The sequence below is a fragment of the Rhea americana genome, unplaced genomic scaffold (genome assembly GCF_003343005.1).
Source record: "Rhea americana isolate MKP2758 unplaced genomic scaffold, rheAme1 scaffold_10, whole genome shotgun sequence".
Classification (NCBI taxonomy): Eukaryota; Metazoa; Chordata; class Aves; order Rheiformes; family Rheidae; genus Rhea; species Rhea americana.
The window spans coordinates 3,974,066-4,046,154 of NW_028185039.1; the positions used below are offsets into that span (position 1 = coordinate 3,974,066).

A 72,089-nucleotide genomic window follows, 5' to 3' on the forward strand; every position below is an offset into this window, starting at 1 on the left:
CCGGCGTGCTGCACGTGAGCCGGGGCCGAGTGCCAGCCCTTAGGGCCGCGTTACGCTGACAGTGGCTTGCGAGGAGGCTGCGGACGAAGTCTAAATAATCTTGATGCAAAACTCCAAACTTCTGGAGGGAAGTAACTGCTTTATCTGCTTTACTGAAATCTGTCTTCCTTTTCAGTATTCTATCAGGAAAAGTGTGTAAGGATAAGTGTGTAGGGAAACAAATTTACACGGGCACGTGTCCGGGGTGTTGTGTTCCAAGCGGTGCAGGAGCAGGATGTGCGATGTGAGCAGCAGTGGGACAGGGACCGCTCTCCGTGTTTGTCGTTCTGTGCCCTTCTGTCAAAGAGATGATGTAGCCAAATTAGGAGTTATCTTAAGATAAGAATCTACATATTTTAAAATAGATCTGATTTATTGCTGCTGTGTATTGCTTGTCACCTGGTAATGTTTCAGTCATCAAAAATAAATGTTACAAATTACTGAGACTTACCTTGTTGTTCAATGCAACACTCAAGTTTCTTGTGATAATGATCTTCTGTTTTCCTCTTCACTACAGTGTTGATTCTTTCTTCTTCCCTCCTCAAATACATTTTTTTTTCCTAAAGTTTTTCAAACATTTCTCCTTTCCTTTAAAAAAAGGAGCTGTCACTTGGCTGGTAGCTGCAATTTTGAAGATTGGATCTTACTGAAACTCACTGAGCCCAAGAACTGTCATCTTAATCTTCCATTTGGACAAGGCTGTCCTCATTCTCAGTTAAATGAGAGAATTTTTCAGTTTTCTGTATTCTCAGAAATGGAAAACTGTTTACAAATACTACTTTAAATCTGTCAACAAGTACAAGGAAAAATCACCCAAGAAGTGAAACAAATAAGTTCTTATGTAGTGTAGTGGACCTGTTTGATAATCTGTGGATAGGATGGATTTTCAAGGCATTTTAAATTGAAATTTTGAAGGACAAAAGCTCTAATTAAAGGGCACATAATTTGTCATTTGTGGGATTATAAGTACTCTAATTTACTGTGTTTTGTTTAACCTCTCTTTAGTTTTATCAGTCATTACATCATAAATCTGAAACCACTTTATGCTTTGTTGTCTCAGTCATTTCAGTATAATAAATTGTAGCTTATTCTTTAAACTCCCCGCTAATGTGTTAGAAAAAAGGCCCTTTGTGCTGCAGCCAGAGAGTGCACAAACATCTATCAAAAATTTACCTGCAGCAATTGACAATGTATTGTTTCATTATTCAACTTCTTAGAATTACACTTCTTCAAAGAGGTAGCTTCTTGAAACCTAATCAACCAGTTAAAAAGGACTTAAAATCAGTTTTTGTCTTTGTCTTTGAGAGTTGAGGRGGTGGTTTGGGTTTTTTGGGGGGAGGAGGAGGGRGGGTTACATTCACTGTTCGCTTTCTATAACTTGCATTCCTCTTGTTTTTTAGAGGGGAAAAAAGYATAATTGCACTAAGTAGAAAAAGAGATACTTTTCAGTCTAATTTTTCAGATTTTCAGTAAGAGTTTTAAGTGTGGTAGGTGCAAAATATTGAAAGTATTGCTGCCAAAAATATCCAGACAAATATTTCTTGGAAGGGCAGAAGAAACTCAGGCAGAAATAAGTTTACAACCCTTTTGTTACTCTCCTTCCCCAAGATTTCTCTGAGATACCCCATCCTCYGAGTTCTTGAGTGTAGGAAGGAATTTCTGGGAGTGCAAAGCTGGGCTGAACTGCTCCTTCAGGACCTCACTGAGCCGGGGCTTGAATGTGCCGCTGCTTGCTGCTCCTATGGGCCTGGAAGAAGGGACCTCATGATACAGGCTGAATAGACCTCACAAATAAACTTARTATCACAAACTGATGTTAAAGTTGTGTTTAAAAAATATGCACACYATAGAATGACAAGAAACCCATTGCAACTGATGCAGTAGAAAGTGAGATAGAAAATGAACATTGGAAAGGAAGTGATTAAAGCACCGGCCAAATGCAGGTAACTTTGTATATACAAAACAGAATAGTGATGGCTGTAAGTTAGGAGTGTTCTGTTACTAGCACTGTCAATGAATAAAGAATTGATCCCCTTCAGAGAATGTCGTGTGTATTTTTGTGTTGTAAGAAACGACTTCAAMATTTTTGTGGATTAAAATCCTGTGAAATAAATGCCATGAGTTGTACCGTTCCAGTGCTACAGAAGTTAAAAGTAACTGCTCCAGTTTTGGTGGAAAACGCTGTGTGTTTAGTTTCTGTTAGGGTTTTTTGGGGGTGGTGGTGGAAGGTCTTTTTAATCATTCAGATCAGCTATTCAGTTCTTAAGATTATTTCTTTGAGATGAAGTCACAGGATTTCTAGTAATCTTTTCTTTCTGGAATGCTTTTTAACATTCTCACATCAACCAGAACTTTCTTCTCTGTTGTAGATATGAACAATGACCATAGTTAACAAGCCAAAATCTTCAAAATCTAAAAAGTCATCATCCAGACGGTCTGGCAAATCAAAGAAACCCCGTACTAAAAAAATGAAGTCACGCACCGCAAATTGGGGTCGGGTACCACCTACAGAAGATCCAAACCAAGTCTCTGTGGACCAAGGACCTGGAGGTGCTATTTATTGTCGATCATCTGAAAAATCTAAACCTTTTGCCCAAAGAGATTTAGGTAACTGTATCTTTTATCGAGCCTTCTTGCCTCTTTACTATTTTTTCTTAAAAAAAAAAAAAAGTCAAAAAAAAGGTCAGCCCTATCCTGCATTCTTACTTGTTGGACTGGTATAAAATGGAACTACACTTGTGAATAAAGACCTCAACAGTAGACTTTAGTTTTGTGAATCCCGTAAGACAACTGCAGTGACTAGTGTTGCAAGGTTAATTTTGGTATGTTTACAATCTACTGTGCATTATAAGGATTTTTTCTTTATAATACTCAGACTTAACCAGGTATTTTCTGTTGCACAGAGGAAAAAGGCGTTTTATTGTTGCTATTTGTGATTTTCGTTGATCACAAATCTATGAAAGATAACAGTGCTTGGAAAAAGATCTGATATTAACAGGGTTACCATCTGTGCAAGTTACTTGCATATTTCTGTGTCTTTGTTCTTACACTTATTACCATGTAATTACAAGTATAACTAGTGGCTTAAGTTACAATAAGRGAAAAACAATAATCAAATAAATAATCAAATTAATGAATCTAGATGGAAAGAAACATGGCAAAAGTTACTGCAAATAGACAAGTAGCTTGCAYATTAGAAAAATTAAAACAGGTGAATAAACTATTTTGCAAAACTGTATGTTGACCAGCAAATTTGAATGGCAGCGTTAAGGCTGTCTCTATTATGTTTTTGTGTTATAAATTACAGCTGGTTCTTCTGAGTGCTTAGATATGGAACACTGCTTTTAAAATACCTCCTTTTAAAACAAAATAAAACAATCATTTTTAAAATGTATTTCTCTTGTAGTCATTAATGACGGAATTGCTCCACCACAAAGGATTCTTTTTCCACCTGAGAAGATTTGTATGGATTGGCAGCAAACACAAAGTGTTGGAGTTGGACTCTACAACCTTGGCAATACATGTTTTCTCAATTCTGCTTTACAGTGTTTGACTTACACACCCCCTCTTGCAAATTACATGCTTTCTCTTGAACACACTCAGTCATGTGAGTACTTTTTAACTTTATTTTAAATCTGTTGGACAGCTCTGGAAGTTAAAGAATAGCAGTGACTCTGTGAAGGAAACTCTTAATTTTCCCATTTTACCTGTAGAAGATGGCTTTTAATATTGTATTAACATTGGGTTCAGAATAGCTTATGTAGTGCCTTCATTCATTTAATGCAGCATCCTAAAACTTCAAAGGAAGATCATTTCTTGCTTCATGTGAATAACAAAGTGCATTGGAAAGTAATACATTTAATGAATAGTTGGCATTTAGGTTTCCTGCTGGTAGGAAGATGATAAAATTTCRGCTGTGTTCCTTCACAGCCTAGTTTCCATAATGTACTAGTACTGTGATATACTGTATGTTCACTGTTAAAATATTWWAAAAAAAGAAAAAGAGCTAGACTCATGTGGAATCAAGTAGAAATTTCTGTGGGRCTATATTAAAACTGATTTTTATTATAAATAAAATTCCTTATTTTTCAACTCTTGAGTTTGTGTTTTTTAAATTTTATTTTTATGCTTGGATTTATTTAAGCCTAGTAGCCTCTTCTTATAACCATATATGGATACTTTGAGAAAGGCACCTGTATGCTTTTTAATCTTTCTAGTCTAGTATTTTAGTATGTATTCCCAGAAATTTAATATTATAAGCTCTTTGTATAGAAAAAATCTTTCAGTTAMGGATCCTTTGGAAAAAAGGAGAGTAGAAATACTTGTAGATACATTATTAACCTTTCTTTTCTCCCAAAGGATTCTTATCTCTGTATCACGTAGCTCACCTGACAGCAGTGTGCTGAAAATAACACATGTTCTTTCTTGATGCTGCATCATAATGTCAAATATTGTTCTCATATGTTCTGCAATCTGTAGAACTCAAATTCCTGTCAGCCTGGAGATAATGACTTTGCAATAGCCATTTAGATTTCTCATCAGAAAATGCTTCTTAATAGAGAATTAAAGGGTATTTTTATCCTGTGTCGTTTTATTCATCGCAAGAATCTTGGAATATTGGCACTTCAAGAAAAGAGAATGGAGATTGTACCTATAACCTAAAGATTTTATTTTGTAAGGTTTTCCATAGCTATTTATGTTTTGCTAGGCTGAGATGCTTTCTTCTTTCGCTCTTCAGGTCGTGAACAAGGCTTTTGCATGATGTGCACGATGGAAACTCACATTAACCAGGTCTTGTGTTGCTCTAATGATGCCATCAAACCTACACCTGTCATCAACGACCTTAGACGTAAGTCATTTCAGATGGTTTTATTTTTAGTTATTTTTTAATTTTCCAAGATTGTTTAATGTATATAAACAGTTTTCATAATTTAATTTTAAGTAAGAGAGATTTTAGAAATACAAGTTTTCTAGTTTTCTTTCACTTCTATATGAGATAAATTTCATAAACTTCTATTTTATTAGGAATAGGAAAACATTTCCGTTTCGGCAGTCAGGAAGACGCACATGAGTTCTTACGCTACACCGTTGATGCTATGCAGAAGGCTTGTTTGAATGGAAGTACCAAGTAAGTATAAACAAATTTATCATTAGATGTTTTCTAGCCCTTTTTGCTTCTTTGTTTATTATCATAAATAAAAAATTATGACTCTGGTTTTCATAAAAAGAAAAAGTCTTTGAAGAGTTAACTGTGCCTTGAGTCTTCTGAGCTCTGATTATATTTTATTTCCAGATTAGACAGATCTTCTCAAGCTACCACAGTCATTCATCAAATATTTGGCGGATTTCTAAGATCCAGAGGTACTTTTTAAAAATATTATTACTCTTAGAATTGATCTATGCCTTTTTGTCTGTTTGTGGTAAAACAGCTTATAGTGCAACTAAAATAATGTGTTAATAATTTAAATTTGCACTGTTAATCTACTTTGTGTATTGTTAAGCATTTATATTTTGATTCCAGTAAAGTGCTTGAACTGCAAAGCAGTTTCGGATACCTACGAGGCATTCCTTGATATTACTTTGGATATAAAGGTAAGATGTTCTGTAACTGTGTTTCAAGATTGTAAAGGCATCTGTAGCTCTCTAATATAAACTCAACTTACTTAAGAATGTATGCTATTAACACAAAACAGCTTGGTGGTGGATGGGAAGTGGATTGAAGTTTGTCTATCTGTGGAAGCCATGTAATGGTCCCCACGTATGTGTTGGGTTTGAGTTGGTCAAATAATTATTATCGTATTTATGCACATGATGATGCTGTTATGTTTCACTATTTTGTATGACCTCAATATCTATCTAGTTGTTATACTGATGGTTTATGGTCTCTTTATTTGTGATAATGCATGTGACAGATTTGCTAACTGTCTGTGGTATCACACAATTAAGTTATTTTTATCAAAGTAAAACCATTTTAAAATGAGGTAAATGCTCAATGTACTCTGCTTCCGCTTCCTTCACAGTCTTCACTGGCTCGCAGTAGGTCTCTGCAGTGTGAGCTAGCAAGGTCCTCTTGTAAACTACTAGTAAGTGTTTGGAATTTTGAATTTCCAGTAACTTAGTGCTCTGCTTTCTTACTCATACAGGCAGCTTCATCTGTCACCAGGGCTCTAGAACAATTTGTGAAACCTGAACAGCTGGATGGTGAAAATTGCTATAAATGTAGCAAGTAAGATTATTATTAATTACGTYTTAATACTAGATACTGGTTTAAAGTATTATATGTCTTAGTGCATGAGTTATCTTTTGATTTAATTTAGAAACACAATAATGAGACGCAGCTTTTTTTTAATACAATGAATACACTGAAATAATCCAGATTTTGGAAAATAATACATTTGTTTGCAAGATGTTAATTCTTGTCATTTTGTTTGTATATCCGAAATTATTTGATAAGAAGTGCAGACATTAGGTCACATTAGAATTCTATTTCTAGTATTGTCTCCACTGGGAGTGGTCAATCTTCCAAACTGTGAAGCTGCACACTGCAATATTCATATGGCCAGAAGTTAAAGGCATATCCTATRTGTAGTGGTGAGCTGAAGCAGGGAGCTATGGACAATGAGTTGGAGTGGGAGGCAGTAACAGCTTCCTGAAGTGGTCACTGTGCAACAAAGTTACACTGAGTCTAGATGAATCTGAAGGGGCTCAGTGATAGTTAACACTTAAATGCCTCTGCTGGCTCACTACACAGCCTTCTGCCATGGGTCCGGAATCGTAAAAACTGTGGACTACTGTTGTCTGAAATGAGCCACTGCAAACCTAACCTACCATCAGTGAAAGCATATGGAGTTAAGATATCTTACATGCTGATCTGTATGAACTTCATCCAGCTCATCTGAATTGCATGATATCAGTGGGGTATGATCAGTATAGTCATACTTCAAGCCACAAGTTTCTGTTTCTTTTCGGTGAGCTTAAAAAGAAAGGTCTTGCATGTATGCAATATCTTTTCTATTTCCGGTAAACTATCCTGTTTATTTTTTTCTCTAATTGACTTTATTGACGTTTTCCTTCTGTTTTCTACCATGAAAAGATTGCCTTCTCAAAACTTTGTATCTAATTATAAGTTTCRTAGACTGTTATAAAGCACWRTTTTTTTGTTGTTGTTGTTCATGGCATTATCTATGGGTTTGGATTTTTCTGCCTTGTATTTTGACATCAGAATCTGAAAGGAGACTGTTTAATTCTTTGCACTGATTTTAGCTATCAACAGTATTTTTCTTGATGATGTGAACTGACATATTTCAGTATTAGTCTGTCTTTTTCTGTGATAGTAGTTGAATCTCACTGCTTATCCTGTATATCCTACCTTTGAGTGGACCATGTAACAGATTTACAATTAACTATTAGTTTGGAGGGATTTCAGATGGTTCAATCTCTTTCTAGGCAACCTCAGTACCTGAAGACTTATTACTGTCAAATGTCTTCCTCCTGTAGAATGACTGTTTGCTTTTATTGTTTTTTTGACATTGATAAATGACCCATTTTGGAAATGCTTTGCAGTTTCTAGTCCTGAGCACTAAGGCTTCATTTTTGCAATGCTTTTCGCATTTGTATTCCAGCAGAAGGCTGAAAGAATGTATCCAGGCCATGAGTTGGACATAGCCACTTTTGCATAACTATAAGTGCTACCTTGTGTTACATGATAATGTGCTCTAGGAGAGATTCATGTTCCTGCTACACTATGAGTTGTTGGCAAGCCTTACTTGTTGGCGTAACAAAGATACATTTTCAAACATTTGTTTGGCTATCAAAAGATAATGTTCTAAATCCTTTATTCTTTGTTCTGTAGAGCTGTCCTCTTATATCCTGCTATCTGCTCTGTATTAGCAAACCTGAAATGCAGTGTATGGATTTATGAAAAGAAAAAACATATTATGCAAGTAAATATCATTCAAATAGCATAAGCATGTGTGAGACATGAAAACTAGTTTGACTTTTTTGGGGAAAAGAGAGACACTTTTAAACGACTGTCTGTGCTTCTTTTTTAAAAGGTGTAAAAAGATGGTTCCTGCATCAAAGAGATTTACTATACATCGTTCTTCCAATGTTCTCACAATATCCCTGAAAAGATTTGCAAATTTCACTGGTGGAAAGATCAACAAGGTATATGTACAACTCATCTTCTCAGGGCTTCCTCATCTTCTTGGAACAGGAGACTTCCTAAAGCAAAATACTCGCTTAAATTTTGCTAATGTCAACAAGCAGTAACTATGGACTGTAGATGTCTAAGAAAAATGATGATGATGAACATGATCATCATCAACTATGTCTTATCTTTAGTGTTGTGGTACCAGTAAAGTTTGTGTGTGCCAGTAAGCATACACTCTACTCCTTTAAGAGCGGAAAGAGCGGACTTTGCAGAAAACAGTTTTTGCAACTTAAATTGCTAAGTGTTATCTATGGAAAGACAGATCACTGTTTTTAGTGAGCCATAAAATATATACTTCTAGTATATACTATATGTATAAATATATATATTTCTAGTCTGTGTTTCTAGAAGTGTTTTTCTCAGGCTATTTCATAAGGTATTTCAAGATAGTTTTTGAATCTTCTTGATCTCTCTTTAGGAGGTAAAATATCCTGAATATTTGGATCTTCGAGCTTATATGTCTCAGTCAATTGGAGAACCACTGCTCTATGCCTTATATGCAGTCCTGGTACATAGCGGTGTTAACTGTCATGCAGGACACTATTTCTGCTACATAAAGGTAAATATCAACTTCTCAAACAGGGTAAAAGCTCTACTGACAAAGACAAACTTTAATTAAAATGTTACTGGTAACCACTGTTTTTACGAGAAAAGGTTTTGTTACCTGTTTTGTTGGATTTGTTTTGGTGTGTTCTTTGTTCCGTAGTGGTCTATCTGCTTTCATTTAGAAAGCGTGCAATTCATCTGAAGATCTTGTTGCCTTTATTTGCAGGCTGGTAATGGACTTTGGTACCAGATGAATGATGCCTCTGTAGTCCTTTGTGACATTAAAACAGTTCTCAGTCAGCAAGCTTATTTGCTTTTTTATATCAGGTAATAACAAGTATTAAAATGTGTTTAGAATACCTTTACGTTCTTGTTACTGGTATTTTTCTTCTTCTAAAGTGTTTTTCTTACTGTGCTAGGAAAAAAATTACTGTTTTCATAATTCAGTTCTGCCTGATCTGAAATTCTCCATGTCATTTATTATCTTTCATTGCTTGGTCTTAAACTGCTGCACTTGTGTAAATTGCTACGTATCTCTATCTGTAGCTGGCTAATTTAGAAAAGAGAAGAAAAGTGTGATTTACTGCTCTAAAAGGGACAGACATWGTAGTAAGACCATTAACTAGTTTTCAGTTTGTAGCATTGGTTAAGTCTTCTGTATACAAGTCTTCTGTATCATATAAACTGCTCCTATAGAATTATAGGATGGGATTTAATGCAAGAGTAGGCTAAAAGAACACCTCTAAACTGTAATCACTGTTGTTTCCCAAGGCGCTATGATTTGACACTTGGAGAACGTGCTTTTTACTTACCAGCGCCGTCTTACCCCCGTTCATTCCTTGGTCAGCGRGGGGCTAATAATAAGCAGACTGGATTTATGGGACCACGGCTTCCTCCTCACATGATTAAGGTAATTTTTGGCRGGCAGATAACAGTTTCAAATTGACAGTGGTTTGTTGTTGGTGTTTTTTTTTTCCTTTTAAAACATCTGAGTTTTATTTTTGTTCCTGCACTACAGCTTTCTTTACAGCCCTCATACTATAGCCGGAATCATTCAGATAGTGGCTAATACTAAGCTGTGCAGCCGTGCTACTTCATTACTTTTTTCTTTCAACTCAGCTCCCTAAAGCCCTGAGAAATTCCTAAAGCCTGAGACAGTTTAGGGAGAGCCTATAATGCTTAAATCACTTAAAAACAAAAAAAAACAAAAAAAAACAAAAAAAAAAAAGATTTTTTTTCTAGCAGTATCAGTTTAGCTGAGACAGTGAAACCAAATTGGCTTGCTTCTAAACACTGGAACAATTGTTCTGTAGCTTTCAGGGAATGTTTATGGGGAAAAATATATGTCTATTTGGGAATAGCTTTGATCAGTGTTAAGTTATTTGGATGGAATATTAAAAATGATACTCATTTGGTGCAAATCTGCAGAAAGCCAAATGTCGGAATTAAATACACTTGTTGGACTTGCATATATAGTTAAAGTGGAGTGTTTTTTCTGTGTAGATGTTGAAGCAATATAGAATTATTTAGTGGGAAAGATTTATGTTCTGGAATTTTACATGCTGTGTGTTTGCATATACCCATCTTGCAGTCTCTTCTTTTTAAATACAGAATTCAAGTCGGTTAAATGGAAATGGATCTCTAAAAGAGGATCCCARTACCATTGGTGTCACTCTGAAAAGGCCATCTTCAGCTCCACCAACAGCTTGCGTTCAAAACTGGGCAATTACCAGGCCTTCGATTACTGATCCCTCAAAAAAACAGAAGATCACTATCAGTATTCATAATAAATTGCCTGCACGTCAGACTGTGTCTCAGCCTGACTCTCTTAGCAGTGCTGTGGAGGATGAGGATCTAAGCAAGCCTGTTCCTTCATCCACAATTACAAATTCTTCTGCAGCAGAGTCTACCTCAAATGCATCTACAATGTCAGTTGCTACTAATGTTTCCAAACAAGAAGTTCCTGATGAAATTTTTGTCGAGCCAGCAGTGAATGGAAATCCTAAACTCAGCTCTGATAACACAGTCCCTTACGGTGCAGAATCTTCAGGAAAATCTGAGGAGGAGTCGAAGGGCTTATTTAAAAGGAATTGCAACGTAGTATCTTCTAATGGAATTTTGATTGGAAAGGTAGTCCGTACATTGCAGAATTCCCATTCTTCCTGTCAGAATGCTGAAGAAGAAAGATCCCAGCATGAGCTGCCAAAAAATGATTCATTAAATGGTGCTATTAGTTTAGATAATGAATCTAAAGAAAATGGACTGAAACTTGATGATTCCACTTGCCAAGTACAACCTGTTAAACCTTCAGAGATTTTCTTTTCTAAAACAAATGGATTGCTTGAAACAGTGAGTTGAGTTTGTTTCATCTAGAATTTCTCATATATGATGTATTCAGGAATATTGTAATGTTCCTAATTCAGGTGAAATACTCAGGAAAATACATGGCACAAATTTAGCCATAGTATGTACTGTGCTATTATCCCATTAGAATTTGCAGAGCTGAGCTGATATATTAGGACATGTCAACTTAAGTTTAGCTGAGAAAATACTTAATAAAGTCTATTTTGAGGGGATAGGGGGGTTGTGTTTAAAATGTGGCTAATGCATATCACTCAAAGTGATCTTATTTAACATCTAATGTAGAAATTTTGTGAACAGTATTTTTGTGCAACACATACTGTCTTTATATGTTAACTTCTACATTTTAATTGTAGATGCCTATAGCTTTGCCTCCAGTCCCTCAAGAARTAATCTTAGAATCCCTCACATACAGCCAGTTGAACAGCTTGTCAGAGGAAATAAGGTAAAATGAATATGCTTTGATTAAAATAAGGCTTTATTCAAGTTTATCATGAGTTTACCTCTCTACCAATACCATTTAATTGAAAGATTTAAATCAATACGGAGAATTCCACACTGCATATACAGTGTTATGAACAGAACTAGTGATTAGTGCTGTGCATAATATTCTGATATTTAAAACACGTTGATGCCTCGTGGAAAACCATGGTTCCCATACTGAATGTTTTTCAGTTTTGTTGTGTTGTCTGTAATACTTTCTGTATTCCTCTTTCCCCTTTTTTCACTTCTGGAGATGCATGCATGAATGTAAATTGTAAAGTGTAAATTCCTGCCATCTGCCTTTTCCTGCATTTGGGAGCGAGAGAGGGAAACCTATGTAAACACTTTGTTTTTTACGTTGGGGAAGAGCAAATATGGTGGGTTTGGCTACTGATGTGATTCAGAGCAGCAAGTGGAGAAAGACAAGCAGTTTTTCAGTGCAGTATTTTCAGAAGCAAGAAAAAAAACCTCAGAGCTGAGCAAGGTGTAATAATTAGAAGATAGATTTCTAAAGGGAATGTCTTTCAGAGTTTTCCAGTAGCTGTCAGTTCTCTACTTAACAGGAGTTTACTCTTAATGTTCATCTTGTGGATTGACTTTTTTGGCCAAAGTGACAAATGCATTTTTGTTTTGTGCAGTGTCCYTGGACCTCAAAAATCTTCTGAGAATGATGCTCTTATGGAAACTGTAGTGATGGAAGCACTGTTTGTCTATGAAGAATCCAGRAAGGTTCCTTCTGACTTTAGCTGTGAGGTCGAGAATTTTGTTCAATCAGATTCTGAAACCGTTTCTACCAAAGAAGAAGTTGCTGAAAGTATTGTAACAAAAGCTGATAATGCACATCCCAATATCAACGGCCAGCACAAGGTCAGGAAAAGATCCTTGGATGCTGAAGATGAATTCCTTGGGCAGTGTTTGTCTGAAGACAGTGCAGACAAAGACAAACCAAGAAGATCTAAAGAATCTGAACTCATTTCAAAAGAAAATCCTTTGTACATCAAAGGGTCTCCTGAGACTGAAGAGAAATTAGGACAAACTTCCTCTATAAAGTCTGACATTGAATGTAGTTCTAAAAAACTTGCATCTCTAGATATTACAGATAAATGCCAAGATACAAAAGACATTTCTAATAACTATATAGAAGTACCGCCTGTTAATGACTCTTCAATTACAAAGCTGGATAAAGTTCTGGAGAGTCAATTTTCTCGAGAAAGTGAGGGACTGAATAATAAAAAATGTGAAGAATACAAGCATAGGAAAAAATATAAGAAAAAAATATATGACTCTAAAAAATCTGACAAAGAGCACTACCGAAGAAAGAGAGAACACTCTGATACTGAAGAGAGGGAGAAGCAAAACAGAAGCAAAACAGATGGTCATTCTCACAAGAGGAGGTGCCCTCGCAGTGTGGAAACAAATAAGCAAAATCGTCATAAGCAAGAGTATTGCAATGGAAGCAAGTACAGATCTTCGCATAATGAAAGAAACAGCCCTGATAATGGCAGAAGCTCAGGAAAATATGCTCGCTACAGATCCCGAAGCAGAGGGAGAACAGAACAGGACAGGAATAGGTATTACCATTCCAAAGGAGAGCGAACTTGGAGCAGAGACAGATACTATCAGGATGAACCACGGAGATGGGAAAAATGTAGATACTACAACGATTACTATTCCTCTCATGCACCAAGAGATGGTAGAGAGAGAAAGTTCTCTCATTGTGATAAAGACTTTGACAAATCAAGTCAAGCTTACAACAACAGGTCACATAAGGATTATCATTACAAAAGCAGATGGCTTCACAATTCACTCTCTCGAGAAGAAGATGTGCATCACTTTAGCAGTCACAGAGCAGACTCKCATCATTGTTCAGTACCTCAGCAGCAATCCGAAAAATATTCTCGTGAAAGACATACACTTCCACCTATGTCAGTTCATTCAAATTTTGAGGACTCCTCCCAGAATGATGAAAAAGAAGGAAACAGAAAAAGAAGATACTCTCGTGCAGAGGGGAGTGAAAGCGAAATAGAAAAGAAACGCAGAAAAATAGAGAAAGAGCTTTCAGGTGATCAAAAATTGAAAAAATACAAGAAGGTCAAGAAGAAAAAGAAGTCCAAAGATAAACATCGAGAGAAGGATTACAAGTAAGCAAGGATTACRGCATAATCAGCAATTTTTTCCTAATTCTTTTCTGGTTGTTTCTCATGTCTTCCCCTTTTTCATTGTTTCTAAGTTATTTATATGGCAGAATCTGGCTGGGGATCATGTCATTAGGTCAATCACGTGAAGATAGGAAAGATGTGACTGAACTGTGTTAGAATGTTAGAACTGGACCACATAGTTAGAATCACATCTGCACGCAGTTCTTGATTAGCGTACAACAATTTTTTTTTCCAATCACACATATTCCAGATCTAGCCCTGGGTAATGATTTGTGTACACAGCAGGACCTATTGTCCTTCAATATCTGAGGGCATAAGTTTGCTACACCTAAAGTAAGCTAGAGGTGCAGAAATTACCACAGAGTAGCTGAYATGCTGCAAATCGTCACCTCTGGTAAAATAAATAAGTTTCATATATGCATCAAGTGCCACATCTGTTTTGCTATTATTAACTTGCATGTTTCCTTCAGACTTTATGATTTGGATTTCTCTGTGCTCCACTTTGACAATGACAATCGCAAACGTAAGAAAAAGAAGAAGAAGAAGAAACACATCAGGAAACTGAAAGGCTTCTTGGAATATTTAGATCCTCGTTTCCAGAAAAAAACACGGGAGAAGAAGGAAGAATCCCGTCCTCCAGATGACTATTTATGTGAGCAATACAGAAACCAGGACAGTAAACAACTCTACAAGGAAGGGAAGCCTTCCAGTGCTGGTGAAAGCAAGAAATACAGTTCCGTCTCATCCAACGAGTATATAAAAGGTAAGGGGCCACAGGAAGTACACAGGATTCTTTTTTATTCAAACAGAGAATATTACTTCAAACAGTTTTTAAATGCTTGTATGATACAAATTGCACAGTGTATCATGCCTTCCAGATAGTCTYCATTAATACAAAAAAAGATGATAGGCTGTTTTTTTTTCCCATTTTTGAATGACTGCTAGGAAAGAAGGTCTGAAATATAACAGCAAAGGGCTGAAGGGCAAGTAGTTTTAATTCAATGTGTTGGTTAAGTAAGTGGGAAACCAGCAGGAGAGATGCAAGACGCCACTGGTCTGATTAACCAGTTAATTTTAGGCATCTCTATCTTGAAAATGAATTTCGTAGGTAGAGAGGAGGTTCCTTAGTCACAGTGGGAGATGGTGACACGAAACTCCCAGACTAGAAATGTTAYATTAAAACACCATCTTCCAAAAAAAGACTTCTAGAATAAATTATTTCATTAAAATACTATGCTCAGCTATTTCATAACATAGCAACAGTAGTGACTGCTTATTCAGAGTAACGTAAGTTGGTGATAATGCTGAAATATTTTTGTTTCAGATATAGATCTGCCTTCTCCTAAGCACACTGAATTTGCAGTTATTAACCCTCCAGAGGACGCTTTGCAATTTAACACCTGGAGAGTATGTTAAATTCCTGCTACTGTTTTATTTACTTGTGCTTTTTTCTGGTAGTATAGACTTAAAAATATAGACAAATGGGCTGATGAAACAGCTCTTTCACAGTTTTTAATAAAAAAAATATCAATTTGGTACATCTCTGTATAGAAGAACTAATTAAAAGCTTGAGTGCTTAACTGAACTCATGCTGAACTCTTTGCTGTTGCTTGTCATAGTTCTGACTTGGACTTTCAATAGATAATACAGTTTAAATTTATTATTTTTAGAATTAGGCAATGAAAAAGACTACACRCTGTAATAAAGTCAACATCTAAAATCAAATTTGACAACTTTTTCCCAGGGAATTTTTCTGAAGTGTACTGTAAAATGACTTCTTAGTAAGRTTAGATGACTGTTAGCTGACATGAAGACACAGTCCCAGTTAATCAGATATTTTAATAAACATTTATAATAAGAAGATAAATTGCTCAGTCTTCTAACTTTATTTGATTTACTTATAGGGCTACAGAGATGTACAGATTCAACAAAGCTGTTGAGTTTTTAAAAGCTCAATATCTTTTGAATATAATACAAATATATAATCCAGATATGCTGTACAGGCAAATATCACTACTCTGTAAAATATCAGCTAAATTATTGGCAAGACTACAGTTTTTAAAAGCAAACAAGACCCCCCCAACGATCTATTTTCCTCTTATAGATAACTGAAGTAATCCCTGAAGAAGACAGCTCACTATCCAAAGGCAAGTTTTTATTCTTAGATTTGCTATATTTTATACCTACCCAGAATTTAACAGTTAGTTTAACTGTCAGTGACAGTCCTGCTTATTAATGCTCCAGCTCATCTGAGCATAGAGAACACAGGAATTTCATCTTTTTGCATTACAGCTGAATTCATTTCAACATTTGAGAAGTTTAATYTTGGAATAAATTTTCATTTTCAAAAATTCCTTGTGGTTTCCATGTTGAGGTAAATTACTACAGTCAGACCATTGATTCTTGCACTGAAAAGTTTGCTCGGGACAAAGAGGAAGTGTAGKTGTTGAAAAAACAGCATGATTGTATTTTAGGGCATTTGTGAAAGGAAGTCTGTCAAATACTTGTGTTGTAAATACAGACATTTTTAACGATAAAGCTGTAGAAAGTATCCTGATTATTTTAAGTATTTCTGTTCTAGATGATAAGTCAGGAACAGCAGAGAAGAAAGTGCATCTGGTCTAATACTGTTTTGGCTTTAGCAAGTTTTCTGACCAGCAGATGGCAAACTTGTTTTTTTTTTTTTTCCGAAAACAGTCAAAAGTGTAGGAAGAAGGCAAGTGTTTTACATCCAATAACACAAGTCAGGTGCATTGAGATTACTGGGCTGTGTAAGTGAACGAGATGTTCACAACAGTAATACCCCACTTGCAACACAAGTAGGATAGAATTGGGGCTGTGCAAAGCAATTCTGGTAAGTATAAGAAGTTTAGTATTTCATCATAGCTMAGGATGTTAATTAGCTTTATTCATCCTGTGGAAGGCAAATCTTTAAAAAAGTGTCTCTTAAATAAGATTTTATGAATGACGGGATCTAATTTCAAAAAAAGCTGCTTGGGCCCTGTGTTTTTAGAGAGTATTGAACCTCCCTGATAAGCTACAGACAGACTAGGAACAACTGAGAAGGAATTGTAAGGTTGTGCCTTTTCACCTGGACTCCTGTTACTTTGAGTAAATTAACAAGGATGAAATTGCCTAGTGATAACTTGYGATTTAAGGAAAATCCAAATAGATACGAAAAGGAGCAGCTTTAAAGCAGTTAATTTCCTGCTTTCTTGCATGTTTTTCCTAGCAAGTTACCAAAGGCTTCTGGTTTTGTGAATAAGATTTGGTCAGCTTGACCGTAAGATCATTAGTAAAACGAGAAGGCTGACATGTTAAACCTCGAGGCACAGCTTCAACCATATTTAACTTGACTAAGGCCTACCATCTGCTGTTAACGCAGGTAGCTTTGGCTGAATCTTCTGTACAATGCACCGGTCTTACTGAAATGCAGTCAGCTTTAATGCAAAGGTTTTGGAAGCCTTCCTCTCGCGCCACAGAGCAGATGGAGCTGTGCGCACGTTCATGTCGTCGCCGTTTAGAAATGAAGCCACTGAGCCAGACAGTTTTCTGTTGAATATCATGACGTGGACTGACATAGCTGCCTTTTGTTTTTCAGATGCGGAGTTTACTGATGGAAGCCTTCAATACTCAAACTAAACTTACCATCAAAGCCAACAGCTTATTTACCATCAAAGCCAACAGCTTATTTACCATCAAAACCAACAAACAAACATCATCAAAACAATACTAACCATCAAAACATAAAAATTATCAGAACAGTAAATTTCCATTCAAAACAAAACCCAATCATAAGTGGTGCTTCAGATTTCTGTACAGAATTTTACCATGAAAGAACTTTTTTTTAGTTTTTAACTTGAGACTTTCTTTTTTTAAAATATACTTGTAATCCAAAAGGGTGGAAACTTTCTACAACTGCTGAACATTGTAAATTACCATGTAAATATCTCACTGAAAATAATGCCCTGGAATAGAACATCTCAAATGCTGCTTAATTACAGACTCAGGTTGATTGTGTGTTATTCATGTAATGTTACTCCAAAAGTTAGACATCTGGTGCAAGAGAGACCAGGAAACCACGGAATTATAAAAATTGCAACTGACAGTCTGTATATTTAATTTAAAGACTTATTTAAAATTTCACAAGCTCTCAAATAACTAGAATTTTGCAAGAGCTTCATCTTTTTTCTGTGATGTCTGACACTAGAAACTAATTTACTTCACATTTTTAGTTACATTCAAAATCTGAAGAAAATGGTCTGGTTTTCAACAGTGTGAAACATACTGATCAGAATATACTGTTCTGAATGTATCTCAGACTCTTTGTATACTCTCCCATATGTTTTTATTAYTTTTTTTTATATAGTGTCACTTGTCTTGACTTAGTCTCAGTTGTCTGTTTTGTCCCTCTAAAGTTTCTAGTTACAGACAAATTCGTACTGTGATTTTTATTTTTATTATTAAATGCTATCAAACTGTGATGCACTTATTATTCACTGGTCCTGCATCAGGAGATGAGTGGGGAACCTGTATTAAATACAGTTCATCTGAATAATCTGTCTGGTTTATACAAGCTGTGTTGTTCAGAGATGTCTAAAGTTTGATCTTTGTTTTTTTAAAGATAAAAAGCACTTGCCCCACTGTAAATATATAGCATGTAAAATTTATATAGTATATAAATACAGCAAAGTTAAAATGGATTTTACTTGAGTTTTACTTGAGTTATTTAACATGCAATATGTCATGTGAATTGACAGCTTTCAGAGTGTGTTTGATAATCAAGAAATCAGCTCTTCCTTTCAGTCGTAGGTGAGAAGATGCTGTTGGTGTGACCCAGAGAAGATAAGTAAACTTGGGACGTCAGCTGCCTAGACAAGAATGCAGAAGTCTTTCTCCTTTGAAGTTAAAAGCTTCCAAAAAGGTTGAAAGCTCAGCTGTAGCTTTCCACTGTGTGTGACACTAAGAAAGGAGCAAGGTTAATGTCTTACTAACTACTTCAAGTAATATTTTGGTACATGGAGAACAACGTAAAGCCAAACCATAAGTGTACCCTGCATAATGTTCCTATGGCAACAGTTATGTGACGTTACATAAAGTAACATGACAAAGAAAACGCACACTTTTCCTGTATCTGGCTTTTTTTTCTCTTTTGTCCTTTGGCTCCAGTATTTTGTATCTTGTCTCTTGTCTTATGAATAACTCCAGGCTAAATGTGTAAAAGGACCTGAACTGTGCAGYGCTGTGCTTGGTCGCGTAAGAGCTCCAGCGGCGTAAGCCAGCTAGCGAGCAGCAAGCGGGAGGAGGGCAGCTGAAGCGCCGCCGAAGCGGCCGGGCGCGCTGCAGCGGGGCCGGACAGGGCGGGCAGCGCGACTGCAGCTACCCGAGGAGCAGAGAGTGGATTGTTTCACTCATRTTTCATCGAGACTGAGGGAGGGGAAATAAACAATGAAGTATTTGCTCTGTTTAGGGTGGTTCTTAAGGGACAACCGTTCTTAATGGAGTAAAAAGCTGCAAGTAGACACTCGCAGCGGTAGCAGACTTCAGTGAAACAGCCTGGTCTGGAGTTGAAGGTTTTCCTCTTTAACCTGGTAATTTGAGTTACTGTGCTTAGATGTAGGGAAATTAGGGAAATTTTTACTTAGTAACTACTAGTTACTAAGTAAACTAGTACTACTAGTAGTTACTAAGTAAGGTGTTACTAGTAGTTACAAAGTAAAATTTTTACTAGTAACTACTCTTTTACGTAAAAGAGTAGTTATCAATACTGTAAAACTGATTCCAAATCTCTACAGAAATTAGAGCAGTTAACTCACATTTATTCTGGTAAAAGACAAGCTATGCAATAGTATAGTTTCATACTTTATTTCTGAGAAAATCTCCAGATTTAAGCAACATATCTTAATGATAAATGAAAACATTAATATTGCAGTCGATTTACATAGAACATCACATTTTTAACAATGATTGATACAGAATGTGTCATGCAAACCACTTGTGTACACCAAGTAATACTCATATCAATACAGATCTGTACAGTATTTATTTACATTTTATATTTAAACTCTAATAACTAGAAACATTTTCCAAGAAAATATAGAAATGAAACTGGTAAGCCACAAGTCTTAATTTGTAGCATTTGGTCTACAACAGACCTAGCTTTTCCAGCAAGCATATCTACATAGATATGTATTAAATTTTTAAAAATATGCATTGTTTTTATATACGAAGCATTATAAATGCTGCTCAGTTTATAAAGGTTCAGTTTTGTACCAGTTTAAAACTGTTCAAAATGTTAAGTGATGTAGAGCTTATTTTGTCAGAATGTTGTAAAGTTTAAGTCAGTCCAGCTGAGCTTAAGTATTACGTACAGTTTTCTCCCTAGATTGCACTGGCAGCGTGACTGAAGTTAGCGGCCAAATGGGAAGCCATACACGTGGCAGAAGTAGTGGCGGCTCTTGCTGGCCCCTGTAGTGTTAAAAGGCAAAATTTACAGAGCTGAAGAACTAGACAAATTTTTCAGTGCAACAGGGCGGGAGAAGTCTGTTGTCGCCAGATGACTTTTCCTCAGCATGGCCAAACTGTAACAGATATTGCTTTAGGCCACAGGGCAGCTACTCCTAGTAACCACACCTGGACTTTAAGCCCACTAACAAATAAACAAAAAAGAGTTGAGAGATTTTTTTGTTTTACCCTCACGGATAGTACCTGATTTGGCCAAAATTTTCACAAGCCACTTCGTTTTACTGGCCTCRTGGCCAGTGGAAATTTTGGGCCATTTTCATTCCCTGTTAATACTGTTACAAGAACATCTGAAATCAAATATTATCACACACAAGAACGCTATTCCATTAGCTTTGGTAGTAAATTAAATAGATACGTTGAGCACCACAAATAGCTGTTCAAGATGGCGCTTTTTAATGCTAAGAAATAATATATTTCCTGCTATAATATCCTCAGTTACATGTTACTCTAAGTATTATTTCTGCAGGATATAAAAACTTCAAACTAAACATAGTAAGTGAACTCTCAAGGCATTTTCTTCATGCTTATAGATAGACATTCTCATCTGGTTAAATAAATAGATTTTCTTGAAGGTGATATTTCAGAAGATAAGAATGGATACAAAAGTGCTTCATGGCTTATTAATGCTTTCGTAATCTCACATTTCTCCAGAAATACTTTAAGTGCTGCATTTCAGCTTTACACTCTTTAGTACCACCGATTCTGGTTTATCGCTACTTGCATTACAAACCTATTTGTCAAGGCTAAAACTGATGGATGTTTTGCTTGAAATCAAAACTTTAAAAAGTTGCAGAAGAGAAGAATCAAAACAAGTTATTATGTTGGCAGCTGTATAATCAGGCTGCTCTGCAAACATGGGACATACAACTTAACTAGTGTCTACAAAGAGTTTAAATAGGTTCCATTAAGCAACAGCTTCCCCATACTGTTTATCAAAGGGTTCTAACCCCTTTGCTTGAATTTTGTTCCTTAAAAACATTCTGATCCAAACTTTTTATCTGAGTCAACTACAGTTCCACACATGCTGGAGGAAATTTATAGTGCAAAAAAGTTTACTCCATTCTTTCAGCCTCTTGAGAAACACATAATAAAACAGAACATTCACAGGCTGGTATCTCATGCAGAATAAAGCAAATTAATAAGACCGGAATCATGAAACAGACTTTCCCTTAAAAATAAAATAAGATGTAAAATAGATTAAATTAATAAATCTGTATTTTTGTCACTGCAGCACAATTCCCTAAAACRTATTCAGAGATGCATCCGTAACCGAGAAGTAAAATCACTTTGACAGAGTATCAGGTCTCCGAAGCATTCACTGGCACAGTAGGCCCGGCTCAGGTTCAACCAGTTTCTGGAAAATGGAGTACTAACAGAAGTAGTAGGGTCCAAAAACACTTCTGCCCCTACTGTGGAATTGGGGTGGGGGGCGGCACTGGAGAGAGGTGTCACCTTAATAGTAGAAGTATTTACGTGCACTATTAATAGAAAAGTGTTGCAGTAAAATCTGTCACAACAGTAGCTTACATGTGTTACTGAAAGACTGTTAGAGTAGGACCACAGAAAGACATCCAACAATTTACAACAGAGAATGGCAGGGGGAAAGTATAGTTGCACCGGGTAATTGTATAAAACTTCGTTCTTAAGAGTAAAAATAAGGATGTCCATTCAGTTTTTCAATTTCAACTACTGAAGCACAGATCTGAAAAATCGCCTTTAAGAATATAATGAAAATAGTGAACCTTTCCATATGTCCAAAGTTTGTTATCAAGTAAAGGAACGAATCCTGCTTGCTTAACTAGAACTGTATTTTAGAGAAAGATCACACCTTCTTCACCCCACTTTTAAAAAGTTAAATGCATACGAATTTTTGGGGATGTTTTCACATGCAAAACCTAGACTCTTATAATCAATGTCAGCCCTGTCATCTTATTCCTTTAATTGCAACTTAATGTTAATTAAACTATAACATACCTAAAAAATAAGGAGGATGTTATTATATAAAAAGCACATTAAACTAGTCATTAAATCTCACTGCTTATTGTGAGTGTATGAGCAGAGAGGAATGAGTTTTAGCCTACTGGCAAGTATTAAACCACATCTGTATTCACTGTCACGTCTACAGTCTCAAACCTTTGCTGTTGGGTGCTGCGTTTTTTCAGTGCGTATTAACCAAAGCCTTTGGCATAACTAGTTAATGATGTAGCTGCCAGTTTACCACTGAGTTGCATTTCTGAAGAAGAAAAGCTATTTCCATATAAAACAGGAGAGAGAATGCTAAGCGAGAGCTTCACTCAGCTGTTCATTTACTGCAAAACACACAAGATTTGTAAGTTTGTATTAATATTTTGGGGTTTTTGCTTACAGAAAGATTAAGTGCTAGTTCACGCTGTACTCATTTGTTAGTGCTGCATTTTAGTGAGAGATAAAAGTACTTGTAATTTATAATCACTTCTCCTTTATAGGCAACGTGCTCAAGGAACAGGTATAAGATATTGTACTGTTAGCCTGAAATTTCTTCACTTTTCTGCAACCCAAGTACAGTGGAGCTGCAACTAATATAAGTGAAAGCAAGGCTTCCACGTTTTCAATTGAATTAAGTCTCAACAAAATCATCCTCTGGGATTTGAAGCTTACTTCAAAGTATATACCAAGAACTATTTATCCTGGAAGGTCTTGCCAAGATTTTATGTTGTAGTAAAGCGTGTATATATACAATTTACAATAATTGTAGTTTAGTTTATCCAATTTTTACTTTACTTTTTTTATCACTCAACTGTATACTCATTTTTAGGCTGATGCAGCTATACAAATCGCTGACCAAGTTCTATTTCTTGTTTGCAATTCTTCGTTTCCTTGTGGCCAACATATCATAGAAGGGATCTCTGCTGATACTTGCTCTAGAAGAGAGAAAAGGAGTCATTAGTTTGCTTAACAAACATCTGGTTTTGAAAACTAGAACCATTTTGTTCTCTTTTCCTTCTGGATGACTCCAAACTTTTAATAGGGTAATGGATTGTTGAGCTATAAGCATCAGAAGCATTTCTTTAACTAAACATAATAGTTGCTCAGCTGTGATTTGTAACAGTTCCGTATATTCACCTTGAACATTATTTATACCTTTAAGTGTAGGTTTGCCCTTACATAACTAACAAAATAAAGTCAAGCTGTGAAAGCTCAAAGATGCACTAAAAACATACTAAAGATAAGTATCACTGAAGTTAATAATTAAGTATTAAATAATCTAATAACATWAAAGGTGATTCACACAAAGCTTTATATTTTGGGGGGCGGGGGGAAGGACCCTCCACATTCTCTTCATTCGAGTCAGTAGCACTATTTCTTTAGGACCAGAGACTAACAAGTGATTTATTAAATCTTGATCCAACAGCCCTGTACAGCTCGTCATTAATCCTAAGAATAGCACACTGCCACACCAAAATTGTTCAAATAAGCTACAACACAAGTTTTCTTGATGTCTTATTCAGAAAGGAGTTTACACTTCATTTTCAAAGACATTTAAGACTCTGAACTCACTTGATAGATTTAATCCACTCYTCCTTTTCTTCTGGGGTTGGAGCAGATATCCTATATACTACATGGTTGCCTTCTACCACTCTGCCATCAGCTTCAGTTTTACAGGCTTTAATTACTTGACCTTTATGACTGGGGTTATAGAGCTCAAAGCAGTTCTGGAGGGTAGAAATTAAGAAATGAATCAAAAACACTGACAAATATTTTCATTCAACACTAAATCTAATTTCCATATGGTTACTTATTAAATTAAAAAAAAATTATGATTAATACGATTCTATGATCTTACTGGTTTTCGAGGGTCTTCAACTTCTCTTATACTAAGATTTTCCAAAGGAATAATTCCTCTAGGTTCTTTGTCCTAAAAATTAAAAGATATTTTTTTAAAATCACATTAATAGCCACTTAAAATCCTTGATTACACTCGAGTTCACTGCCATATATACTCACTGTTGTGTATTCAAAATAATACAGGCAATTATCAGTCAGAATAAACCATCTTCGTTTCCACGTTTTCACTCTTCCCCCTATAATTAAAAGGTATTGATTAGTTATGTGTGTTGCTGTCAAGGCTTCAAAGACGGGCAAGAATGTAATGTAGCTGTGCTGTTTTATCAAAATACGGCTTAAGAACTGAATTGCAGATGGATCAGGCACAGATGAGYTGAGATTTTAAGAATATGTTCCTGTAACTCTTCTCATACTAAAATCAAACTCCTGAGACAACATTAACTATGCTACGGTGTTGCTGACCAACCACGAGAGTTTTATGTTCTGAAACTATAAATGTCTTCTCTCTTACCAGTTTACATGAACACAACAGTTTTTAAAGTCAGATCTGTTCCCTGTGTTTAAGCAGTCTCATCTCTTCACTGCATCAAAATACTAGTATTTACATAGCCACCAGCAATGCAGAATTAGTGCTGCTATGGGAAAGGGAGGTTGATCACCATCAAAACTGTTAATTAGGTCCCAGCAGCAGGACCAACCCTGTCCACAGTCTGTCCGGTACAAGGAAATGATCCATCAATATGATTAAAGGCATTTTATGACCTTCCTGTCATTGCACTGGTAACCATACGTGTCATTAAGAACTTATCTCTAACTTCAGATATAAGGCCAAGTGCATAAGGTACTTAATTATTACTACATTATTACTTGCAAGCAGAACAACTCTGATACCTCATCAGCTAAGAGCAAATTAGAAATCCCTAAACCAAAATGCATCATTTTTCATAATTTAGTATTATTTAAACATTTTCTCTTTATGGGGTAATCTATCACTGAGTACATCTGAGAACAGAAATATCTGCTGGTCCAAAAATGCCAGTTTTTCCTGTGTTAACAGTTTAGAAAACAGAAAAACCACAGAGTCTCCTTTCTTACTACTGTTAAGGTCACGCTAGAGGAAACTGTTCCTTTTAGAAACGTTCATTATCGCCTCAGCCCTTTTAGCTACTGTTCTGCCGTGCACTAGAGTGTCTCTAACTTTTCACAATTACATTCTTTTCTAAAATTCATTCCCAGGAAAGATGGAAAGACAATTGTAGATAAAGAATTCCTATGTTATTAATATATGGCCTTAGTTCCACAACAGCCGCATGATTTCAGGACTAGGTCACCACCTGTGCATCATCCATTCAGCAGTGATTTGATCCCATTAAACCAACGTCTCAAAAGACTTGATTGTTACTGAATACACTTGCTTAAAAGGAGTGCATTAATATACACAAGACCTCCAAATTGAAGTCACATAACCAAATCTAAAACATAATCACAGTTTTTTTTTTTTAATCTTTCTGCTTTACTTGAGATAGCTGAGGTTTTGTTTAATACAGAAGTCCAAACCATATCAAGTTAAAGAACAATTATCAGAATATCATGAGTTTTTTGACATTGGACCACTATATGTTTGCATTATAGACCAAGTCCTTTTGCATGTTGTATCTTCCTTTAGTTTGGTTTTATGATCTACATGATAACACAGTGCTAACATACATGTTCACAGTACTCAAATTTTACACTTCCACTACGCACACACTCATCTTAAGAAAAAATTTACTGTGCAAGCAGGAGTGGTGAAGTAAAAGGAGAAGGCAAAGTAGTGCAAGATGCAGAAGCYATGACAGAATGAAGGGTTGAGTGAATTGCAAACAGTGAGGGAAGAACCGGTGGCGTTTTAGTGTAAACACTGTGACAGACAGTAATATAGCATTGTACGTAGAAACATTCATTGTAGAAACATTCAAATCTGCATTGTAGAAACATTGTAGAAATATTCAAATTTGCACAAAAGTCACAAGAAAAATTCCCACAAAGTTGACTGAAAGCTGGTTCAGTTAACAGGGAAGGGACTGGGCTAGGAATAGAAAAGCCAACAAACTTTAGCTTGACTCACTTCTGGATCAACAAATAGGCAGCAGCCAAGTCAAGATGAATGCCAGGGCAGCTCTACCTTCCTATTACCATAATGCGACATATTTTTCATATAATGCAATACTCATTGCCATGATTTTAAATCGTGGTCTGCCCTATAAGGTTTTCTGTTTGTATGTTTGTTTTAAAGGCTAACCAGTAACATCAAACAACGTCAAATTTCATGGCTTGTCCAGTTCTAGACAGCTCAGCAAGAGAGAGGATATAGCAAWATGGGCAGAAAAATATTAAGGTTTATTAAAAAACAAATAGCTAAAGTGGTTCCTATTGCAAAGGAAGCTTAAATTGAACAAATAAATATTTCATAAATCATTATATCATGGCAAAATACAATAAAAAAAAGGTAAAAATGATACTTTTTTTCTTAAAAAAAAAAAAAAAAGAGGCTTGCTTCTAATTTAAGACAAAAAACAATGGACTTAAATGCATAACTTCCAGAACAGTATGAAACACCAAATAGAAAATAATAGTAGAATTTGTTGAAATTTTTCTGGTAACATCCTCTCTTTGAAGAGCAGAATATTTCTCACACTCAAAACCTTTTCGTAATCACGCTGCAGTTTTGATGAAGCTTTTGTCGTGAAATATCTCCTAGCTCCAGGATAGGTTTGAAGATGAAGCCAGAAAAAAGGGTAAGCATCTCTGATGACATCCCTCTCCCTGCTCTCTTCTACCCAAAACAGCCAGTAACTTGCAGGGTTACGGCATATACAGGAGTTATGGAGATAGACGTTCCAGTCCCTGCTCCACCAAGCTGTGAATTACTCTTATTGGGGGGGGGGGGCAGTGAGCTAGGGTGGGGGGTTTTTTGGCATGACAAGGAGTTTACTCATACATAAGTCTCTACAGTCCCACTTGAGCACACACACTACTTAGTTGCAGCTGTCAACAGCACAGAAACCTCTAACAAAGCTTAAAAGGAGTTCTGGGCTCAGCAAGCTTGCAGGGGTCAACAGCACCTACCACGTAACGCACACTTAATATGCCTCGACAGTGGGTTACAAACCAACAAACGGGCTGACAAGACTTTGCGGGCCAAAAACACAGCACTTAAGATTAATAGGTAAGATCCAGAAATAGCAACACATTCTTTCCCTCAGCCAAGAACGCTGTAGGATCAAAGGGGTTTGGAACTGGGCTCCATATCCTAGTCCAGGTGTCAGTCTTTTAAACATTACAAATTTAAAGTAATTAAGTTATTGTAAGAWGATCAGGAAAAGTCAGAATATGAACCCATAAGCATTTACAGAAATGGAGAAATGTACATGATGTACTTCTCATAATTCAGCTAATTAATTAAAACGAAAGGACAGCTCAAAAAACTAAAGAAGCAGAACACTGGTAGACGGAAATACAAAGAAACTATAATGAAAAGTCAGAAAAAGGAAAAACAGAAAGAGCAACATAAATCCTCCTCACCTATGTAGCYCAGTTATAAGATTTTTTTCCCAACTCTCGACAAAGTACCAACTAGAGAACAAAGTAAAATAAAACCTTTTTAAAGGGGAAAAAAAAAGAACTGGAAAGTACTTGGGTAAAAAGGATCTTAAAAATAGCAAGGCAGCTAGGAACCAAAAGGTAGACAATCCTACCCAAATCTTCAGCRTGTTTGTAGTAAATTTTTAGAATAACAGGAAAAAAAATAAGGAGATGCATCAAGAATACTTTGTCTTCTCAGTCCCTTTAGATACCACTGGGTGGAACGACTCAGAAACTACACACGTGCAGTTAGCATGGATAATCAGATCAAAGTTCAGGTTTCTTTACAAAAGTAGTTCGTCTGAACTGCAACATTAACTGTTTCAAGCTAAAACAACATCAGCTACCAAGAGACCTAGACAGGCACAGGAAAGCACAGGTCAGGTTCCCAGTCATTGACCACTGTTCTTTTGTCCCTCGTTAGGGAGAAGAAATTCCGCCCTCAAGGGCCGATGCCCCGGAATAAGCACCACTGAGGGAAGAAGCCTGGAAGCAAACCTCCAAGCTCAGAGGACCATCTGACTGCAGAAAACAACTAACACAATCGTTTGTCTAACTTGAATCATTTCCTCTCCAGTTCAGTAGAATAGTGTCACAGTGTCTCCTCTAACTAGAAGGAAGTATCACACAAACCAAAGCACTTGCCAAGAGAAGCTGTTTCAGACAAGGAAATGCCTCCTTCTGCAGAATAATTGCTTCTGGGGCATTAGGACATGAAGTACTTAGTCCAAAACTTCAGGCCTTAAGGTGGTTGGTAGGAAATGTTACGGTACCAACAATACGAATAATTATAATATTCAATACGAATAAATATTAGTCAAAATGTAGCTAATAAATAGCTAATAACGTCAATGTATATGAAGATTCATTAGCTGTAAGCAGCTTTTTTAAAAAAAAAAAACTTACAGCATTCATTTTCATTATACCATGCTTTAAAAGATGTAATACCGAATGTTAATTCAGTATTCCAACATAAAGTCAAAGACATCTATATAAATGCATTCAATATATCTAGATAGATAAAATCAGAATTTTCAYATCGTTGCCAGTTTTGGCACTCGGGCTTTGCAGGTCTGACTTGCATGAAGTCACCTCTGAATGATTCAAAGCAGCAAACTTCACAAAAGCAAGCCTTTTGTACCCACGAGTCTACTTCTATTTCAGCATTTCAGCATAACTTTCTATTTCAGCATTCAAGTAAGATTTAACACAACTGATCCCTTAAACTCTTACGCAGGAGTAGAAACTCCTTAGCTTTTCAACGATACTGGAACTTTTAATATCCACACCTTCCTGAACCTAAAGAAAACCCTGCCGATGTCAGAGTAATTGTTTCCCAACAGAAGAGTTGTATGCTGAGAACAACATGGATTGAGACAGAACTCTCTAACATACTGATACACAGCTTAAGCCTCCTAGCAACTAGGAAACTCAAGGGAGAGGGAAAAAAAAATACCACCAGGTTTATTTCTGGTCACTGCATCTGAACTAGCAAAACATATTTGTCTGTGCCAGTCTGTGTCTACTAGGAATACTCAGTCCTCAAGGCAGAGCAGCTTCACATAGTTGCAGCCTGATTCACAGGAGGATTCTGGAGCGTTGCACTTCCTCATCGCGATACCCCTTATCTTGCGGGAGTTTCGTGCGCAACACCATGTACTTTCACATGTGCTTTTACTGCTGGGTTTTCAGTGCAACGTCTCCTTTACACCATATGCGATGAAAGATCGTTTTTATTGACCTCATGTGCCAGAGAGGAAGGGCAAAGTTCCCGCTACTTTACAACGCGGTTACACATTGAAGCTGCCAGCAAGTGGCTCTAATGGAGCGTGTACTGGTGTTACATATAGAAGAGGTTTACTTCTTTGAAAAACAAAGGTTATTATAAAATTTCAGAGACTGTTTTATATGGTACACAAAGCCCGCCAACTGTAAAGGAGTCTTTACGTAAATGAAGGTAGAGTATCTAGTATCTTGCAGTGCCAGAAGGCTGTAAATACCAGAAGTTCCAGCAACCCTAAACTTGGTGCTCGTTTTAAATTCTACTAAAATAAGCTAAATACATATTTTAAAAAGGAAAACAAGAAAAAGAGTGACTTTTATATATGCATAGTTCAACTGTAATCAGTCTTTCAACTTTCTAACAGATTTTATGTACAAGTATCAAAATATGCTCTGGAACATCATTGCAAGAATAAGACAACTGTTTTAGCAGAAATTACTCTCCCCTTGTTATGTTTTTCAACGAATGTGAAAATCATGTTGACAAATCACCTTTATTTTTCTGCTCTAGCAGTAAACATTTTGTTCTTCTTCAGAAAACACTTGCATGTGAGTTAGTGTGTGACAGGCCAGTCTTTTGTAGACATGGTACCACCRATGATACTGTTAGTGACACTGAGTGAAAAAGTAAAATGCTACATCAAATAAATTTGATTCGAAAAAAAATAAAAAAAGCAAAGAAAAAGAAAACAGGAGGAAGGAGGAAGAAAATAAAAGAATGAGTAACAGAACAAGGGGGGACTGGAAAGCAATCAGATACGTACCTCCTAACGCAGAATAAGCAGAGACAGCCAGTCACAGAACAGAAAGGTGATAGGTCATAGGCCATAAGGAAAACAAGAAGGCACATTTAAACCACTCATTAAAAAATCATAGCCAAAACCAAACCAAGAGAAACTCACAAATAATATGGAAAAATAAAGACATACAAAAATAACTACTTGAACAGAAATCCTTTTTTTGTATACAGAAAACTGTGTTGAAATATCATACAGTTTTCTGAAATGACTTTACAGAGCCTTAGTTGTTATTTATCAGCCATGGCATGTGGTAAATACCACAAGGAGTTTCCTTTCTGTTGCTGAGTATTCATTTCTCAAGTATCAGAAATAAAACTCCACTCCAAAGTTTGTAACAAGATCGCTAATTTAGAGATGTAACATAAGAAGCAACAACCTACAGTTGTGAAAGAAATTACTTATTATTAGTTTGTACATTTTAAAATATAAATTACAAGGTTAATCCTAATAGATTTACAAGAAAGCAGTCAGACAGGGAAGCAGCATACATGCCACAAATGAACAAAACATACAGCAGCAAAACTGCCCTTGTAACTAACCTAATTTCAGCAGCCAACCTTCTCTATCTGGATTAAAAAATGTATGCGTTAGATCATTTCCATCATCTTCTGGAATTTTAAACGGCTCATTCTTAATACTTTCATATAAATTCTAGAAGAATAAAAAAGAGGAAAAAGACCTCATTAATAAGTGTCTATCAGCAATGCATCCTGGATATCCTACTGCTTCTCAGACGGCTTATGTAAAAAGCTTTGGAAATATTGTCGATAAAATTTTCGACCATCTCTTTGCAGTAACTGTTTACTATTTTGAGTAAGTTTATTTTCAAATTATTTTATCTATAAACAAATGTCTCTTTACAGTTTTTACATGCACTTCTCAAAGACTTATCTTTCTCCAAGTCTGGTGTTCAATACTTCAAAGGTTTCAGCTTCTCGCACAGGTCTCAATTAGTATAAGTGTTGTCAAATGAATCTAGGTTCTTGGAAAATACTTGAAACTATCACAGTGTTATAGATAAATATCTTATATAGAGATATTTTTACTGATATTTCAAGGGACCAGAGAAAAACTTCCACAAATTCATGGAAGAGAAAGAAACGTAATAATGACACACAATAATTTCTACTATTTTTCCTGCTTTCTCTGACTTACCCAGAAATACTATTTTTTTTTTCATAAGAAGCCAGTTTCATGAGAATTTTGCCATAAGCAAAACTAAGAGATACATAGACTCTGCTCAGTGTAAGAGCAGTGAATAAGGAGAGAATTAAATCAAAGAAGCTGCAAGTGCTTCTTTCAATTATTCAGATCATTATACATGCTAGAAAATGATCTTCTTACTTCCTTTGACAAATCAGTCTGAGAACTGTTTTATATGTTTCTAACTTTCCCACTGCAAGTATCAAGCAATACCTTTTCTTCCACAATCCAACTTACCCGTAGCAACTCTTCTGGAAGATCTCCACCTTCATTAATTCCACGATTCATAGAAATAAATCTCTCTACTGTTGGTTTATCTCTTACATTGTGGTTGTGCAGACTGGTATTTAGCATAATGATCGCAAACGATAGCACATAGCATGTATCTGAAATAAGATTTGAAAAGAATCATTAAAAAAAAAAAAGATTTATCCTTCTGTGTACCGTGGTACTGCAGAAACCTGTAAAACAAATACATAGCTCGCCCTGGCAGATAGAGAGACAGATAATCAAAAAACACCAAACACGATACATGAAAGCGAACCCTCAAATGTTCCTCTAAACTAGAGACTTAAGTCTAAGAAGAAGGAAATATCTAACGATCCAAATTAAAAGCCAGTGGGAAAACTAGTACAAAAAGAAAACTCCCAAAGCTTTTGAATCTCTTTCAAATAATTGCTATTGCTCTGAATCAATACTTTACTTGAAATGCTGAAATGTTCTTGGCCAAAATTTAAAACAGCTGCCATTTATGTTTTCTGCACATAGACATTCTACCTAGATCCTGTAACAAACCTGGTAGATCCTATRATAGACTTGGATGATTAGACTCCTACTCAAATCACTGCAACAGCTTTATCAGAATCATCCAGAGAAAGAAGAGACACTTCAGAAAAGTATCTGAACTGCCTTTAAAAAGATAGAAGATGACATTGGCTCATAACCTCTTGGCCTACGTGAGGTGGCCAGCTGGTTAATACTGAAGGATGACAAAAGAGATCTTCTCATGCCTCTTGCTATGGTTTGGTAGAGTCTCCCACAATGGAGAAATCAAGTGCAAGACCCTGGGTAAGAGACAGCAGGATAAAAATATCTGTACTACGTAGGGGAAAAACGTGTTTGCAACTTCAGCATTTTGTTTTCAATAACTATTCTCCTTTCCAGTTGTGGCAGACCTGTATGTTACCCTTTTCTTGGCCTATTTGTTCCTCTAAAGTGATCAACAGGGGTTAGGTTTAGCTCAGTTGGTTAGAGCGTGGTGCTAATAATGCCAAGGTTGTGGGTTCAATCCCCGTACGGGCCACCCATTTGAGGGTTGGACTAGATCTCCAGAGGTCCCTTCCGACCTTACCAATTCTATGATTCTATAAACAAAGCAGACCAACAAAATTCTACTCATCTGAATTAGGAGCTTTAATAACATTAAAGGTGTCAATTTGATTATTAAACACTGTAGAGCACCACTTTCACTTACAGCTGAAATCTTAAAGGTATCCTATGCTACAACATTATATGCAGGGTAATTTTAAAACAAGTAATTCAATGGAAAACCAAGGTGCATTTCTATCTGAGATAATTTACTGCTGAACAGAGCACTAGAGATAAAGGATAGCGTCCATATTAAAAAAAATGGATGACTTTATAGGTAATATACTATAGTAACATATTAACTGGATTTGATAGTGAGATAATCACATGTAAAGTGCTTATGATTGACAGAAGAGACTTCCCAACCTATTGGTTCTTTCCACTTGTGAGCCCAAGTTTATGCACTTCATAAATATCTTCAAACAAACCTTCTTCCTACAGATTGCCCTGCCAATACTGCTGGTCTGCATGCCTGTTTTAAGGGATTCATGTCCTCTGTCTGGTTACTTTTCCCAACTTTCCCAGTTTGTCCAACATCAACCATTTATTAATTTTGATTTGCTTTTCCTTTTACATTTCTTAAGGCACACATAACAGAAAATATTCTGAAAAATGTCAAAGGGTCAAGATCATCTTGGGCTATCACTGGAGCTGTTCCTTAGAAATATCCCATGTTGCTGGGATGTAGCAAGATGTCTAACACTAGAATCTTACTTTTCCAAATTTTGCCAAAAATCTACAGTGATATTCCTCAGATGTGTTTTTACGCACCAATTGGCTTAGATGCATATTAAAGTTAAAAAAGGGGGGGGAGCGGAGAAGGCATTCTGAACATAAACTTGCACCTACTGAAAAATAAAGTGTAAGATTAAACAGTTGCATTTTCTCAGTTCTTAAAAATTTCTTATTTCTCATTTCATATATTTTATCCCGAACTTCCAAAATGGTCATCTTCTTCTTGCACCAGATATAAAAGATATATAATCTCACCAAAAAATAAAATAAAATACACACASAGAGAGAGAGAGAGAGAGAGGGAGAATGAATTAGGAACTGCAGTTACTTTTTGTGACTGACCTGTAGACTGAAAGACTCCTGGGTTACAAAGACAGTAACGTGAAGCAAAAGCTTCCATCATACGATCAATTTTTTGAGCTTCCCCTGGGAGTCTGAAGCTCCACAGAAACTGCCTAAAGAAAGGAAGAATAATTGTTAGATTCATTCCAATATTTAWTTATTAGGCATATATTACTGATTTCTGTTTCTGATTATTAGCAGTATGTATATAAAATGTCTTAAAAATATGTTCTCAATCTCTCAACACACAAGTCAGGAGCTATTATAAAGCAACATGCACAGATGGCTAGCCCAGTAACTCAGCCAGCAACTCTGCGTGCTATCAGGCAAGATAATACGGTTGTTCAAATTCAGAGGCTATCTCTTTCTTTCCATATTAGAAAACAATTTTCTGTATGCATCCCATTTTTGTCATGATAACGATACGGGGAAACAAACAATTCAACGCTACCAGGGCTTCCTAGCTACTAAAAGTAACATACACTTTACTAGAGTTTACTTACAATGTAAAAAGATAACATTACATAAAATATTTTAGGTGGGGAATAAAAGCAAGTAAGACAAAAACAGTATTGTTACTTCAACTCCTCAAACATAAAAAGGTGCTTTGGGAGAAACTCTGCCTGTCTAGTATATGTTCATCCTACACTAACTGTGCCCAGATCTTAAAAAGAAAAGCTCTTCATATAATTTCAGTAATTTTTTAATTCATGCAGAAGATCTATGTTCCTGTTTAGCAACACAAACAGAAAAAGAAGTTTTTGCTCTCATAGGTTAATACTTCTGCATATAAGTACCCTGGAATGCATACAGGACAAACGTCTTAACAAATCTGCTTTCTGGCACACTGTGGAGCTAAAAAGCTAAAATGTTAGAATAAGCTAGAATCACTTATTCTTTTCTTTTTTAGCAAGAGAATTATCTAAATTAAAACAGAATCCAAAACAGCAGTTACATGCTCTGCCATGCAAAATAAGATCCCCATTCTTCTGCACCAATAATAATAAGCTTCTGGTGCCAGTAGAACCACCATTTATTCCTGTCCTCATCAGTTCTCATTTCAGGACACTATCAAATTGTCACAGGCCATCTTTTGTTTGTCTCTTTTACTTGCCTTGTGYGAGGTCCCAATCCAGAACAGGAATTTGGTAAGCTACCAAAATACAAAAATTTAAACGTAGTGGCTGCTAAGGAAGAATAAAGTCAAATCTAACATTAAAGTGGGTAATGGAGGTAGGAACACAAAGCATCCCAGGCGAGTTTCAGGAGCCAGAGAGAGAGGCTTCCCTCGCTAAAGCCTCAGGCAGTGCAAGTTATCACCACCACATAGCTCCACCATAGCAAAGCCATTCGACTCCACGTCTCAAGGCACRGCACTGGGGAGACAGGTCATGCGAGCACTTCCATCTAGCTGGTGTCAGTAGGGAGCTGCTTGTGGCAATAAGAGTGGCAGAACTCTCTAAACCTACTGAATTTGATGGATTTGCTGTGGATTTTTACCAGGAGAAGAGGAGATGTCAAGGTCACTGAATACTGCTTTTCCAGAGAATCAAGTAAACTCTTCACTTAGCAAGGATAAAGGCATATGAAGATACCAAACTTCTAGGGTGAAAAGAGTGAAATTACGAAGAAAGCAGAAGGAAATCACTTGTTCCAAGGTTTACCTCTTTGCAACTGAACAAAGTCACTGATCACAGTGAGCAGACTTTTTTTTTTTTTAGTATTAGAAGGAACAAACTGAGGTGGGAAGAAAGGAAAAAGGAGAGAGTAGCAAAGMAAATGATTTGTTTGGCTTAGGGTTTTGTTCGTTTTTAACGTATCTCTACCTTAAGCTATAAAATGAATCTTCAAATATCCACATTTGGCAGGCACACCAAAGCGCCACGGCTACATTTTAGTTGTCTTTGAAGATGAAAAATAATTATTTCAGACAAAGGCAGCATAGTGAAAGCAACTGGAAAAGGTTAAAACAGTTTTCTCTGCTAACTTGCACAGTAAAGCATATAATCATGCTGAGCTATAGATCAGCTTTATGATGAGTAAGTCAGCATAGTGACTCATATGAACGTGCAATATGATAAAGGTCAGAAAAAGAAAGAATTTACCCACCTTAAGGCTTGTACAAGATTGAGATCGGCGAACTCATGGAGTTCAACAAAAGCCTGAAGAACTTTAATATTAAATTCATCTCTGTAAAAGACAGAAATGGAAATAGACATAGGTCTTTTGTTATTTTCCTTTTTTTTCCTGAGAAAAAGCAAGCAAACACTCAATAATACTTATCAAATCAAATCATCAGAAAAATTTCACACATTCGAGGTTTTTTTTTTCCTCTTTCTTTCTTTCTTTTTTTNAAAGACAATGCAAATGCTTTGCCCATTTTTGCCATTGCTATTGTTATAATGAAAGTTTACTAACATCAGAGTATGCTTTGACTGGGGCCTCCTCGCAGGTACCTATCTTTTAAATTGGTATATAAAGCATGAGTCAAAGTATGCTTGTCTGAAACAAAGATGTTTAAATGCAAAACTAATATTTAAATATTAATGAACCTAGAATGACTTGGATGTAGACAGAATTTAGTCTGTACCATCAATGGATACATCTGCCATAAGCATAAAAGGTTTACAATCTTTAGGGTGTGCTTTAAACACATCACCAAAACAGAATGCTGTGTATCAGCCTCCACCCAAAAATAGGCAGCTGTACATCCGCCACGAATTATCTCTGGCATTACTGACTAACCGTGTGTAACCAACCTGTAACATCCACAGGTAAACATTTTTAAATCAACCATTCATTCATTAGGATGTCACCACACTGTTTAGAGAAAAAACACATGAGCCCTGTCAAGTGAAAAATAACTCGTATCAAATTTAGTAACGCACAATTTAGTTGTGTGACTATTTCTCAATGCAGTGAAATAACCTACTAAAATAACCTAAACACAGGACTCAATAAGGGTACTTTGTTACTATAAACCAAATACTGATCTTGTTTTCTTGTGCACAAAACTGCAGTAATTCAGAACAAATGTTAGCCTTTTATTCTAATTTTGCTTTTTTAGGTTTTAATGTAGACTGAATTAATAGCAATATTTGTGCTGGGCACAGCTCCAAAGACTGAAGCCCAAATACCACAAAAGGTCTAGAAAGCCACTTATTTTTAAGTGAAGAATTATCCATATCTGAAGAACTCTTTGATCTTTTATAAGATGTAATTCATCCTTTATTTATTGTACTCTTCTAGGTATTCTCTTGTTTCATTTTGCCATTCAGTTTTTCTAATTTACAGAGTGCTATAACACTACGTATTAATATACTGTAATAATATAAAATAATTTAAAATATATCCACGCACATTCCTGAAAACTAAACTGCCCTCTCTCTTCAGCTGCACCCCCCTTACTATTTCATATTATTTTAACATGAAAAAAGTAGGCAAAAAAACTGTTTGCTTTCCCGTTACTGTATTAATAATGCTTGTTTTTTCATTTCTGTTAAGTGATGCAAAAACAATGGAAGTGACTAGATACACTGAAAAACAAATCTTCTTTTAAAACAAAAAATAATCTTAAATTCCCTCTTTACTTCAACTGCTCCTTAAAATGGATATGCTGCTTCTGTCTTGTGGCAGAACAGTATCAGTATGTTCATTTTCTCACTTCTCCCAAGATTTTATCACCCATTTGATAGATTTATAGGAAATTCCCAGATCAAATTTGCCATTCAGTGCTAGTCTCTACATTTGCCTGTAGTTAAGTCTCGAAAAAAAAAAACAGGAATACATCATTGAATTGCATATTTATCAGTATACCTTATCAATATTACCGAAAGTTGACCAGTATTTTCAGCTTACTTTTGAACTGATAAAAGGGAGCTATTCAACAGTTTCGCTTTCAGAGTGTGGATGAAGAGCACAGTGCTGTCCAGCTTGGAATGCATAAGAACTAGGAAAACATTTTTGAATTTTAAATATGAACCTATAAATAGTGACATGACTATTTATGACAACTCTAGTGGGACTGGATATATGATAAGACCTCCATCTGCATGAATAAAGGGCTTTGAGGATTAGGACTAGAAAAAGTGGAATTATTTCAGAACACAATACCATGATATAATGCATCTCTCAAAAAAGAGCAGACACAGCTTTATACAAGCTCTGTTACAGTTTCATAATTATGAACATTAATATATAGCTATTTGTAAGTAATTGTACAGTTCTGTTAGTCCAGATATTCAAGAGAAACTTCACAATGCTTCCTGTAAAATTCTGAAAATGTCTACACACATGGTAGAGAAACTTTACAGTGAAAACATATTTTCAAAATACACGTATTACAGTGAAAACTTGCATTAAATATATCAATTTCAGGAGGAAATTGCTGTGCACAAATTAAGCTCTGATTCTGTAAGCAAATTATGGATGCCTCAAAAGGGAGCTACCAAACATATCACTACAGGCGTGGATCCTAAATGAGTCAACTTTTAAACCTCCACAACTGGCATCTGACCCTGAACATGTGCAAGCACGTACATACACGTACTCCAACTTACKCTTCACTTCTGTCTCTTTCCACAGCAGTTTTCAAGACCAGTTCCTGAGCTGCATAGCCACAGAAATAAACTGGCACATTTATTGCACTAGAATTGATAAAGCTACGGTGTGACTGCTCTACAAGATGCCTGCTTATTGCCCAAGAACATTATAGAAAAATCTGTGTGCAGGGAAGATGACAACACAACAACCTGCTTAAAACCACTGGCACAGTGCTACCAATTTTAATAAGTAATTTCTTTACTCTGTTTATTTAGCAATTGTTACAATGTTCCTTGTCTGGACAGAGCATCAGGAGCTACTGGAAATGTTGTAATACAACTCTCAGACATTCCAGAAGCTTTTGGTATTAAATTCTTCACTACAGTCAAATTTAAATGCATTTTCTCAAAACAGCAAGTTGCAGTGAATTAAAAAAATTAATTATTCAACAACGTATCCATTTAAAACAAACAACAATCAAACAGAAACAAAACCTATCATAACAGGGTAGTAGTTTTACTTCCCAGTATAGCTTTTATACATCTGTGAGTACTAGCCAGCTCCCGTAGCCTTTGAAGGGGAAGGTAATTTTCAAAAGAATCCCTAGATGTATTTTGTAAATACAAAAACAGATTTTAAATATTTTTATTTACCTTTCACCAAGGTAATCTCCGATTACCGTTTTATTCAATCCTTCTCCTTTATACAGGAATTGTGCTATGTCTTCCGCAGTGTTCTGCAGGAGGTCATTTTCTATCAGAAACTGTATTCCCTAGGAAAAGCAATTCCAAAAGAAAAGGAATGTTGTTTTCTTCCACAAACATTTATGTAAATATTGCTTGTGAAATCTGGCACAAATTTATTGACAGACTTGTATTTTGCATATTATGAATTAGTCTATAAATTAAAAAAGTAGTAAAAGAAAAGAATGTCTTCAGTTACATAAGCAATATTCACTGCTAATTTATAGATTCAAACATAATGCATTTATAAGGCTAGAAGTATTATGTGGCAATTAAAATTTCTCAACTATAGAAATAACAAATTATTTTAACTGAATAACAATTTCACATTGCTCTTTAGAGTTAATGTGCAAGTTAAGYTGTTCATTCTATTGCATAGATGTGTGCTGAGCCATAATCTGTAACATCTTACAATGAAGAGCTATACAGGAATAACTTAACTCTTCAATGACACAAAATAAAGCATCTGTTTTAATTTGCCATCAGCAATCCGATACATCAAGCCCCTACTTGCAGTAGGGGTTGTGGCTGAAGATACTGCAACCAGTTTAAAGAGATGATGGTTACTGCTGGCACTGGGATTGTCACCGACTTCTGGTTGCGCTTGAACTGAGCTATTCACGAAGGACTCTCCCTGAAACCAGTCAAGCTTTTGCCACCGAGCTGCTGCTGAAGCGAGGAGAGGCTCCCCTCTCTTGCAGAGGGTGTTTGATCAAGCCCCTGTAATCCTGCCCTGCCACAAAGAACTGACCCTGCAATTTGCATAGTCTAAGGATGCCCCGAGAACTTGCTGCAAAGCACTAAAGAAAGGAGGCTAAAAGTTGTATTAAGATTTTTAAAAGGATGGAAAGGATGGTATTCCAAATCTCAGCAGGTCATGAACAGATGTCTTCCTTTTTCTCCACTCTATACCCTAACAAAGAGGTTAATATTCCTGCTGATTCCACTAAAGTGCCAGCAGTATTTTTTATTTCATTCTAACTTTGAAAACTTTCATTATTTTTGGACAGAGCAAACATGAAGGCCCACAGTAAACCACAAAAAAGTAATTATCCTTCTGGTCAGTTCATCCTGGGTTTTTTTGTTGTTTGTTTGTTTTTGTTTTTTTAAATCATTACCATCTGCCTGACAAAAAAAAAGTAAGTTTTCTGACCTACTTTGGCAGAGAAAAACTGTGATGCTACCAGTCTTGAAGCATTAAAAATAGTAATAATAATAATAAAAAAAAWTTAGAACGCAATTTTCTTGAAACAACTTAATTGTCATTTGAAAGCTTATTTCAATGTCAGGCTGGCATTCTGACTCTCATAACCTAATACTCTTGTAAGTCATTAAAGAACAGACATGAACTTGTTGCAAAGAAAATGTCAGTTTTATTGTGAAGTACAAATAGCTGAGCCTTCCTCAGAAATGACCACTTCAAAGTTTCCTTCATAACTGAATAATTGTACCAAAAAATTCTTTTGACAATGGATTTTTCCCCAAAGCATGTTATTCAAAAAGTTTTCTCAGATCCATCAACTGACAGAGAATCTTCCTTCCAACAAACATCAGAAATAGCAGTCACATATTGCCTTGTTTAATACTTGGACCATATTATTCGTGTTTGATGTAAGCAGATTTGACTAGAATAGTTATATACAGGTTACTGAAAAAGATGATGGTAATGACTATAATCACGGAAAACAAATTTCTCTGCATAGAAGCAGACACCTTAACATGCTACAAGCTACTATTTTTTTTCTTTCYTTTTTTYCCCCCTCCTTAGAATGTTAAGGAACCACAAGGCAAATAGAGAGGAAAAGGAAGTTCGTCTGGGACAACAACTGTACTGCCTGGAACAAACAGTGAAACGGGCCAGCCAAAACCCCCTCTGCTCCTACACCATCTTCTGACTCTGTGTAAGTTCTTTCTGTAGACAGATATCAGATGGGAGATATCTGTGGTAGGTTGACTTCCCGCACAAAATATACACTTATGGCAATATTTAATATTCATTAAAAATACTGCACAGATTTTCCAAGAGTCAGTGAAGGGAAACCTGCCCTGAATTTTGTAGTTTTTACAGTAACTTAGATATTTTTACTGTTGTTTAAATCCTCTCTTTATCGTAGAGGATTAATTTCCAGACAGTACTGACTTCTAGTGCTGTGAATTTCAAGCACGTTGTCACATTCCCTGCACAGGGATCCTTAGAGCATTTTACAGACTGTCATTATAGCCCTTTCCACACTAGCTATCCAAATGCAAATAACTAGTTACATGATGTTACATCATATAACTACATTAAACATAGCTCTTCTGACAAGGTTTTTTTTTRGGGGGGTGGGGGGAGGGGAGGAGTAATTGCTCTTCATTAGACATCAAAAAGTTTAAAGGTCTTCAAATAGATTTTTTTAGAGCAATTAGTTCTACATGTTCTTGCCAGTAAGAGCAAGTTAGATTTCTTTTGAATTACTTGTTTTTAAAGGAGAGAATTTGGGGAAKTCAATACACCTATTGGTATCCCCACTTTGTTCACATTCCTGACTGGAGTGACCATCTTCTCTCCATTTAGGAAAGAAAAATGTCTTTTTTGCAATGACCTCAAGTTAATTCTCTCAAAGAGTAGAAGGACATATATTTTAGCTGCCTGTAATTCAAAATAGCAGTTGCTAACAAGGACATGATCCAGCTTTAGAGCATCAGCTATTGCAGGCTACCACTGTTTCACACACGTTATTAAGGAATACTATTCTATTTACTACACTTAAATTATGTTCAGTAGCAATGTGGCCACAACATCTATTTATAGAAATAAATTCGCCCACCAATAAAAAACAGCTAACATTGCAATGAAAGAATTCGACATCATTCTGTGATTTTACCGCAAACTTCCACAAGGCAAAGGAGCTGGAAGAAACAACATAATATGAGGATATTTCAAGATATTCTGCCCTCAACAGAACCAAAGTCAGATTTGCCAAAACAGAGAAGAAAAATAAAAGAGATGGTCAATGGCTTAAAAAAAGTTCTGTATCACTAAACACTTCAATGTTTACGGTAAGTTGAAGATAGCCCCTAAAAAAGTAGAGGACATTAATGTACTTGGAATATTACAGAAAAGCCACCAAAACAACTGAATTYAGTAAAATTGGAAAGAAAACACGTCAAGAACTAACACAGAAAAGTAAAGCTTTATTAAAAAGTTTTAAAAGAGTTGTTAAAGATCCTTCAAAAATTCAAAATGGAATCCTAATGAGGACAACAGAAGGCAGTAAAAGCAAGAAAGCTGCAAAATGGAAAAGTAGAGGTTAAAGGAGAAATCTAGGAAACAAAGTTCAATATATCAAAGGAATACTTTAATATATCACAGGGAAGTCTGCAAGAGAATGAGCAGGTCATGGAATTCTAAAGGTAAAATTGCAATTAAAGAAAGCTACTGCAGGAAAGTGAACTACTTACCTTTCAGCCAAATGTGTAATAGCCTTCTTGAAATTGATAACAAAATACTCACCTGCAGGTGGGTTTCAGTGGAATAGGTATGTATATATGTATGTACATGTAAGTGTATATGTAAGCACGCAAATACGCACACATGCATTTTTCACAAACAGAATTTAGATATACAAATACTGAAGTTATGTGACAACAAATTAAAAACATTAGATACGGTGAAAGAACAAAAAATAGGGGTCATATCATATGTATGGCCTAACTAGTTACCAAACTTCAAAATATTTTTATAATTACATTTTGCATATCAACATAGAACACCTCTATCAGATGCAAATAAACTTTCTGCAAGCTTGGTCAACATCTGGCATATTTGATCATTGATAAATATTTTCCATTATCAAAAAAAAAAGCTTGCTTGAGTGAAAAAGCATACACGACTGGCAAATGACTAAATTTAACTTTAAATTGTGCCTAATTTAACCCTCTGCTTAGTGTGTTAAAGGACAGACAAATGAGGCCTACGAATTTAACACTACCAGAAATGTTTTCTTAAAGGAAACAGTCTGTATTTGCCACAAATCACATTAGTAACAGGCATCTGAGACCTGACAAGGAAAAAAAAAAAAAGATACACTCTACCTTCTTAGGATCCATGTTGAATTTCTTCCTTCCCATAGCTATTTGCTTATTTCTTTGTGTAGCTTTGCTACATATGGAGAAAAAGAAGGAAGAAACAAAAAGATTATCAGTTGCTCTTATATAACACAACAGTTTCTGGATTAACCTCTTTTAACTCGCACTTTGTCTACTTTTGTAATTTCTATTACGAAACCGAGACATTTAGTTTTTACATGGGGAAAAATACATCACAATTTTAATTTATTTTAAGTGAGTACAGCTTTAGAAAGCTGTATCATTATCAACAGAACAGTTGAAAGTACCACATTCTATCCAACATACATTTTCTATCCAAATGAAAGACACTCCTGAATGGGATAAGACCTTATAACAAAACTGAAAAAGGGTGATCAAACATTTGTTTAATATAATAGTTATTTTTATTTGCTGTTCCTGAAAGACATGTTCCAACATCTCACTGAAGCATACCCATATTGTTAGCATTACTTACCTTTCTTCTACGCTAGTCAGATTATCGATTTCTGTCATAACCTCAGCTATCTCAAATTTTAATCTCTGCCAAAAGAAGGAAGCAGAATAAGTTAACCAATATTAAAGCACTTCTTGAAATTGGCTAGCATATATGAATATGATCAATTAGTCTGGGGGGGATTTAATATTTACTAGTAATCTGAAGAAAAGCAGTGTATCTTATACCTTCTTTAAGACTTTTTGGCTTAAAGATTTTACCACAACTGAATCAGTTTTAAACGCAGAGATCTTAATTCCTAATATGTACCCTGGTCAGCACATCAAGATCAAGAATCCTCTTCCAAAAAGCTGCTTTTAGACTCTGTTCTGAATGTAGATTTTAAACTTATTCAACTGCTTACCTTCAGTGTCGCATTCTTTCATGAGTTTCAATATAAGATTATTTTTTGCCCAGATTTCTTATTCACTGCTATCCTGTATACAAATCTACTGTATATATGTAATCAAACAAATCAAGAATGTGTATATATACACATGCTATATTACATAAATACAAATATTAACATTTTTAAAAGCACATAAATACTAATTATAAATAGGATTTATAGAGTAAGATTTAGGTTAAGCCATTTAGATTCTTTGAAAATATTACTTGTAGTTCATAACTAGGTAGAGGGAAACATTGCAGTGTGCTGTAACTTAAATCTACCGAAATAGGCCTCTAGAATCTTTACAGATAAATCAATTACCTCGATATCATCAATCAGTTCTTTTTTCCTGCGACGAATATTTAAAAGTTCTTCTCTTTCTTCTATGGAGAGGTCATCAGGCACTGAAATACAGCAGAACATAGTCTTTCAGCATTTGCAAACACACTTTGTAACAGAAAATCTGATTATGTCAATTAAGAAAGTAAGTTTCTCAGCCGAGATTATTTTCCGGGGGGAGGGGGGACAAATATTCAACTTACTGAAATTTTACTTTAGAAACCGTAAGTTAGCGAGATATAAGAAAGCCAGACCATTTAAGGGAATTTGTTACCATACAGCGGGTTATAAGATTTGGTTCTACAGTTAAACTGCCAAAATCATGCCTAGTATCAATCCAATTGTTTCAATAGCAGACCAAAATTTTTCACGTAAATTTATTACGACTCAAAATACACTCATCTGACTATCTGTTCAGGAAAAAAATCAAAGTTGCATAAAACACATTACAAAGATGCATATCCTGTGCCGATTTCAGACGATAGCATATTTTCAGCTATCAACCTTTTTATTTGCTTTGTGCAGCAGATGCCTTTAAGTACAATACTACTAACATCTTTAACAGCAATTACTTTCCATCAGTAGACAGATATCTTTATTCATTACAAATAAACAAACAGTTGGAATCAGTTATTTAACACAGTATCTCACAAGCTTATATTTTTGTATAATACCATTTAAGTAAGTCCAAAGTTTTTTAGTCAATTTTAGATATCTTCTTGGCTATGCTAAAACAAAACTGCTATCCTGTTGATAAAAAAAATATTTGCTATTGAAGATGCAAATATATCTCTGTACACAGCTATGGCTGTAACCCACCCTAGCAGCAGCTCCATTACCCTGCTGTCTGCATCTGACAAGCAGCAAACATGAAAAGTTACTCCAACGAAACCTCAGCTTTTACTGTGCCATTACGTTTTTCCCTAAAAAGAAGCTTCCTAGAAGAGATGCTACTCACTTACTCGCACAGCACTAGCATGTCAACCAAAAATATTCACCTGCTCTGCAACAAACCTACAGTATAATAGTTTTAATGCTACCCACTTTCTTGGAAATCGCTCCATAATTATAGAACAGCTTTTCCTTCAAGATCAGATAAATGGAACAACTAAAATAATTAAAATATTTTAAGTGATTCTATACCAACAGAAACATGCAACAACTGTAGTCATTTGAAAAAGCCAAAGCTGTTTCTTTATCTCATGTGCACGTGTTCAGCAGCCTCTAGCAACAGGATCGGAGCAAAGATTTAGGTTCATATTTGAAACACATCCTCTGTTCAAATCTTAATAATCATAGAATCAGTAAGGTTGGAAGGGACCTCTGGAGATCATCTAGTCCAACCTCCCTGAAATATAATGATTCTTTCTGACATCTAGTGATTAACCTCCTTTCCTTCTAGGAGTCTAAGTATACTCCAAATGGCAACACAGCTTGTTAGACACAAAGTAATTATGGCAAATGATCTAATTTAGCTATTCCAGATACAAACATGATTAGATTACTTCCAGCTTCGGAAATGATAAAGTCTTTTACTGAAAGAATACCAGACTTTAATATGTTTACCTGCTTTTTCCCTTCCTCTCACCAGAACCCCACCCATTCCAAAACATTTCTTTTTTGCAAAAAGAATCTGTTGGTATTTGCATGACTTACAAATATATTTGCCTACACAAGACCTCACAGCTTTGTCTTACGTGTACACCCTAGGATTTTAACCCCCCTAAAACCAAAGAGATTTTATGAACACATGCACACTGTGCATATACAGATACCCGAGATGTTTCAGTTAGTTAACTGAAAACTGACAACAAAATCTGAAGTCTGTTACCCAGTGCTGATTATTAAAATGCCAAGTGTATAATCAATCTAAGCTAAGTGCCTTAGTTAGTGGGAAGTACACTCGAGTATCCCTAAAGCACTTTTGCAGTATTAGATCAGCAGAAGAAATTAGATTAGATTTTGCAGTGTCCATGTTTGGGGGGAGCTGTTTGCTGGGGTAGAGAGTGTTAACTTTTTGTCACAGCAGACATTTTGGCAAATTTTACCTTCATTCGCAATTGCAAACACTAATTAAAACCTAAACAGACACTAATATTTAAATAAAGGTTTAGAAACCATAGATGGTGCATGATTTTTACTGCCGATCAAGTTACAAAACRTTTGCGTTAGCTGCTGCCACCAGCTCTCCAGGCAGCAGGACGCCCCTTGCTGTCACTGCGSTTTCTTTTCCCTCTGTTGCTCTGCAGCTGAAGCCCATCGGGTAGATGCGGGACACCTCAAACAAGCTAAACTTCTCCTGGCAATCAACCCGAACGGTGCCACAGCAGTCAACGCTCCAGCTATCCACTGAAGAGAAGAAATAAAACGCTTCAGTCCCTTCCCTGCAGCACCCTCAGACTCTCGTGGGTTTTTCATCCCCCCTGATAGTTCACAGCAGCAGCAGAGATACCACCTCCCTAACCGGAGGGTCGACGGTGTTACGCGGAGGGCAAGYAAGCTCAGCGGAGCCGCGCTGCCACTCGCGTGAGAAGTCTCAGCGAGGCTCCGTCCGCCACAGCCACGGGGGCACCGTCAGYCGGAAAGCCGTCCTGAAGATGCGCTGAGACCACTGCACACCCACGCGGCACCTTCCCGTCGCAGTCTTAACAGCAAAGCCCCAAAATACTAATGTCCCTTGATAAGGATAAAGTGCCAGGACGCGACTGGGTAAGTGTTGGGGTAGCGCTCGGGTTCCAGAGAGGAGTCGGGGTTTTACTTCCTCGCAGCCAGAGCCAACGGACCATTTCCTCGTCAGGACACACAGCACCCGGCGCGGCCCCGAACTGGCCCATGCGTGAGACAACCGCAGGAGTCTGCTACGTGCTCATCCGTCTCCTTCCATCGCCGCCTCCCTCCGCCAGCGCCTCTGCTCGCGCGCACGAGGAAACGGAGCGATCAGAAAAGGAACCTGCCAGGAAAAGGTTTCTCGACAGACGGCTCGGGGTGTTGCGGCCCGCAGCTCTGGAGGCCGCAGGGCGACCTCAGCCAGCGCTTCTGCCTCCCGCTGTTTCCAATCCCTCGCCCAAACGTAAAGGCAACAACAGTCATTCTGTGTTTTGGTAAAGGGTTTTGAAACATCAGCACGGAAAGGTAYTCCTACCTTGCCCGGAAGGAAAGAAACAGCAGAAGATATTCAACYGCAGCTTAAAGAAATGACTCGTGCAAAAAGGGCACCATTAGTACTACTTTTTGTTCACATGAATCTGCTCTGCATTTTTCACTTCAACTGTTCTTTGCTTTTCAATGATCCCTAGTGATTCAAAACCACACAGGAAACAGAAAAATATCCTACATCCTACTTTAAATGAACAAAATGTTGCTTCAGAGATATTAGTCCTGTTCCAGAGTCATACGGCAATCAGTCAGTCCAACGTTAGATTGAGGTGTCCTGCACAGCCCACCATGCAGGTACCATAGTGAGAGCCAGAAGTCATTTTCTTTGAAGAAGAAACTGGCCGAACTGAAGTGCTCAGGTATTCATCACAAATGAAACAAGCACTTTCAGTGTTTCCAGTTTAAAAAGTATTCATTTTACTTATTCAAAAAAACTTGAAAGCCACAATTGACTTATTTTATATCCATTGAAAGCAAATGTAAGATCAAATATAGCCAAAAATAACAGCAGCACATTAAAACATTCTTACAGTCAGAAGCAAATATTGCAGGTACATGACATAAATGAATATCCACTCTGACAAGACAACTTCCATTAAGCAACTTTTTTGGTTCTTCAGTAGCTAAAATACTTGAACTTTTTTTAAACCTTGGGTCTATATAACCCTTCATACAGAAGTGCTCCTAGAGTGCGTATTACACATTTGTTCTGTAAGACAAGTTTTCTAGYGTCTCCCTCTGAGTCATTTCCAAGTTTGTTGTGGTTCACCAGCTCTAACATGAAGTAGACAGGATGGGAGGAGTTAGCATGAACATTTAAATAATAAAAAAGAACAAAGATCCTCTGGGTGGAAAAGTACTTCAGCACAGTGAACAAGCTGCGGCTGCACCACGCTTTCATGATGTCTTTAWATAGTCTTTAAATAAAAACAATGGTCTATTTCTAATACGACTTCATTCATGTGACAAACCTAGCTTACAGGGAAAGCATTTCAGCTACTGCTAAATTGGAAATCAATTTAGTTACTGATCTTTTATTAAAGAGAAATAAAGTTATTGAAAGCACAAATTATATTCTTGGCCAAGTAAACAGAAGAACACACAACAGAGTATATATGTATGTATGTGTGTGTGTGTGTGTGTGTGTGTGTGTGTGCGCGCGCGTGCATGTGCTATACAGTGTGCTTAAGAGAGACATGGAGCTACTGGAGAGAGTCCAGCGTAGGGCTGTGAGGATGATCAGAGGGCTGGAGCACCTGCCCTGTGAGGAACAGCTGCAAGAGCTGGGCCTCTTCAGCCTGGGGAAGAGAAGACTGAGGAGGGATCTGATCAATGTGTACAAGTACCTGAAGGGARGGTGTCAAGGGGAYRRGRACAAACTCTTTTCAGTTGTCCCATGTGACGGGACAAGAGGCAATGGGCAGAAATTGAAGCACAGGAAGTTCCGCCTGAGCGTGAGGGGGAATTTCTTCCCTGGGAGAGTGACGGAGCACTGGAACAGGTTGCCCAGAGAGGTTGTGGAGTCTCCTTCTGTGGAGATCTTCAAGGCCCACCTGGATGCAACCCTGTCTAATATGCTCTAGGTGATCCTGCCTGAGCAGAAAGGTTGGACTAGATGATCTCCAGAGGTCCCTTCTAACCTTACCTATTCTGCGCTACTATTAAAAGTTAGAAAATTTGAACAGATTCCCCAATTTGGTGCATCTTTGTTCAATTGCTATAACTGATCTAAATCCATTTAAATGTATTTCTTCTAACCAAACATTTATTGGAATACACACTTTTAATACTTTTTTAGTTTTTTGGTAACCCATTACTGTAAAGTAAAAAACAAAAACAAAAAAACCAAAACAAAAAAGCTCTGTATTTCGTCATAGTAATTAGTGTTTTGTCCTGCAGTTGTGACGTCACTTTCTTAAATAAATTTGCCACCATAGACAGCACGAGTAGCCAAACAAGAATATTAACCAAAACTCCTTTAAAGTTTATGAACATAGAGTAAGTATCTATTTCTTTCTGTAAGTTCTACTAAAAATCACTGGAATAAATTATCTTCTTAGGTGCTGACCTTTAGGTTCTTCTTAAGGTATAGCTCTTTCTAAAGAGAGAGAGGGGAAAGGAAAAAAAAAAGAAAGAAAGAAAGGAGAGAACAAATTCAACTGCAAAATGCAATGCTTTACATTCCTATTTCCTGACAATTCCTTCACATCATCGTGTGTTTTGTTTTACCCTGTTCCACTGTTTATGTAAAAGCCATTAATCTAAATGCTGAATTTTTGAGCAAGCAGGCACCAAGAGTCTTTTGCAGATCAGGAAAGAACCGCAACAGACCAAAGTGGAAGGTCCCTCAGGTTAATGCAAATTAGGATCAAATCCCAAAATTAAAAGGGAAATCCAGTACTTTCCAAGACCAGATCTCTGCTCCCTTCTTCAGTAGCAAAAATTAAATCATTTACACCCCTCCAATTATGTTACATGAACCAACAGAACTCAACTCCTATGTTTAACAATTCTTACTAATTATTAGTCTTTCAATTTGCATTCACTGGCCAAGATGTAACGCAATCTTATTCCACTTCTTCAATTGATCGCAGAGTTAAGTCTCTCCAGATGGCAGTAAAACAATTCACAACCAGCAGAAAGTATCTAATGATATCTAACAATAGATAAACATTAATTCTCTAACCCTATTCATGAAGCAACACGACTCCCTGACTGTTACAACTCAACTAACTTTTTGGTTTCATGAAGATAAATATTTTCCTTACACCATGTTAGCCTCAAATTGAGGCTATAAGCATTTCCTTTCCAAGCAAAGAATGATTAGGATGGGATTTAATCTACCTGCAAATGAAACATCTTACAAGTGTAAAGATATTTACACAATGCAAAGTTTTTWAAAAAAAAAAAACAAATCTATCCATGCCCATATACAGAATCAGCATAATAGATTCTTCAGGCCCTTAAAAATAATATACATTCATCTCTGAGAACAAATTTGACTGTCTCAGGACATTTGTCTCAACGGATATTCTCAGGCTATTCTCTCTTCCTTTCCCCCTACATGTTCCGTTTTTAAACTTAACCATCGGAATAGTTTCCAGCTTTTAGACAAGACATATAAACAAAGCTGTGACCACTTGTGGCTATTAAAAATTCCACAGAAGTTTTTGTAGGAGGACATCCTCTCAAACAGATTTATTTCACTGTGTGAAAACAAAATATATCTGCATTAATCTTGGAAAACTAGCAAGATTTTGTTGCTTTCTTAACTACCTTACTGCATTATTCTATGATATTTAGACACTGCTGAACATGTTCTGGCATAGTAGCAATCGCGTGAAAATAATTCTGTCTACAATATCCTTTCAAATACAAAGTTACAAGTTAGTGGAATAAGGAATCTAGGACTGGGTCCTTGACTTGCAATGTTATTTTGAGATGTTTCATTTGAGACGCTGTGTGACCAGACAGTGCATTAGGGGCAAAACCCACAGGAGAACCTCTGACTCACATCCATTGCTCTAATTGTTTAACGACCAGGTAACTCAGGATCACCAAATGCTGCTGAACACGCTTTTCACTCTAGGACAAAAAGACATTTTACAAGTATTTGTCTTTTGAGGCTTCTAATAATATGTAAAAAAAAAGAAAAAAAAAGGCGTAAATTAACACTAACACCACTACCACACGAAACCGTATTTAATTATATCAGTCATTCACATTCAACACATTTTTATCAGAAGAAAAGTGGAGAAAATTTGATATATTTTTCTATTCTATCCACAAAAGAGACAGAAGGGTAACAGTACAGCCAAATGTGAAATAACTTTTTGTAAAATTATTTCAAATAAGCAGAAATAAATGGCTATTTTTGACTGGGGAAAAAATGATTTCAAAAGATTTCATTTCTATTAATATTCCTACTCAAGTAGAAAGTAGGTAGTTCCAGAGTCTGGCAAAATCCGGTCTAGATAAGATTTATTTAGGGATATTCAGGAGATCTAATTCACAAAACCTATCTGTTCTCCAAAAACCAGCATCTGGTGTTACCCATCACACACAAAAGCCTGCTGCCTTGCTTTGATTTCAAAACGCTGTTATCCTTAATCTACAAATTTTTCCTCCATGTTTTCTAAACACCAAGTGATTTTAGAAATTGCCTAAGGTTGAAACTAAAACACTATAGTAGATGTACCATAGACTTGGTCTCACTAAGACCCTCTAATTAAAGCCCATAGTGAAAGCCATTGAAGAATGTGTTAGGATTAGGACATAATGTTTATAATTAGATCAAGAGGACTTCTTTTTTGACCTGTTCAAAGATGGCAGATGAAGTAAGTAAAAAAATTAGAACTACCAGCAAAGAGTTTTAAAGCACAATTTACTGACTTCAGATAGAAGGTGAGTCTGCCCTAAAATGAAACTTTCAATCTCCATGAAAAAAATGCATGCATTTAACAGATGTTGCATAAATATTAGCCATAAATATTTTTTGACTGTAAAGCATAAGCCATGATAAATGCATTTCTTGACCTTAGTGGAACAAGAGTATGCAGCAAAACTACAGCTATAGCACATATATCTTTATGAACTATGTAAGTAGATAATATGAGCAACAAAAGCTGTGAAGAAATGGAAGAAAAGAGTATAAAGGCTTGTCACAGGTCTCACGTTTGAACTACTAGCCTTTACTGCTATCTATCAGTTGCCCTTCTTAGATGCACTAAAGCACAAGTGGGCACATTAGACATCAGATCTTCACCTTGCTATATAGATATACCCCTAGACACAACTTAAGAGACATCTAACTTACATTTTAGTTCCTAATTATGCCACTGACACCGATATCTGCTATTTGAAAACCATGTTTAAGTTACTGAGTATTTCCCTTTACCATGCATGCTCTCTCACTTTTATGAGCAGGCACTAGTGAAGACTAATCACCTTAAATTTATCCTCTTTACATCAACAACATATCTTATTTCATTCTTTAGATTGAATTCATTCTTTAGATTGATTGCATTTCATTCTTCAGATGCATTTGCATTAGGAAACTAAGCGTTTTGCAAGAACTGAGTAAAAGGAACTACCAACAAACAAATAAAGCAGCACTGGGGATAAAGGAAGAAATGACAACCAGCTCTGAGCAACATTTTTGACAGTTGGGTAGCCTGGCAAACAGCATGTTCCTACCTGCTCCCTTTACGTCCCTGCATTGCATTGCCGCTTGCTGCTCCTGGATATACGATCCTGCCTGGATTACTCTTTCCTGGCTTTGTAGCCTGCCAGTTTAGCAAGCCAAATTGTTTCACAGAGGGATGGCGAAGTGCCCAAGCCAATGCACCTGGCCAGCAGCAAGGTAGGAGGGCACAGGAACCCTCTTAATGCTAGCTAGTCACAAAATTGGCTTAGCTCAGCCCTGAAACACCTTCCTAAAAGGGTATATTCTCTAAATTCTGAAAGTAGTTCAACCTGACATTAAAAATAGATAAGTGTGGAATTCCTTTTAGGAGCATTTTTCTTTTGAAGTCACTCTACTCTTGCTTCAAGATCAGAAGATGCTTCTAGGCCAACTTTTCTTTCTAAAATATGTAAATACAAATTACTGAATATGAAAGGAAAGCTGAGTTAACTTAACATTCAAAGTTTCTTATCCAAATAAATTAATACTGGCATTAATAATATAAAGTCTTAAAATATGCATGGACATGAATTTTTAAGAAGAGCAGAAAAATTTTACACTGACTAATGTGAAAACTACAAAGGAGGAAGCTGGTTACAATATAGCAGCTACACATTTCAGCATAGAGTTGTAAAGTTATTAGCACAGATGCAAGAAATACTATATACCTTCATTAGTATCCATTACTAAATTGCACAGTTTAAGAAATCTTGTGAATTACCATTCTGATTACAGCCTTATAGCCATGTACTGTGACTTATACTACCATCTTAACATTATATTGCTCTTTTAAAAGAGCAAATAGCAATATCAGAGTAACGTGGGACGAATATAATACCTTGCAGAACAAGCACCAAAAGTAAAAACGCACATTGCCTTGCTATTTTAGGCACAGTGGTACATTCATATTAAAGTCTTCCTCAGCTTTCAGCTTTTAAGCTAAATGACTGTTTATTTTCCCCAGAACAAATAATGGGGAGCAGTGAAAAAAATCTACTGATATCAGAATCAGCTCAGAGTTGTAACACCACTAGTATAAATACAGCAGATACTACCATTCCAAAAATAGAAGGGCTTTCCTTTACACTGCATCAGATCAAGAAAATGCTGTCAAACAGAATCAAATGCCATCTCCCCCTCCCCCCAGTATTTATGATTCATGGCAGAAGCTCACAGATACATACTTCTAGAAGGAGAACTCAGTAAGATTTTCCTCCCTATGGGACATTTACATGTGCAAGACTGGGGAAACAACTAGGTTACTTAACGTTATAGCCGAAATCAAGCACATTTTCTCTAACGGTTGCACTTGAAAGCCTTTGTTTTCAGCATATTGCAATACAATGTGTTAGCACAAGACTTAGCCTTTACAGAACAAAGGTCTGAGATAATTCTGAAATTCTTTTGATAACTGTCATGGCAAGATTCAGGCCACAATAAATTTTGTCATTTTGGCTCGTATCTTAGCACCCTAGAGAGAGAATGATCAAGCAATAATGTCAGGAGAAACCCCCTCAACGTTATCTAGGAGGTGAAAGGAACAGATCACCATGCCAAGTATGCACAGCATAGTTAAGTGACACATGATAGATATCACATATTTAATTGAAACACTTCATTCATTACAGTGCAAAGAAAGGGCAATCAAAGATCAGTGGATAAAATTTGGCTAACAAAGTAAGAGGAGAAAATTCTGAAAAACAAACAAACACGCAAAAAAAAAAACACTGAATGGCTTTCCAAAGGTAAGCTCTCTTAAACTGTAGAATAAAAATGTCATGTACCTTTTAAGTTGGGGCATTTAGCATTTTGCCCAATAAATCAGTGCATTTTATTACAGCACGTATTAGTATATAGAATTCTACAAAGAAAGGGTATGGACTGGATGATATACTGAGCCTCTTCCCCATGCTAACTTCTATGACAGTGTCATTCAATTCTGACTGAGGCAAGGAGGCAGCCAATGTAACTGACAGTAATTAAAAAATTAAAAACACCTTAGTTTTAAAATGACTGCAAGAATACAAATCTTCAGGTCAGCAAAGCTTAACAAATTTCCAGTAAGTCTTCACCAGAGTGGTATTACACTACATAGCATGAAAATATTTTCTAGTTCAAATCCAGGACAGAAACTTAGCAAACAATACCTGCCTTTGTGAGTTGCACTGTATTCCCATTTCATGCAAAATGGAAAAATGTTGACAATTTTAGAGTTTGTGACACAAGTGGCTATATTTCTGGGATATTAACTGATCTTTGGGCCTATGAGCAGCCTTTATGTAGGTAACAGGGCAGCTGGTGACTATCATCTGAAAGGAGTTGTAAAATTAATAAACTGTTACTGGAAATAATAAGAATAAAGAAGTGAACTTAGAACAAGTTATTTTACACTAGTACTTGCTTCAAAAAGACAAATTCCTTTCCCCTCCACAATCAAAATATCAAGCTGTAAGATTTAAACTCAAAATAGGAAAGGTCGTAAATCTCTATCTGAATTCTTTGCACAGAGATTCTCTCTAAAACAAGGATCTGCTTTTTATGCGTATCTCTAACTGTAATTGCATGATGGAGAGTTTTCACTCTGCAACTTGACCACCTCCAGGTCATCAATCATCATCACTGTCATCCTCCCCTAAGGCCGCAGAAGTGATCCAGCATGTGCTCTGCAGCAACCAGCACGCAGCACAGGGGGAAGATCATCAAGCCAACAGGAGACAGTACACAGAGGGAAGCTGGATGCCTTGAGCTACTACTACCACTGAACAGAATTTGGCTGTATATACTCTTCAGAGGATACAGGATGACTCCTAGCAACTCTGCAGAGAGGAGAGTGAAGCAAAGAAGTGTAAATTACCGAGACTAAAGCATATCCTCCTCTGTCAGCTTCTCTTCCTTCATTAAGCAGGAACAGAGCCCTTTCTCTCTACCAGAAACGCCTAGGAATACGTATGCAAGAAAAGGAAAGCAGGCAGAGGTCCTGAATGCCTTGGGTATTCAAGGCACCAAAGACAGAAGCTTCTATTTCAGAAGTTAATTTGGCTGTACTCCATCTCCCACTGGCACACAACTCCCAGTAATTCCTATGAGCAACTGGTCTAATCATAAACGTCTTGCTTCCAATCTAGACAGCTTTCAGCTCCAGAAGCCAAGCTTCTTGGACCAAGGATGGGACAACTCCCTCTGAAAACAGGAATTATTCCAACTTCTCCTGGGCGAGGAAGAAACAAACAAGATTACACTGATCCCTTCAGTGTTTTGAAATGATGTTACGAAAAGAAGAGATTTTATAGCATTGTGTTTCAGCTTTGCACTTTGTGCCGTGCTTCCCACAGCACCCTCAGTTACTGGGGAGAAGAAATGGTTAGTTGGCTTGCTCCTACATTTTTTCCTGGGATAAACCCTGGAAAAAGGCTTGAGAAGCCAACACCCCAGTGTAGTATCAGACATTCCTGTCAGATCCCTTCTAGTAGCAGTATGGAAAACTGACAGGAATGTCCCCGAGCAGCTGCAGGGGAGTGTTGGGGCCCAGGCCCGCAGCCACTCGCCAGCAATACCTTCAACTCCTGCTTTAGATTCAGGCACAGCTCATCAGACCCACCACATTCCCTGCAAAACATTCGGCGTGCAGCAAGTCTTTCTGTCACGAATTTCCAGTAACATCTATTCTTGGCAGTAAGGGAGCCGCTCTCTGTGCTCCGCTCATTAGCGGAGAGCAGTAGTCGGTTACTTATGACTGCTGGCCCTTTCTGAAGGCTACAAATCTAGTTTTCACAACATGCAAGGGAAAGCTTATCTTTCCCTTTCCCCCCATCCCTGCCTGACTTGGCTTTGGAGCTGGATTTCAGAGGCAGTATTTATTGCAGAAGCTTTCCATTTATACAGTTTCCAAGATCAGCTACATGATAACAGAGTAGAGTCAAAGCTCACTTTGGAAGTAATAATTCTCTGACTGAACCTTAACAGTCTCCAAACAGCACCTACAGAATGCCATGCCAGGATGACCCATCTACCAAATAACTGCTTGAAAAGAGTAGTATTTACTTTCCTCTGAATCAGTTTTAGCTCGGAAAGATGAATGCCAAAACGCACAGTGGCCCTATGGCGTGTAAACCATCGAAGTCAGTTCCTGCAGCCTCATCCAAAAAAGTAACATTGATACCTGCTGGGGAAACTGTTGACCAGCAGACAACAACACTGGGAGAGAAATACACTATAGGTAATAAGTTTTGTTCTTTTGGTCAGCTTAGACTTGGACTGTACCAGCTTCTTGATATTGCATCAACAGCCCTATGGGCAAAGTGCCCTGCAGCCCAAGGCACTAAAAGACATCAGGAATTTATTCAGTTTTCTTAGCGTAGGAACAGTAAGGCTTAGTTTAAGCCTGTAAAGCATTTCTAGATTCTTTATAAAAGGACATCTTTAGCATTTGCAAAATGTTGCTTGTCATTATACCACTGAACAATTAGTTTGACAGGTCTCAAAGGCAGACAGAAAAGAGCTTTTTTACTTGGTCCACTGACAGAAAGTTCCCTGGGTGGACGAATCCAGTTGTTTTAAGATTAACACCCTGGTCTTCTGTTCTTCACTTCACCAAACACTACCAGTAGTTTATACCCAGGCTGGTTCAATACGCTTCGAAAATAAAGCAGATAAACAAAGAATCTAAGCATATGTTGTAAGTATGGAAATAAGTTCTATGTTACAAAAAGAAAAAAAAATGCATATTTTAAGTACTCCCACCAGCATTCTAATCAAAAACAAGTTTGAATAAATACATTTTCCCCACTTAAAATTTTCCTAATAATTTCAGTTAGATCTGCTAAAGTGTTTCAATACCCTTTGTAAGCTGTTTTGTCCCTTCCTAGTCACTGGCAAAAATCACTGCATTCCTTCCAGAGATCAATGAAAAAAACAACCTAAGTAGATACTATCATTTTTTGTTCTTTAGTTTCAAATAATTTAATCGTTTTTCTCAGTTAGGTACTGAACAAGAAATAACTTGCTTCTCATTACAATTTCTGTCTAAAAAGATAAAAGCAATATTACTCTCAGTGCATCATACTTAGAGATTTCAAAATTCAGCATTTCTCCTGAAATCGAAGAGAGAAAGATTTTAAATCTCCAATTAACTAACTGGCATTCAACCCTCACCTGCAAACTCCTTCCAAATCCACCAGCTCCTGCTGGCCCTATATATGTTTATAAACATTCTTACTCAGATTTCTATTTCCTTCAACCATGCCCAAATAGCCTTTTTTTTTTTTTTTTTGATTGAGAAACAACTGACTGGGACCAAATGCTTTAGTTCTGTTAACACTACCTCAAAGGTAATAACAGTATCACTTTTTCTAAAAGAGTAAAACCCAGAGCAAATCACAGCTTCTTTAAGTGCAGATACCGGTGCCACAGGACAAGCAGCTACATTTAGCCTCCGCTAAGCAAGTTTCTGCAGAGCTAATCTCCCTCTTTGGAGCCAGTACTCTGCCTGGCATGAGCTTTTGTTATACAAAGACGAACTTTGAGAAAACTTGGGGAAAACTGCTTGGTAATAACAATGGTGGCAGTTTTAAGCATAAACTTTCATCACTAATAGTCATCTAATTCTGACAGCATACACCTAGATAGAAAGTGGTCTACAGTCTGCTCTACGAAAAAACGAGCTCTACAGTTTTCCAGTTACAATATCTGCCCTACCATCTCTTCAATATCTTAACAAATTGGACCTTAAACTTTGAAGTTTTTGAAGTTTGACCACAACATCTGAGTACCATATCCAACTGAGGCAACAGATGTTTAGCCAATACTTCCAAATGTTCATAACTAGTTCTGAAAGATTACATTGTGATCTCTAAAAGAAATAAAGGTCAACAAATACCGCTATGTCAGACAAATTTATATCAGGCTGCTAGATCCTGTTAGATCTGACTATAAATATTTTATTGTGAAGGCTTACAAGTGCTAAGACAAATTGAAGCTCCTCATTACTTTTGCCTGAATTCTTCTGTGGTTGTATTTAAAAAGAAAAAGAAATGGAAAAAAAAAGAAAAATGTAATTAATTATAAACTAACTATAAATGGAATTCAAGCCACCTCTTATTATCCTAGCTAAGAACTTATGCAAATTAAATCTCATCACAAGCTTCCTGCTTTAAACATCAATTTGGTCATTAATGAGACCCAAAAATATTTTCTACTGATCTAATGGTGACGTCAACATTTTCACTAAATACTGGAGCATGCAACTTTGCATGGGGCATACAATGTGTGCACACTAAATAGATGACATAGTTGTCATAGGAATTAATGGCTATGGAAAATGACAACTTATACAGTCCCACAGAAAATAATCACCACATTGTTCATTAATGCATGCTACCACTGTGCTTGCTCTGTTCCAGAAAGTCTCGAGAGGAAGTCACATACCGCAGCAGAAGCTGATGAACTTGCAGCCACGAGGGAGTAGAAAGGAAAGGAAGACGACTGATTAGTTGAAAACATTTATTGTATGCACGTATTCTATGTTACTCTATGTCTAGTATAACACAAATTAAGCCACTTTCATTGAGTCATTTGATTATTCAAAATTCAAATACAAGAAAATGCTTTCAGGCTAACAAGTATTTGTACAGAATGAAACCATTCCATTGTAACGCAAAATAAAGGCTGTAAAAAGCTAAAACATTGCTAGAATTATCATGCTTTTATTTCTCAGATGTGAGAAGGACCTTTTTACGTTATCCCTTCATATTTGCAAATATCTCACAAATCCATTTGAGCTCCAGAAAATAATATAATATGGCAACAGTTAAATAGCATGGCAGTATCTGTCTCAGTGATTCAAGACATTATCAAATTACTTTCTTCTATTTAGCTTGTAGATTTTATTCCCTAGGCACCATGTATTCTCCGAATTTCCTTTAAATATATCATGAATTAAGCTAACCATYTTAAAGTAAATTTTCAAACGAAGTTTCTTACTCCAGTTGCTGAATTTTAATGGCCTTTGACATAGGCAGAGTCTACATAAACCCAATTTTGCAAAATGCACTTTAAGTTAGATTCTTGATCTGCACGTCAAGGCAGTCATACTGAAAATGATTCCTTTAGGCTCTTGAACATTTCAAGTAAAGATCAGAACCCTTAAAAACTGGAAGAAAGGCCTTAAAATACTATTCTTGGAGAACAAAGATGAAATGAAGGATCTGCTTATTTAATTGCTGTAATGACAAAAAAGAGGAAAAGTAAACTATTTGCCTTGCAACAAATTAAAATAAGGTATTAAAAAACAAATATAGGGGTGTTTGGGAGAGGAAACAATCTCAATCAAGGCAGAACATAGCTATACAATGTAAATGGCTGATGGGGCAACATAGCGAAATAAGTGTTGTCATTCCCTTCATTAAACAGAAGGGGGGAAAAAGCCACATTAAGAGACCTAGAGGAAAATGCCAATCAAAAAAATAAAAATTTGGTTGCAGGTTCACAAGACACATACTGGTAGGAAGTTAATTCAGTCATGATGCAAATAAAAATCAACTGTTATTAATTACAACTCATCCATAGACAGCAGCAGTCCTGTCACTGCAACAAAACCTCCCCATTCTTACAGCTCATATTGGTGACCAAGTTCAAGAACTCTCATTGAAAACTATTACATTTCACATAGCTATACCAACTGCAGAAAATTTTATATTCCAATTAATTCGTGTGAGAAGTGCCACGCCTACGAAGCATACTGTTTTGTCCACTTTTCACTTCCACTTTGAAGTCACAGATCAGCTCGTACTAGCTCAGGAAGGAAAATAAATTGTTGTTCCTCTTAAGTTTTAGTTCTGTGGGGCAAAGCGCCAGGCTATCTGCCAAGCCAACAGACTGGCCACAAATCTTTTTTCTATTCCTTTTTTTTCCCCTAATAGAAGAGTTAATATCAACAATGAACTAAAGCGAGTGTAAATGAATACATTAACACTTTCCAGGACTGTGCTCTGGACTGTAGTTATGTTTAAAATTCCCTTCACTATAATTGATAAATATAAATAGCTTATGTTATTTCAAGCTAGCTCTTCCAGTCACTTAAGACCTATAATTTGTATATTGTTATTTTTAATCTTATTACTTTGACTAGCATTATCACAAATTGATGAGTACTGTATTGAAAATTAAAGACTCAGTAATACAATTGTGACATTTGGGTAGTCACTTGATGGATTCCATCTGCAAATTACATCTGAAAGGAAGATCTAGAAAAGAAGCAGAGTCTTAAAGGACAGTGCATTTCTACTTCTGTACCATTAATCTCAAGTAATTAAGAAACAGGCTACAATTATAAAGAAAACTGAGAAATCTGGCCTTTTTAAACACAGAAAAAAAAAAGTTTTGAAATGAAATAAGAAAAGGATCCATTATTTTGACTGTCATTAGATGTTCTCACGTTCAGTGTATCTGAATGCGAATTAATTGAACTCAGAATGTTCAATCTCAATTCAAACCATCTTCTACAGAGTTAGGAGGACAAAATATATCCAAGGTAAACCAAACTCTGAGGGGAAAAAAAGAAATACTAGCATTCTTCACTCCTTACCTACCTAGGCTCTGTGGAAAAAAAAAGAAACTACCGAAACAGAGTATAAGTTAAGCTCATAAAGTCAAATTTGTTCTATGGATTCCACTTTGCAGCACTACATATTGTACCAATACCTTAAAAAGAGTAAAGAATTTCATTTTAATTACAGTGTTGCACTATGAATGATCAACTGATTTCTTCTTTCGTAAATAATCTAAAAGTATGGTCACCTTCCCATTCCAATTACTTAACTTTATTCCTGTTTAAAAAAATAAAACAAGAATTCTTGTATGACTTAAAGTCTAAAACAAAATCCGAAGGCGTTTAAATATTTCAGGATGGGATTTATGGCAGAGTTCTGAAATGGATACTCCTAGTTCCTGTTGCTTTTACTGGAATATTTTTACAGAGAGTCACTTTTTTTCCCACCCTACCCTTTTCCTTTACTGAATTTCCACACAATAACTTAGATTTGACCATCACCGGACATCTGAACAACAATAAAAAAGCTACAGCTGGATCCTGTATTAGTCCCAGCTGCATAGGATCTTTGGCTATGTTCACAAAACAAGAGAGCCAATAGGAAAAYAGTAGGAGAACTTCTTTTGGTAGCTTGATTTTGAATACATTGTTTTTCCATATGGTACTACAACAAACGTTTACCATTCAATGAAAATTGAATTTGCACTTCCAATTTTTCATCCTTTTCAAAAAAAAAAAAAAAAGGCATTTTTTTCCTCTTTCAAAACCTTTACTACAGAATGCCAGAAAATAATCAGCTCCATATGGTCTTTCAAGTCTAACATACCACAAAGGATATATCTGCCAAGTTCATCCACCCACAGGCTCCATAAACTTTAGAGTATTATTTGTATTTAATTTGGATTACCAATTTCATCCAACCTTTCCCCTTCATAATACAAGTTACCTTTTCAGGCTTCCAACACAGGTAGAAGATGCAAGGGGAAATTAAGTATTAAGCAAAATAAGAAAAATGACATAATGTGTCCTCTTTATCCTTAGGATATCAGTGAATTCACAGACGAAGGATTTAAACCAGCCTTTTTCTGTTTGCTCTTATAAAATATCACCTAATCTTTTAAAACATTCATGTGAGACTTAAGTCATTTATTGGTACAAGACCAAGACTAAACATTGCAACTTTTCCAACTAACATTGCACAAAATGAGAGTAAAGAAAGTTAGAAGTATTTTGATTTTTAAAAAAAGGGGGGGGGGAAGAGAGAGAAAAAAAACACTCGGGGGGGGGAAGCTTCCTCTAATTTAAGTTACTGTATTTAATGCACAAAAATCCACTTCTTACAGCCCCCCCAAAAAATCCACTCTGTATGCTTTATTTGTCTGTTCTTACTGAAACATCCACAGCAAGCTGAAATGTCACAAACTGCCTAGAAAAGCTGATCTCACATAATAAACAGGAGAGTCAACTTGAGGTTCCCAGCTTACAGAACCAGGTAGGGTCCCCTACACTAAGGGGCAACAAACTAGTCAAATACCTGAAACCTTTTAAACTCTCCCCTCTGTGGTTGCAATCGGTTTCCTAGACACAATAGTCATTTCTCCAAACTCTGTATCTGACTAACACTGCCTACTAGTTTCAACTTCCATTTCAGAAGCAGTTTCTCTACAAAGTGCAATTCAGGAATAGCAGCACAAGCGACAGGAGACTGCGGGAAAACAAGCCCAGATGTTCTCCTTGTCCCCAGACAAATGCGGGATGCAACTTAAAAAATGCTGCAGGTACATAATACGGTAAGCTGGATAACTAAACAAGCGATATGTCAAAACTGACTTGCAGAAGAGTGAATTAAATTACAAGGTTCTTTAAAGTCAAGAGGTTACTGGGACTATAAACTCATACTTGCACAATGCCAACTAGCCGTTTCAGCATCTATGCAACTAATAACCAGTGAAAAATGAGTTTTCCCCAACTAGTATGGGGTTAGAAATGCAAGACAAAACTAAGGTTTGCTTCAGCCTAACAGAGACTCTTGAAGGTATATTCCTGAAATATTAAAGTATTGGTTTTGGATGGGTCTGAAGCAGAAATCTTTCAGTTAAAAATAAATAAATATATAAATAAAAAATAAAGGAACCACAAATAAGAAAAAGAAAAAAAAGGAAAGAAAACCACAAAACAATACATAGGCCCATATTCATCTGCCCCAAGGAATAAACTGCACAGATGTATTAAAATGGCTCATCAGCCTCATACACAGTGCAAGGATCTGGAGCAGTAACTGGATCATCAGGTTTGTACACAGTAGTTCCCCGTGTAGGCGATCACAAATGGCTGAGCACTTTACACGTTTAAGAAAGGGGTCAGGTTCATTTAGCCTTCTTGAGACGGATTCCAAAAGGTGCTATGCAAAACCAAGCCCATCCTGTTTGCAATCGAAGTTTCATGGTCAGAGAACGCATTTAATCTGTGGGATTCTTCACACAGGAGCAGAATTTCTCCGCCTGAGAGCCACCATCTCCTCTAGCCGTCACTTGGTTTAACCCCAATTTCCTGGGGAGAGGGGGAGAAGAGAAAAAAAAAAAAAAAAAAAAAAAAAAAAAAAAAAAAAAAAAAAAAAAAAAAAAAAAAAAAAAAAACTTTCCTCCGCATCCCCTGGCTGGCCAGTTGTGAGATACAGAAAGAAAAACATGCAGCAGCTTTACAAACTCAAAAATTGCATCTGCAAGCGGTCACAACTGTACCCAGGGAGAGTACACATCCTGGTGGGAAAATTCCTTGTCGGTATATTAGAATGACTGGGCAGGAAGTTCATTAGTCCAAACTTCCCTGAGCAAGAGACAGAGAGAGGGGAGTGAATAAATAAATAAACAAATAAGGAAAATTGTGCTCAGAATCTGACCAGCAAATATTATACTTCTTCAAGAGATTACAATGTCCTTTTCTGTAATATGCAGTGCAGTTAGCTATTGAATTATAAATGCCCCCTTTGGGCTGATGCCTCCTCTTATGTAGGTTCCTATTAAGGCAACAGGAACTGTTTTTTGTTATAACTTGACCCTACAAACAATATTGCTTATGAGCTAAATAAAGATCATTATTAAAGAACACAGTATTTACAGTATATGAAAGCAAAAATGKAACAGCAAATGAAGACTTTTGAGAACTTAGTCTCGAACAAGAAAACAACCTGAAAAGTGTTCTGTAGTATGAATCAGATAATGCAAAATACACATCTTCACGCTAGAAGATGCACCGACCGTTAATGAGGCGGTTGTATAAAAACGTAGACGTGACTCATTAAATGATCACAACTCACAGCTCCTCTCAGAAAAAAAGTAAGCAGCAATTTCCCTACTTGCCTGTGCCAATTCTTTCAGCCTTTTTTTGCCCGTTTGTATGTGTGTGAGAGCAAGGGAGCAAGCAAGACAGAATAAACTTAATTTCCTACCCATCTACTCCTTCCCCCTAAGTACTTTAAACCTACCAGTCAAATTCAATCTGATTTGACTGCAGAGTAGATATTGCAACAAGCGTTGCGAGAATCGGTAGCTGGGCAGAGAAGAGACTCTAAAATTAATTCCCACAGTTACTGCTCAGCCTCTCCCGTATCCCGAGAGGCAGCCGGCAGCCAGTTAATCYGCACGCGTACCCCCTACCTGGCCAATCAGCGCGAGCACGGCTCCCATCCAGCCGCATGAAATAACATTACTTATCCAGGCAAACGCGTAGGGGGTGGGGAGCCAGAAATAGCATACTGCGAAGAAGATGATGTGTGGTATGTCGCTGGGGACACACAAAAGATTTGGGACTGCTACGGGAGATGGCGAGGACTTGGGGACATTAGACAGTTTCTATCGACTTGTGTTTCATCATTCTCGGTTTTCACAGGGTTTTTTTTTTTGTTTGTTTGTTTAGGACTCAAGGTACTCCGTTTAAAAACCAACAACTGATCTCTTCTTTTGTGTGAAGGACCCACATCCACAGATAGCATCCTCATCAGCTCAAAATTCATCTGAGCCCTTAGAGAAGGCAGGGAAAGTCAGACTCTAAATCAGTTTCAAGTTGCACAAATGAACTGATCCCCAATTCTTGTTTTGAACAGAAGAATGTTCACATGGAATTAAGAACAACTATCAGTTAATAGTCTTACAGCAAAACATACTCTTGTTAGTACAATTTCCACTTGGTTATTAAATGACAGTATCGAGTTTACAGTTCTYCCGCATTTCTGGTATAAGGTAACTATTTCTTTCTATAATAAGAAAAAAAAGAGAACATCTGAAAAAGAGGCTAATTAGTAAAATAAAGCAAAGTCTGACCTAGTAACAAATTGGATGAGAGATCTTAGCACTCCATATCCTATATGCGATTAGGATTTAGCTTTCACAAGCTTCTAGCATGCTACGTTTCCTGTTAATCCACGAGTTTCTATCAAATCTGACAATCAAGAGATGACCAGACAAGAAATTAATCTGTAGAACCTGGTATTGGAGCCCATGAGAAAGAAAGAGGCAACAAATACATTTTTTTTTCTGGGAAATACTGCAAAAACCTTTAGGTGCTTGCCTTTTCACATGTTAATCTTTATGGGAAACACTGTCTATTGATATCACACCTATGTATAAACAGATACCAGAAATTCAATTGAATTGTGGAAACAGTTATGTATCCCTTCATTTTCTTTTAATAAAGCTTCACATTATCAAATAATGAGTTTTAAGAACCTCAGAAAGTAATGAAATAGATGCAACACAGATGTTGACCAAAAAAAAAAAAAAAAGGAATGTTTTTACTTCATAGCAACCAAATAGGTCAAGCCATTTCCTTCTTCAGGCAAATCTCAGAGGACCACAAAACACATGGTTTTCTAGTGGATTTTGTGCATCTATCCCACTAAGAGGAAACACTGCTGTCCAAAAAATCTGCAATACTAAGTTTTCCCATGAAATTGTTGGAATTAAAAGGAGGAAGTCATATACAATTTTAAAAAGTTTGCTAGATGTTAAAGTTATTCCAATGGCATAATTAAATACACTTTTAATATCCAAGTCAGATGTCTTTCCTGTACAACATACGGCTTAAGGGAACATAGAGCGAGAAACTCAGGAATGCCAGTCATGGCAGTTCACACATTTTTTTCTTTGCTTCTGCACAGCTTAAAGTAAAATATCATGTGTTCTTCACTTTCACAGGATTCCTATCTTACAAATGTATAAGTTGACAGGCTTTCCCAGGGAGGTAGCTGCCAAGAACTTATTTTTATCCTCAGTGAATGAAGCCCACGGTCAATGTGTCAAAACTCTTTACTAAAATGAGTGCAATTCAACAGCACATGCTTAAGTACTCAAGAACTACAGGAAGAATGAAGCACATAACTCACTATCACTTTATCAAAAAGGTAGCAAAAAAAAATATAATATAGATTCATTTGATCACCACAAACGCTATCCTACCTGCTGGCTAGCCCCAGGAAGCTTGCAGAAAAATCAGATTAAATCTATGCAATCAAGCAGAAAAATTAATATTGTATAGGAAAACATAATTTATTTCACAACTTTAAGACTGCAAAAGTGTTCCACTCCAACACTTTTGCATTGCAAGTGCTTCTGTTAATGTCATTTTTCTATGATTTTATTCTTTCTTAAAAAGAAAACTGAAGAAAATTACAACATCGAATTATTTTCTTGTCAATAACCAACCAAGATGTTGGTGTGTGTCCACAGACATCAAGAAAGGCAGAGGGTAGAAACAACATTAAGAGCCCTGGTTTAGACTCATTAAGCTTAAGATAATAATTATGCACTCTTAAGATGTTAAACAAGCCAACATTTTAGCTGCAAGAGATGGTACTGGATCCAGAACAGACAATATACGCTGTGAGTCATCAGCTTATACACAATAGTTCAAATAATAATTTGCAAATTTGATTATCCAGAAACAAGATGTAGAGGAGAGAAGAGCAGAAAACCAAGGGAAGGGTCCTGCAAATCCTCACAAGAAGCTGGAAGCAGAACGATCACCTTCAAATGAAAAAACGATTAACAAGACAGAAGGGGAATGAGAAAAGAACAGTCAAAGAAGCCAAGAAAGAGTAAGATTTCAAAAACAAGAAATATAGTAAACAGCACTAGAGGCAGCTGGCAGGACAAAAAGGAGGAAGGGAATGTACTGAGTACAAGGGGTCAGGACAAGTGTGGAAAGGACCTAGGATGAACCTGGAGGAGCTACTCTTCAGACAGCAAAGGCAAGCAGCTCCCTCAACGACTTTCAACATGAAAGAGAGATGGGGCAGGAGTTCAAGAAGTAAACAGGGTCAAAGATGGGGTGTACTAAGAAAGAGACTAAAGTATGTTTGTATTGGGAGGGAAAGGAAGCAAGCAAGAGATAGCAGCAGATAAGACAGAGCTACAGTGTAAGCGAAACAATTTAAAGGACAGGAGATAAAACTTGTCTGTTGTACCAGAAAAGGAGAGACCTACTGGACAAGTAGAAGAGCAGAAGAAATAGGAGGAAATTTGCACTGTATTTCATCTGCTTTCTTTTGAAAAAAAAAAGCATGCAAAATGTAATAAAGAAAAAAAAGAGATGCAATAAACATGATGAGATTAAGAAACTGAATTTTAACTGCAGAATGTATCTTGGAAAACAGTGTGTTGCCTCAAGATGCACAGCCTCTCAAACGGTAAAGATTCCTGTAGCTCCAATGATGGTAAAAGACTGTAATATCCATTTAGCAACAGCAGCACACAGGAAGCTCACATTCAGGTGGCTATTACCATGATTCCCAAGATTATTCAGCAAAGCATACACTGTTCCCGTAAGTAAATCCCACTGTTTCCCCCCCCACACACAGATGTAGTAGTACAGACAAATGCTATGTTATTGTTGTATTGTTCCACTGCAATTCATGGTATGCGGTTTGTGTTGCTGTGCACAAGGGACCGCATATCATTTTACAATATGTCAAATTTGGCAACCTCTAGCAATTTTATAGGCAATAATTTAATGTTTTCCTCCAGATCACTGCTAAAAATATTGAACATCAGGCTAAGAAAAATAYGGCAACCTCTTTCTCTATTATATATATGATACCACTAAAAATAGTTACCATTTCAAAATGTAATTAATAATGTTTTATGATGGCATTTTTCTTTTAGAGTGATATTAAATTGGAGTAAAATTATTATACTATTGAATGACAGGTTAGCTTTACAAACAAAGACAAGACATTCCATTTAGCATGAATATGTATTTATTTAGCAAAAAAGCTTTAGTATGAAGCTCTTGATWCTGTCATTTACTTGTTTCTTTTAATTGTGTCTCATATCAGCTATTTTGCTCTYGCCCTAAAACCAGCACAGGTGGTTAGTTTAACAGTCAGGTGTGKTTTTTTTATTCTTGACATTTCCCTAGAATGTTTTGTAAATCTACAAACCTGCCTCCAAAGACCTTTTCGGACAACTCTTTAAAACTACAAGTTATCCACTTTAATGAGTATGTAGTGCTAACACACAGGAATGTTTATAGGAAATGTATTTTATCTTTTGCAATGAACAAAATATGCAATTTTAGACTTAAATAGAAAGCAAGTCTATATAACCATGAGAAAGACGCTTGGATTCTATCTTTAATATCTATCCTTAAAAGATATTACAATGTAAGAACAGAAGAGATCCTGAGGATACTCATGTCTACAGGTGATGTACATTTTTAGAAAAAGTGTTTCAAGTTGATTGTCTGTGGGGTTTATTACATTTAACAGCTTTTACCTACAAATGGATAACTGCTTTGCTACACAGACAGAAGTCAGATTGCTAAATTTGCTTTGGCAGCAAATCTATTCTTCTGAGTCTTCTACAAGTCGAGCTGGTCTCTCGGTCTAGTTCCTAGTAAATGGCTGCCTCTAATAGAAACAAACATCCTACCTGGCACCACTGCTGGCAAGTGCAGCCAAGGACTAGCAGAGCATAGCAACTGAGCAGCTCTCTCACCTCCAAATAAGCTTCAAGATTCAGCAGTAAAGCATGGAGTTCGGGAAACAGTAGAGAAGTGCTCTGCCATAATTAGTTGCTACAGTGTTGTTTATTCTTCAAGCAGAGGCAGGATTTTAACTTCTTTGTATGTCTGTTCAGAGCCCTTCATAGAGTTAGTTTAAAACAAACATATACACAAAAGTTGATCGGTAATTGATCTTGTAGTGTCTCCAGATGGAGAGCCACCAAGTTGAACTGGGGGGACTCTGAAGCCATTGCACGACTAGACTCAAATTCAGAAGGAAAAAAAAAAAAGCATATTCTGCTATGTCTTCTATACAGTGATACACATAGACTATTTATATATTCTTTAATTACACAGAAGATTTACTATTTAGCAGTACACAATCATACCACCTACCGCCAACACCAATATTCAATGTAAAGATCTCAGTTCAATGGTACCATCACTACATTAACAGCATGCACATAAGAAAAACCTCAGTCAGATCACATGTGATACTCAACCAAGTAAGGACAGGGAGGAGAAATTTCCCGAACTAAGTGAACCACAGAGATATTTTAACTAGAACACAAAAGTAGGTTGAAACAAACACTAATTGACTTGGATCATATCACATTGATAATCCATGCACACAGCCTCCACTGAATCAATGGGAGTTTTGTGCATAAATGGATTGTATAATATAAATGCAAGCYCCTATTCAGACTCCACATACAAAAGAGAAAGCAGTACTAAGAACAATTCCCTGAATTAACATTTCTCTTCCATTAAATGTTTATAAAATAATAACAGCCAACTTCACATAGCTCTGCTTTCACTCACAGTTTTTACAACATGTGGTAGAACAACCGATCCCATTTGATAGATAAGGAAACTGAAGCATAAGATGAGAGCTAAACTGAAGAGCAGGGCAACAGGCAGAACTGAACTGGGAACAGAAGTTTACCTCCTGAATCACAGTCTAATGTCCTAGCTATTTAGATGCTTATCTAGTTCAAGTCTCTCATTAGAGATTCTATGCAGTTCTCAAATAATTTTGCACACTTCCTAAGCACCTGCACACACTGATAAGCGTAGCCCCATGAGTTTCCCACTCAGTAATGAGAATCTTGGGAGCCCTGCAAATGTCCTGTYGAGTTTCAAAATGCTGACAGCCCTGCTCAGATTCACTTAGGTTGTATCCCAGGACTTGTCAGCAGYGCTAAAACATTTTAAAATTGACTGGCTGTCAAATCAACACTTTCCACGTGCACTGTACTGTTTAAAAAGAAGGAAAAAAAAACCTAATTTAAAATAACAGTTCATTAACTGGAAATTATCTAACTAATCCTGGTATTCCAGATTGATTGTGTGCCGTAAGAGAAGCCAGAATGGATCTCTATTTTGARAGGAATGTAATACTCACAAGAACCTAGTGTAAAAGTCCAAACACACTGATTGCAGAAAAACTTCCAGTCCTATTGGTCTGTGACTGTTTTACTGTAAAGCCAAGTAAGGAGGAACAGAAAATACACTGTAGTTTGACCAAAAAAAAAAAGGAAAGGAATGGGCTTGAATCTAGAGAATAGTTTAACTTGCACATTTAACACTATGTTATATATATATATATATATATAAAAAATATAAAAGACTTCTTCAGCAATACAACTAGTCTTACTAAATGCAGACCAAATCCTCCTGAGATTCTGAGTATTTCTTCTCCCCTGAAAACTCAGCTCTGAAACTCTTAGCACCTTATGAAAGATTGATTCTGCAACAGGTCCACTTTAAAGTCTAAAGTCTTACACGTGAAAAAAAACCACCTGACGCCGGTTTAGTGTCAACACGCACGATAACTTCCCTTTAGGACAGATGCAAGTCCACGATACTGTAAAAATAACGTTATTTTGAGTATGAATGAGTTTTCTGCTCTTCACAGTGAGTGTTCCAGTGTTTCTGGTGATAATTTTTAAACGAGGGCTGGCTTGTTTTGTCACGGTGCTCCCTCTTCGGATTTTTGCTAATCGATCACGGACAAAACAAGCGAGAGGAGCGCTGAGAAACGGCCACAGTTACACAGGGCTGTTCGAAGAGTTACTGTTCTGATTCATCTTGGTATTTTTCCCCCCCAAGTTGTCAAAACAAACACCGCACCCACTCGATTTTCGAGTTGCGGGCAATTCTACTTAGAATTAGCAATCGCCGCGCTTAATCACACGAGCTTCAGCCATCGCTTCGCCTCTCTGAACGGGAACCAGCGCGCTCAAACGCGGCGCGCTCACGCTTTCGCTCGGCGGATTCGCCCCGCAGCTCTTCACCGCGGCCGCCGRGGGCCCGGGCCGGCCCGCGCGGTCCCTCCCGCCGCCCCCGGCGGCACCAGCCGCTCCCCGGCTCACTCCAGCCACCATTAGCACCGACGAGACGGCAGAACTGGTTATTCAGACCGGCTTTACACACACGCGCTCGCCAAACGCGCTGCCTGCTGCCAATCCGCCGTTCGCTACCGACCTCCGGCAGAGCGGAGAGCAGCTCCCGGCGGGAGAGCAGCTCCCGGCGGGCGCCAGCCCGGTCCTCCCCGGGGACGCGCTGCCCTCCCGCCCTCAGGCGCGGTTCGCCCCCCAC

At 36.8% G+C, this 72,089-nt stretch overlaps 2 protein-coding genes across 3 annotated transcripts; one reads left to right on the plus strand and one right to left on the minus strand.

Moving 5' to 3' along the window:
- The first annotated feature begins 1,463 nt into the window (after positions 1 to 1,463).
- On the plus strand, positions 1,464 to 18,924 carry USP42 (ubiquitin specific peptidase 42). 2 transcript variants are annotated; one of them, XM_085301833.1, is made up of 18 exons: positions 1,464 to 2,646; positions 3,446 to 3,646; positions 4,778 to 4,888; positions 5,065 to 5,167; positions 5,333 to 5,400; positions 5,561 to 5,631; positions 6,183 to 6,265; positions 8,094 to 8,205; positions 8,670 to 8,810; positions 9,024 to 9,124; positions 9,569 to 9,707; positions 10,409 to 11,146; positions 11,515 to 11,603; positions 12,280 to 13,782; positions 14,271 to 14,563; positions 15,125 to 15,207; positions 15,905 to 15,947; positions 17,402 to 18,924. In XM_085301833.1, the coding sequence occupies exons 1-18, from the start codon at positions 2,418 to 2,420 to the stop codon at positions 17,440 to 17,442; spliced, it is 4,149 nt and encodes a 1,382-aa protein (XP_085157959.1). In that variant the 5' UTR covers positions 1,464 to 2,417; the 3' UTR covers positions 17,443 to 18,924. The 2 variants fall into 2 exon arrangements, with proteins under 2 accessions (XP_085157959.1, XP_085157965.1); XM_085301839.1 differs by lacking the exons at positions 15,125 to 15,207; positions 15,905 to 15,947.
- Positions 18,925 to 19,598: 674 nt separating this feature from the next.
- CYTH3 (cytohesin 3) lies at positions 19,599 to 44,688 on the minus strand. The gene is made up of 12 exons (XM_085301848.1): positions 44,587 to 44,688; positions 43,857 to 43,921; positions 43,367 to 43,433; positions 39,200 to 39,318; positions 36,114 to 36,194; positions 34,005 to 34,117; positions 31,797 to 31,945; positions 30,896 to 31,007; positions 24,310 to 24,386; positions 24,149 to 24,220; positions 23,863 to 24,017; positions 19,599 to 23,225 (listed from the first exon to the last, which is right to left on the minus strand). The coding sequence occupies exons 1-12, from the start codon at positions 44,686 to 44,688 to the stop codon at positions 23,153 to 23,155; spliced, it is 1,185 nt and encodes a 394-aa protein (XP_085157974.1). The 3' UTR covers positions 19,599 to 23,152.
- Between the last annotated feature and the right edge of the window lie 27,401 nt (positions 44,689 to 72,089).